This window comes from Pyrgilauda ruficollis, unplaced genomic scaffold (assembly GCF_017590135.1).
Source record: "Pyrgilauda ruficollis isolate IOZ18807 unplaced genomic scaffold, ASM1759013v1 scaffold6, whole genome shotgun sequence".
Lineage (NCBI taxonomy): Eukaryota > Metazoa > Chordata > Aves > Passeriformes > Passeridae > Pyrgilauda > Pyrgilauda ruficollis.
Window position 1 is genome coordinate 10306906 of NW_024527710.1, and position 59368 is coordinate 10366273.

A 59368-nucleotide genomic window follows, 5' to 3' on the forward strand; every position below is an offset into this window, starting at 1 on the left:
TCCTGCAGCTCCCAGGCAGCTGCTGCGCCTGAATCCCGGGAGCTGCGCTGTGCTCCTGCAGCGTGCCTGGACTGGGCATCCCCAGGGTCCCTGAAGGGCTGTCCCCTCCCTCTGGTGCGGCCCAGCCTCCGGCGAGTGCTCCACGCTTCCACCCTGAGTTTGTACAAACTGTAAGACTGTGCTCTGTTAGACTGAGCTTTGTGGCTGCTCACCTGAGAGAGAGGGGACAACCACTTCCAAGTGTTTTCCAGAGGCAGCCTCTGATCCAGCACAGCATTAAGCCCCTCAGAAAAATCTCAGAACTGAGGAAAAGAAGGGCGTTGGACATATAACATGCCAACATAGGCAAAACCCTCCTATATCCAGCATCAAGGGTAAAAAGCCCTTTCTGCCTTATATCCAGCTCTTTATCTTTGTTGAGCAGGGAGATGGAGCAGCCTTGTGCCAGGCTACACTCAGCCTGTTGTTTCTTCAGCAGGACTTCAGAAACCTAGACAAGAAGTGACCTGTGTAAGAGGCTCTTGCAGCTATCAGTGCTTTGGATCCACTGCCTTTACTTTCACTACTTCATAGCTTATGGATCTGCTCCTGCTGGAGCTCTTTCTCCTGTTTTAGTCAATTCATAGACTGAGATATTCAATGATATGAATGGATGGGTGGAAACAGATTTTGTACGAGGATTACTTGCAATTTAGTCCAAGAAAGAACACAGTTAGTGGTCTGATTTAACATCACAAGCTGGAAATACAGGGAGATCTGGAAACAACAAACTGTAATTCTAAACATGACTGACAGGATCCATCTGCCCTCCCAATAGAGAAGGCATGGATATAATAAGGAGGAACTCTTGGGGTACTAGAAGATATAAGGAAACTGCACAAAGCACTAAGTTTGCATATCTGAGGTAGTTCTGTCTCCAAGAACGTACACATTTGGTGTCCTGAACTTCATAAAACCCAGGACTACAAGCTGGAGAGCATTGCACAAATACTATAAAGATTGTGATAAGCAGCTATAAAGATTAAGGTAAGGACATCCAAATCTGAGGCTCAGTCTCCAGTATGGCAAGTGGTAGGGAATACAGAATCTGCAAAGAATCTTTCGGAAGGGGAACGAGAAGGGATTGCCAGCACAGAGGCCTCACTGTTTCGGTAAGCAACACCCTCTCACAGCACAGGTGGGGCATTCCCACAGAGTGTGAGGTCAGGAAAAGACGCCTGATCCCTGGCGGTGTGTCAGGGACGGGCACAAGGCCGGGAGCCGCGCGGGGAGCCGGGCTGGCCTGCGCTGGCTGAGCATGCTGGGACACGGAGTCCCCTCCGGGCGAGCCCGCGCGGAGGGGAGGGGGCCGCGCACTACAACTCCCGCGGTCCTTTGCGCGCCGCGCCGTCTCCTAGGAGACGCGGGGATGCGCGCCGGGGGTCCCGCAGGGCCGGAACTACCGCTCCCGTGGTACCCCGCGCGGCGCCGCCGCCGCCGCCATGGAGCGGCGCGTGGCGGAGCAGCTCCGCAGCGCGCTGGGCCCGCTCGGCCTCGAGGCGCACGCCTTCAAGGTAATGACGTCGTGGTGACGTCACGGGCACGACGTCACAGCTCGCGGAGCTGCGGGAGCTGCGGGAGCGCGGGGCGGGTCCCGGGTCCCGGGGCTGCGCAGGGGCCGGGGGTGCCGGGGGTGCCGGGGGTCCGGGAGCGCGGGGCAAGGTGACCGCAGCGGCAGCGGCTGCCCCGGCCCTCGGTGCGGGCCCCCGGCCGGCGGGGTCGGGAGTTACGTAATGACACATCTGCCCCAGCAGACGGCAAAGTCCTCTAGGCAAGCTTAAATTTTAATCTGAGTGAGGGAGCGCCTGTCTGTGCTGAGCAGCCCATGCGCTCCTCTGACCTCTGCTCTGCCCGTGGAAGGGGCCCCTGCCGCCTCCGCCGCTGTGCCCTGTTCGGCTGTAAGTGCAGGGGCTCCTTCCTTGCCTGCCCCAGGGCAATCTGCAGTAAATCTATCTGCAACATCGAATCCATCTGCAATAAACGTGCCCTTCCCTCGGGGAGTGTTGTATCTGTCACCTGAAATATTTTTATTTCCTGCTATGATCTTGTTTGCATAACAAGTACAAGGCAGTGAGCTGGTGAGAGAAGTGCCTCCAGAATTTGGAAAATTCAGTGCTGCTTGCCTAAAACACATCAGCAGAATTCAGGGCAGAACCCAGATGAAAAAACTGGAGCTACCAGAGGGGAAACCTTTTAGCCCTCTAGCTCTCTCCAGATTTCATTCTGACACAGCCAACGTGGGTGCAATGACTGATGTTCACTGGGGAACCAGCAAAGCTTAGATTCGCATCTCTCTAATTCCTTGTAACATCTTACTTCAGCACCTTCAGGGCCACAAAACTGATTAAACTTAGAGTTTCATATAAGAATGTAAACTTTGTAGTGAATCTAGTTTTTGTTCTGTGTTTCCTGATGGGCAGTCTGGCTGCCACTGCCAGCTGCAGAGTGACCGTCAGAGTAATTCACTGATTATTTAGAACAACCAGTACGTTTCATTTTCAAACTTACTGTGCCATTACTCAGCATCTCTCTGACTGTTAGACCTGGCCTTGTGGCGCCCCGGGAGAGAGGGAGTTGTCGTAACCTATGAAAAGGCTGATGTTACTGTGCAGGGCATCAGGAGCGGGGTGCAGGGGGTTTGGGCCATTTCCTCCTGCACTTGGCAGTTGCAGGTCTGAGCCCTGTCCCCTGGTCATGGTTCCTGCTGCCCTGGCTTGATCTCTCATTTCTGGACTGTGTTATAACCTGTCCAGCCCTGGAATCAAATATCCAAATGTGGCCGTATCATAATCCACGTGCTACTGGTAACAAGCATTTTTAGGGGGGGCTTAGCAGTGCCAAGAGCTTCACATCCTTCATTCCACAAGTGTTTCCTGCAGAAGTACAACATGCAACTTGTCACACAAAACAGAAGCACCAGTTTCTTTCTGGCCGAGATAAGAGAAAAAAAAAGCCACCTGTAAAAGCTTTATCTGAACCAAACAATCTGATTTGCATTGGCAAGACTGATTGCTCATACTTCCCTCTAGGTTTCTGAGCAGAGCTGGATAAAGGTTATAAGGAGCTGAATGCTGTGTGTGATTCTTATCTCACAGCTCACAGCACAGCTTTCCCAAACTGAATCCTGGTGTGCAAAACAACTTGGTTTGAAAGGAAGGCTCTGGGCAGGTTGCCCATCTGGGTTGCAAATGAAGGGGGCTACAGTTATTTCCACATTTTTACATTCCTGCCTGTCCACTAGAGTGGTGTCTGTGTTCTAATGGAAATGTGTGTTTCTCTGCCAAGGTTGGGTGGTACAATGCTGTTCTCCAGCCAGCCTTCCACCTCCCCTACCCAGATGACACGCTGGCCTTCGTGATCCTCAGCACGCCGTCCATGTTCGACAAGGCCCTTAAGCCTTTTGTGAACAAAGAACGATTAAAAATAATCAGGGATCCTGTGGATCAGTGTATTTCCCATCATTTATCACGTGTGAAGGAGGTAAGAAGCTGAAATCCCCATTCCATGTAGTGCTGTGGCACATAACCAGGTGGGCTGAGCAGCAAAGCCCTGCAGGCTCCTGCCTGCTCTTTGGAAGGGTGAAGCATTATTCATGAAGGAGAGAGCATCAGCAGGCTTTGGGTGCTTTACTTGCATGTTCTGCCTCTGGATTACATCTCTCAGCTGTGAGGGAGCTCTGCAGGCACAGGCTGAATGCCCACAGCCTCAAACCTGCCGATAGAATTCAGCAGCAGGATGTGGGAGTCTGCAGGCTTCACATGTGCCTGATTTGCTGCCATCCAGCAGTTCTGGAGTGGCAAAGCTTTTCCATGAGCCTGGGCTGATATTTTCAAATTTTCCCAGAAATTCCCTGACCAGAGGGTGGATGTCATGTTTGACTACGAGATGCTGCCGAGCCGAAAGCCCAAGTTCCTGGCACAGACAGCTGCCCACGTTGCTGGAGCTGCATATTACTACCAAAGGAAGGATGTGAAACTTGATCCTTGGGGGAAAAAGGTGAGGCAGAAACACAGTCTGGGAAGAACCACTGAACTGCAAGCATTGAACTGTGCAGTGATTGTTTGCTCACTAGTCATTAGTTCATCTTGCAGGAAACTACAAAGTCCAGAGCACATGCAGGTTCATAAAGTGTTTCAGGTGGGAATTGGAAACTTCCAAGATTCTTCAGGGTAGTAGGGAGATGTGCATGGAGAGAAATATCTTAATCTATTAAACCTACTTAGATAGAAGAATAAATGGCAGTGTAAAGGAAAACCTGTTGCTTAGAGCATTACAAACTGGGGCAAGAATGCTCTGTGGTTAATTTCTGTAATAGATTTTCAGAAAGGAACCTCTCCCCACATTCCAGGGAGGTGTGTGTGGGCACAGGAAAATGGGAGTGAAATGCAGTGCTTTGAGCCACATGTTCAGGAAAGTTTTCCCTTCTGCCCTGTACAGCTCTCCAAGAGAAGGCTGTGAGAGTGAGAAGCATCTGATGGATGCTTTGAAGTCTAGCCTTGATTAGACACAAAGTGAGGCAGCCTGGATATTTTTTTTTCTTCCAGAGGATCTTTGGTGTTTGTATCCATCCCAAGTATGGCGGCTGGTTTGCTATCCGGGGTCTCCTGCTCTTCCCAGCCATTCAGGTGCCATTCCTGGAACAGCCTGCCCCTGTTGACTGTGTGAGCACGGAGGAGAAGAGGATTGAGCTGCTGGAGCAGTTCAATTTCCACTGGCAGGACGGCCGCTACAGGGACATCATTGAAGTGAAGGAAAGGTACTCGGAGGAGCAAAAAGCCTATTTTGCCACTCCTCCAGCCGAGAGATTGCGGCTGCTGGGGCTCTCACAGGAAGCCCAGAGAATCGCATTTCACTGAGAAACCGGCTCCGAGGAGGGCAGAGGGCAGCAAAGGGTAACTCATGAGCCCTAGCTTTTCCCGGTGCCGAGGGGGAGGAGGAGGATGGTTATGCTGGTACAAACCCGAGCAGCCTCAATGCAAACATTGCAATCAGAGCTTCCCAGAGAGAGGGGCACTGCTCCAAGGGCTGGGAGAGCTGGGAGCCGTCTGTTCTGTGCTGCTGCTGATCGGGGGTGTGCTTGGGGGAGTCCAGTAAGGTGCCATTAGCCTTTGCTTGGGAGTAGTTTAGACATCCTGGCAACTCCAAAATCCGTGCTGCTCATTAGAGAAATCACTTTTGTTCTCAAGAATTTTCTTTCTGACTGTTCTGGTTTTATTCTTTGTAGGTGTGAAAACAAAAATTCAGTTATTGTACTACTTAGTTGGATTTTGTCTAAACTTGGGGCAGGTACGTTTTCAGATGTTCCCTAAGGAACACATGTCCAGTCTTTACAGTCTTGCCTAGGTCACATTTAAGCATTTATCCATTCATATAGCTGACTGGAATATTTGGAAAGATTCTGAGTAATGTCCATATGATTGGAGGTTTTACATACATTAAGATGACTGACTGAAAAAGACAATTCTCATGGCCTTTTCTAAGGTAGACCACATTTGTGTTAAAAGTATTTTTCAGTGCCAGCACACAGCACACCCCCCACAGTTACTGCCACAGTTTCCTGGTGTTCTTTATTTGTGGGAAAGGTTGCAAACCTGCACACATGTAAAAGCCATGGCACAAGGCCTTGTCACATGCACAGGCAAACAAGCACAGAAGAAATGGAAATATTAATGACATTATGTTACCTATATTGCTGGATTAAACATGTTCAGACAGAAGCAACATTTTTTACATGACTTTGTCCTGTTACATTTGTTCAGAGGCTACAATGCACCTGGAAATCAGGAATTAATTTCTCTTTGAGCAATTTGAGGCTCAGATCTCGTTAAAGTGATATCATACATTAAAATAATATTTTGTGGGAGTTGTTTTACTAGACTGCAGTGCAATGTTGCAAATGGACAGGCACTTTTTTCCTTTTGATGGTATCAACACGATGATGAAGAAATACTCACTTTGCAGAACTGAGCCCTTTCTTTTTATGCTGGGATTCTTCAAAGCTTTTGGAGACTCCACCACTAAGGCTGCCCTCACCGTTGTTCACTGCTTGATACAGTTGCCCATAGTCAGTACACTAACTCATTGTAATCCAAATTCAGGATAACAAGTTTGCTTCCCTGTAAACAGAGTAGTGAGCATGTGATTGCTGGGTTTGTTCACTGCATTTGCTGTTACAAAAAAGTCCTTGTTGCTTTCCATGCTTTGGTCATCTCTGACTAAGGCAGACACCTGACCTAGAATGTGATAGAGGTATTGTGATGTTTAATTTAATGAAGGAATGAAATTTGTTTAAAATCTGTTCTTTTGTTACAGAATTACTTCTGGTTCAAATTTGTTTGATGTTTCAGAACTTTGAAACTGAACTGTAATTTAACGGGCTTGAGCTAATGGCTCCTGTTAGTAACAAAGACAAAATACTGATTCTCTTAGAAGGATAAATATAGATTTGAATCAAATCTATCTTTGTACATTACAATTTAAAGTAAAATATTTTGATTTTTTGGTATTGATTTCTTACAAATATTTAATATTTTGTCTTAATTTATTAAACAGATTACCATGGTCACTGCATTTCAATTTCTGTAGTTTATTTCTCTTCAAATGGTATTTTGGTTACTAACTATACTAAGTTGTAAGTAAACTTCAGTACTGAGTATTTTTATTTAAACAATGCAGTTCTTAACTTGTGGAGAACTCAAGATGTTCAAGCAAGAATCAATCATGGTTTTTTTAATATCCTGAAAAGAGTGAGCTACCTAAGACACGCCCAGTCCAGTATCTGAAAACTAAGGGAAAAAAATGGTTATCTTAGCAGGAGTTGGGATATAAAAAAATAAAACCTACATCACACTATGAGTAAATCCAATAAAGGTTTATCTTTCCCAGATCATTTCAGCAAGAGCATTAACAGCGAGCACCATGACAGTGCACTTCTCATTACTTCCTCTGTTCTTAACAGTAACAAAAGTTCCAGATGTCCAGTGAGACATAACTGAGGGACTTTCCTTCAGTAGCACTAAAGTAAGGCCTGTAAGTACTGGAATTTTTACTGGTTAAAACCTATTAGTGAACAGAGTCACAGATCCGTGTTCCTTGTGCTTCTGGGAATACAGTTGTGTCAGGCAGAACAGAGTGCAAATATTCAGCAATATCCATTGCTACTACAGTGATTTTGGAGTGACTTGGACGGGCATTACTTCCTTTCTCTTAGCCAGCTCACTGAGATCCACAGCTGCACAGAGAGATACACAGTGAGTAGATTTCTCCCCTTGCTGGTTGGAATATAATGGCCTCTGTCTTATAAAATTGAAGTTTGAGAACCTGTTTGACTTACCTCATCTCTTGGGACAAGACCAGACATGGTGAGGAATGGATCAGCCTTGGATCCTGAGGCATTGTGAAGGCATTCTTAGTTTCAGCCCTTGCAAATGTCAAACAAGTAATTGCAAATACTTGGATAGATTTACTAGTTCAAGTATCACATTTTACATTTTTAGACAAGGTTTTCTCTAAATCCTAATTTTTAAACATTTATTAAAGACTCTTTTCCTCAGTATAACCAGTAGGGTGAGTATTCAAGAGCTGAACAGGAAAAATAAAATAAATTAAAAGCTACTTGAATTTAAATTCAGTTTTAGCAACAAGGCATTCAGTACATTTTAAGCTAATAAAATAGTTTATGGAGAATTAACAAATTTGTAACAGTTTCATGCATTTACCATTCTTACTCTCCTTATGTTTTCCCTATTTTTATTTCATTAACCTAAAAATAACTGAGATTTTTATAACAATTAAAGATTTGACAGACAATACCAATTAAATACAAAGCACAGTCTAACCTGGTGACCAGCAGCCATTGGAGTTGTTGCTCAGAAAAACACCTCAGAAAACACAGTTGGTGGTTTTTGGTATCAGTTTGAATCAGCTACATCTCAGTGCTACAATAATAAGCACTGAAGTTTCTTTGTGGTATGAAAAAGAGTGTAGCAAACTTTATTCCTGATATTGACTTGTTTCCTTCTCCCATAAAAAGAGTGGCTTGTAACAATGCTGTTTTCCTCTGAACTATGGAAAACTAAAGATGTTTTGCTGTATAAATGAGTGCTGGTGTGTCAGTCAAAAATAGCCAACCTTAGGAGAGCAGGGAACTCTTCTAGTTTGTTGTTTTGATGGGGGTTTTAAAGTTTGGTTTGGGTTGGGGGTTTTTTTGGGGCTAGATTGCCCTCCTCTGGATCAGAAGTATAATTTTACTCATTCAGTATAATATTCATAGTCTTTTATTCATTTGTGACCAAAATTATTGTTGGTGTAGCTTCTATTTGACAGGGGTTATATTTCTGAGAATTCACATTGACTTGAAATGGAATCAAAAACCCTCTGAGTTAAGACTGATGTATTTCAAAAAACAAGGTAGTGGCAGCTACTGGTCAGTGCCAGTGTGGTTATCAGCACTCTTTGTTGAGCCTCATGCAAAAAGTGTGTTGAATAAATTAGCTTTGAATACTGACTTCAGTAGCAGCAGCAGTTCAAAACTCTTCCTCTGAGGTTTTGCTGCTCACTGCAGCAGAGAAACAGCTGCACCTCTGCAAGCTGAACTTTCACAGATTCATCTGCCAAAATAGACAAACGTATTCACGGGAGGGTTTTTGCTGTTACACTGGCTTCCTGTGCTATCATATATCCTGTGACAGATCATCCATCACGTTTCCTTCAGAAAACAGAACAGGGCACTTCCCTTCTAGGTTTTCAAGGAGGAAACAGCACCAAGGAACACAAATGAGCTTTTCTTTTCCCTCTGTGACTGAAAAAGATGTTCACATTCCTTAGGAAATACGGTGGGAAACTTGAAAGAATTTAATATTTTGTCATAAAATGAGCAGTGAGAAATTTTAGTGGAATGATTAAAATCTCTCCAGTAATATGCCAAGATTTGCAAAACGTGATTATATATGCATACAAGTATTTGAAATGGCTATTATCATTCGTTAATATTACATCTATAATTCTCATGTTACCTTTGTTGATGTTCGTACATAACTCAGTGAGAAAGCAATTTTACTTTTAATAACTGCATCTTTTCCCCCAAACACCTTGAAAAGTTCTGAAAATCAAACACATTTACACTAAATTGCTTGGGGTTTTTTCCCTCATGTAAAACAAACCATGGAACAGGAAAATTCCTTTAAGTGCATTACAGAAGGAGTGGAGGGATTTTTCTGTGTTTCCTAAATTTATGCAGAATCATTGCTTTTTCTGTGAATGTATAAACCCTCTTATTCCTTTTAAAGGAATTAGTCTTAGGTTTTAATTTCATGTCATAACCTTTTTTCCAGTATTGTTCAGACTAGTCTTCCTGAATCATTCACTATTGCTTCAGTCTTCCAAAATGTAAAAAACTGCCCTATTGTTGTGAAAAGTGAATTTGATGAAATACATCAATTTTAGGCAATGATGTTTTATCAAGTGTAGATTGAAGACTTTTTTCCTTTCTAGACAAAATATATTGATTTTACTCATCAGTGCAGATACTTCAAAAATCTGTTGCTGTGGAATATGGAACATAAACCTACTGGACTTGGTGTCAGAGGACAGTGGAACCTTGATGACTTCCCATATATTTAGTCACATAACTGTGCTCAAATGGTTTCTTGCACAGAAACATTCTAAATTCAGACACGTGTCCCTATAACATGTAGTGATTCAAGTTTCAGGTGAAAGAGCCAAATTTCACATTGAAGCAAACCTTTCATCACTAGGTGTGGTGAGAATTGCTTCCCACAGGCTCAGCTCTTGTTCAGGAACACTGCAAACAACTCACAGCCCGTTCTCCTGCAGCCACCCAGGGGTGTGCAGCACAGGGCCAGTGGTAATGCAGAATTTGTTTGACTCTACATTAAAGGCAAACTCAACTTTTTGCTTTCCATGGATTAAAAATAGAGCTACTATATTCATGAGCAAAAACCATTTCTTTGATTTCTTTGTTCGGTGTTCTTTTTGTACATACCACTGAATTGTATTTAAAAAAAAAGAAGACAGTAACTGCTCTTACACTTTCTGAATTAATTGTCCAAGCGTGCTGCATTCCACCACTCTCTACTTCCCTTATTTCACCCTTTGCAAATTAGAACCAAGACATTTCTGGTTTAAGTCCTCTATCTGTCTAGCAATATACATCAGAATATACATTTGCAGACTGTCATGTAATACTGAACACCAGACCCACTGAAAATTTTAGACTATTAATACAATAAATCTGAGTATTTTAATATAATCTTTACATAACTGCTCTTTTGATGTGTAACTACTAAAAGCTGCTTTCATGGAGCTTTTGCAAACAGACTTTCCTAACCAAAGGGCATCATTTTGCAATACCTGTGAGATATAAAATGCTTGCTTTTGTTCTTTGAACTTTATTGATTTGCTGGACAATCCAATAACATATTCAACAAAGGCCTGATAAAAAGGATGGAATACTTGTTAAGAAAATAGTACTTTTAAACATTATTAACTTTTTATGCTGTTTTTCAAAACTACTGAGAAGCTCACTTTTAATGTTTAAAGAATTATCACAAAGTGATAATTCTTTAAACATTAAGAGGCAATTTCTTTCTTCTAAGCATCTAAATATAAATATGCAGTTGTTCATTTTGAGATAACTAACTCAGAAGTTGTACAAAATCTAGTAAAGGTTCAGTTCTGTATGTTGAATATCAAACATCACATCCTATATATGCCAAGATATAATATATAGAATTTATGTCTGATGCACAGCTTTGTATTATACATTAAAAAAAAAATCAAGTTGCTCCTACAAAAACACTGTTATCTGAAAACTTAATTACAAATATCTGTCACAAACATGAGAGAATAATTTTTTTTTAATTCTAGATAATATGAGAGAGTACAATGTGTGTGTATTGGGTTTGTGTGGCAAAGTTTGGAAGCAGAGAGGGGGTGACAGGGGTGGCTGCTGTGAGAAGCTCCTCGAAGCTTCCAAGGGAGCCAATGCCAGCCATGTCTGGGCTAACAGAGCTGGGAAGGGGGACAATTGTGCAACAGCCTGGAACTGCAGAGAGAAGAGGGAGAAGAAGGAGAATGTGAGAGGAACAGCTGTGCAGACACCAAGGTCAGTGACAGAGGGGAAGGAGGTGCTCCAGAGCAGAGATTCCCCTGCAGCCTCATTGTTTCTCATTATCCTACTCTGATTTGATTGGTGGTAAAATTAAGCCAATTTCCCAAGTGTGTTTTGCCTGAGACATTAACTGGTGAGTGATCTCTCCCTGTCCTTACCTTGACCCATGAACCTTCCACTATTTTCTCTCCCCTGTCCAGCTGAGGAGATGGTTACATAAATCCCCAGGAATCACAGCAATCAGCAACAAATTAAGAGATCTAGGATAGAGACACAGTAAAATGTATTTCAGTTTCCCTTCACCTGACTATTCTAAAGAAATAATGAATAAAGATTATAATAAACACTCAAACTAGGAAAATAGATGTACAGATGTACTCACACATTAAAAAAAAAAAAAAAAGGCAAATATCACATCTATCCTTTCTGATTTACATGTTCAGGGAAAATCCCCCTAGGCAGCTACCCATCTTGTCAAATTCAAGCACTGCTTGAGTGAGGTTTTTACCTCACTGGGAAATATGGCACCTGTTGATTGTGAAAGCAAAAGCAGTTAATAATTGTAATGAAAATACAATCTGCATCTTGGTGCATGGAAAAAAAACCCACCTCAATAAATGATTAAAATAATAAAAAATAAATAAATTACAGTTATGTGAATATAATAGAAGTTACACCAGTCTAAAATGCCATGATGCAAGGAGTGGGGTGTAAGCCCCAGAACACTTACTGGAGAGCCCAAGCTACATCTGAATCAATACGAACTTTAAACAAAGAAACAGACTCTTCTTGGTTTGAAGAAGTTCTGTTACCCATTTTTTGTGTGTTATTCTCTTGGAAATGTAAATAATGTAAACATTAAAATGACAGCATAGCAAACCTTGCTGGGAATGACTCATTTGGCTGAAGAATGGAAAAGAATTGTTTAATTGCATTGATTTCCACTGGCAATCCTTTGATGCACACATATAATACAGTTCCTAATCCACAGGGATTTGGTTTCTTGGCTGTTTGCAGTTTCCACAGTATCACCACTCACCTGTGACTGTGATGTTTAAGCAGGTACAGTCTGTAGCCTCCCAGTGTGGGGGAGCTCAAGGTGGGTAGGACACACAGGAAATTACAGCACGTGAAGGAAACTCCTCACACCAGAGGAGTGGGATGAAGAAATGAGCACAAGGGGTGTTTCTACAGGACACTCCAGTGCCCAGATGTGCTGCAGGGCAGCTCTGACCTCTCCTGACAGCAGCCACAGCAGCTGCTGGGGTTGGAACCACCCTCAGACCCTCACCTTCCTCCCAGAGCCTGGGATGGGTACATAAGGGTTCCCTTTTTGGAGAGAGGTTCAGGAGCAGAACATCAGAGAAACCCTTCATCTTCTATGTCCAGGGGTAGGTGACCAAGTAACTACAAAATCATTCTGTACAATTACCTAAAAGGGGGGTTGTAGTGAGGTGGGTTCAGTCTCCTCCCAACTAATGAGCAATGAGACAAGAGGAAATGGCCTCAATCTGCACCAGGCTTGGATTAGATACTAGCAAAAATGTCTTCACTGAGAGGGTGGTTGGGCATTGAAACAAGCTGCCCAGGGAAGTGGTACAATTATTATCCAAGAAGTATTGAAAAAACTGTGTAGATGTGGCACTTGGGGACACAGTGCCCTCCAAGTAACTGCTGTAATTAATTTTACATTTCAAGCCTAATATAACAACTAAGGTAAGTTTTACATTAGCTTAGCCCTAACTTTACTCCTTTTCACTTGATAGAAAAGTCTAAGTTTGGTAACTTCTTACTCAGCCATGCTCATTTACATTCATTTTACTTTGAACCATATAAATGCCCGTTACTTATCAATGCCTTCCTGGGAAGCTGGCCTCATTTGTTATCTTGAGACTTTGGATTTTTTAAAAATTAAGCAGAAGTGATCCAGCTAAACATTACTTTCACATATGTTCATGGGGATTAACTACTTTAGTAGATATTGAACTATTTGGTACAAGGCTTCTGCCACATACTTTTTGGAGTAAAACAAGTTTACTACTCAAGGCCTACAACTTCCACTTTTGAGTGACATAAGTAGCCCTGGGCCTCATCTTTGGTGTTGCTGACTTTAAGCAGGACAGAACTTGTTTACGACCTGAGCTGAAGATGGTTACAAGGTCCAGTAAGAGTTTAATCTTCACAGGTACATGAAGATCACAGGGCTCTAACTCCCTTACATTGTTAGGCAAGAGCTCATTACCCAAGTGCTCAGCTTTGAAGTTTAGCCCTATCACAAGCCACACTGAACTATGAAGCTACACAGCAGTCACAGCTTTGGTGTAACTTAAGGCCAGTCATGTGCTCTGGGATTTACATAATCTCTTGAAATACAGAGATTAAAAACAAGGCTGAGCACACCTGAGTACCAGATTTTATAATGCCACCCTTTTGATCCAAATCATATGACTACAAGCTAATGGATAACTGGCATATTATCATCCCCATGACATGTAGTGGGAAAGACTGTGGATGAATGTTATATATCCAAGGAAGTTTCCTTTCCAGAAAGCCCAGTATTCCATTCCCATAGAGACAGCATTCAAACTCAATGTTGGATCCCCAGGAATGACACGAACAGTCAGTTTTGGCTAACGTAGACGCCAGAATGACTTAAGTTGACATGGTGCATGAGGAGATGCCCCACCTTTATCAGTCACATGCTCCAAGCAATACCAGAGTGCCCTGAGTTTAAGCCTGACAGCCTGATTCTCCATCTAGCAGCCAAGAGTGTGAGGAATACTTTATTACTTCAACATGCAAACCAAGTCTTTTTCTCTCCATTCTAATGGAGCTGTAGCAAAAGGCCTTTAGGACTTAAGATGCCTACAGAAAGCTTTCAGAAGTGCAGCCTGCAGTGCTCCCAGGTCTCCTGATGACTACATACAAGAACAGTAGACAGTGTGCTCTTTTCACAAGTTTAATAGAGTTACAAAAGGATACCACTGCTCTATGTAACACATGGCTAACCACAGACACGGCATTGTCACTAAGGTCAACAGGGCTTGATGTACAGATACTGATCGTTAGGATTTGCTATGAAGGTAATGTCAACAGGACAAACTTTCCTTCAAGTAAAAAAGTTACTGTTTATAACTATAACATGATCCCTTGACTCAGATGCAATGACTTAATCAAAGTTCAGTAACTGATACTTGCTCTTTATGTAAGGCATACTAGTTTCCACTCAGGCTGAATGTTTATTTCTGCTTGGCGAAATACTCTTTACTTTTCTGAACATCAGGCTTGATTGTGTCACTCCCAGGCTTCCAGCCAGCTGGGCACACTGAAATGATAAGAATGTTTAAGTCTTACCAGCTGCTCCTGCAGAACACGTTTTACACAACAGTAAAGCAAAGTAGCAACTCAGAACATGTACAGATCTTTGCAACACACAGACAGTGCATTCAGTGTCACATGATGCTCTGTTTCGCTTGTTCCTATTTGTTTACTGGGCAGTAACACCCAGACCAGGTTTCTGCCCAGGCAACAGTGGGACTTTTACACAAGCACCTCTCCCAGCCCCATTTAAAAAGCTTCTGGGAAGTTTGACAGCAAAAGTAACAGCACCCAGGTCAGAAAAGTGCAGTGTGGTGTTAGAGCCTATCTCCTTGGATCCAGCCAAGTCTGTATTCCCCTTATCTTTAATCCACCCTGGTCCAGCCCTCCAGCTGAATGGGGCAGGAGAAAAAGCGTTCAACTGTCACTGGTTCCCCTACATGGCTATCAAAAAGCCACCATGATGCAGAGGTTGCATGGTCTCAAACTTCCAGCAGCTCCTTGAGCAGCATTTTTTGAACAGTTTTCCTTCTTTACTGTCAGAGAATGCTGGATGTTAGCTCCACTCAGGACTGGCAATTTTAGCCTCAGAATGCTCAGATTCTGAGTGTTGCTATACATCTTACTCTGGTCTGTCCTGATTGAGATGTGACTGCAGTCCTGAAGTTCTAAAGGAAAACCTTTTGCCAGGTTTTGACTACTCAAAGGCACAGTAAACCCCTAAAGGCTTCATTTGCATGACATGTGACCTCTCCATCATCAAATGTTTGGGATGTCTCCTCACATGACATATGTTTACATGCCACAGTCACGAGAGCAGCTCATTTTAATAAAACCTGCCACTGATTTACCACTTCTGAAGCACAGTAAGTATGACCAGCAGCAACACATGTCATTAGTTAATGACAACTGAAGACTACTAACACCTGCATAGCAATTTTGAGTTTCTATAACCTGGTTCTAACTTTTTAGCTGCAGTGTCTTTTTTTTTTTTCTTTCACACCTGCAGAAAAGCTGCAGTATCAAACACCTTATTCCTCCTGAACTATGGGGATAGAAACTCTCATCCACTTTACCCTCACTATATATTGACAGAAAGATCAGTAGACTTTCAGGAATTTAAGTAGTTTGTCTAACAGGCTGCATAAAACACTACATTAGTACTGATGGTCTCAACCTACCAAATCTGAGAGCAGAATCTAAATCAAGCTTACTCTTACAGGCTAAGTTACTACATGTTCTCAATTTCTGTCTCAAGTATTTTCTGTGTCTAATTGAAAGAGACAACTTCTATGTGCTGGTCAAGATATCCATCATCAAACTGATTTAAGTGAAATCTCAATATGAGCAAGTACTAAAGGGACAAATAATTGGAAGAGGATAAAGCATTATGGTGTCCTTCAACAAGCAGATTTACAGGACCAGCTGCATTTCAACAGTCAAAATTACCTGCTGTGCACAGACTGACACATGTACTTAGTACCTTTCAGTAACCCTTGACTCAATCTGCCTAGTTAATACTGCTCTTTAGAGAAAACAATAAATTGAAAAGCTTTCTTACCTTCTCCATGTTTATCTGTAAACTGGAAGGCCTGGACAAGTCTGAGGGTTTCATCAACAGAGCGGCCAACAGGAAGATCATTGATTGTAATCTGCCTCAAGATCCCCTTCTCATCAATTATGAAGAGACCCCTAAAAACAAACAAACAAAAACCAGCCCTGAAGTTAAGCACAGCTTTTGAAAGGCTGATTAGACTGACATGAGTTTCAAAACCTCAGGTTCACTATTTGATTATGGCACTGTTTGTAGCATTTACTGTGACCTCTTCCTAGCAACTAACACCTTGGTGCATGCACAGCAATGAAACAGTAGCAGCTGGAAGCCCAACAGGAACTAGGAGGGACAGGAGGCAAGTCAAAGCACTGACACAGAAGAGAAGTGTTTCCTACTTAAGGAAGATAGTAGCAGGGATAAAAAAAGAAAGAGAAACCCAAGGAAAAGTCAAATTCAAGGAGAGACATACTCCCATTAAACAAATACACACTGTTCTCAAAAAGACAAGAAGCAACAGCTCATCAGTCCTCCAACATCAGGTTAAGAGTTAACAGAAGTTCAGCTCCCTCGGCAAGTTTTATGAACAACAGACTGAAGACTTGGGGTTTAATTAATCTGCACTTTGATCACTAGACTAAATACCTATAATCACTTTCATGACTATGTAGGTCTTGCATTACCACTATTTGCAGCTCACCTGCATGAGACTCCTGCACTGAGCAGCAGGCAATCAAAGGGAAGCAGAATTTAAGTTAAAAGCACAGGAAGCCTAAGCACACAGAGAACCAGGGTCCATCTCCCCTCGCAGCAGTGTCTGACAGCCTGCAGGAGCTCACACCTAGAACAGCCAATAGCTTTAGCTGGCTGCAGGTGTTCAAGTGTACACAAGCTCTGTGTTCATCTCTCATGTCCATGCATTGCAACATAACTTTAGCAGCTCGTTCACCTCTGGCACATTACCTGTATGCAATACCTTCATCCTCCTTCAGCACTCCATAGTCTTTGGCAATGGCACGTTTTGTGTCAGAAACCAGGGGGATTTTCATAGTGCCCAAACCTCCCTGTTTCTTAGGAGTGTTGACCCTAAAAGAAGAAAAATTACATGTTAAAAACATGGGCAGTTCAGAATGAGGGCTTAAAGTACAACAGAAGCAGATCCTTTCTGCAATATCATACTCAATCTGCCATGCAACAATGAAAAGAACTGATGCCCAGTATGCTCAGCTCTGTTCAGCAGCATCTGGCACTACCAATACTTACCAAGTGCCTTTGAATATGCTCAGGACTCAGTTCCTGCAAGAACTGAGGTCAGGCAGAACTGTCTGTTGGGTTAAAAGGCTGATTCTTACCAGGCAAGGTGACAGAAGTGAGAGTCAACAGAAGCTCCAATTACTTCACAGTTGATTTTCTTGAATTCATCAGCTCTGTCACTGTAGGCAATGATTTCAGTTGGACAGACAAAAGTGAAGTCCAGGGGGTAGAAGAAGAACACAACATATTTTCCTACAAAAGCAGTACGAGCAGTTAATCAGTTTGTTTTTTAAGAGAAAGCAAACTAACAAACCCCACCAAAACACAATAAAAAACCTAAACAACCTTAAAACCCTACCTGACTGAAGTCCCCAAACCCAGACTGTCAGATTTAACAGGGAATGCTTGTCTCTTGGGTCTACTCCCATAGGCCTGCCCCAGGTACAGCTCTGGGTGTGCTACACCAGAAGACCCCATGGCTGACCCCTAACAGAGAAATGCCACAGATCTGAAAGGCTACCAGCCAAGGAGACATTATAACTCAGTAGGTGAGTAGTCTATACCAACTCATCACCCTCATTTAGCCTGCAGCATGATTGGCAATGTATTTCTAAAGCCATGAACATGAGTACTTGATTACTTCCCTTTGTTTTTAGTGAAACTTTTTTTGGCAAAGCAAACATTGCCAGCACTCTAGAGAAAGGGACTCTGTTGGTTAAGTGGAAGAATTTACTTTCCATTGACAAAGATGAGACAGAAGATGTTGCTGTTCCAGTCTGGAAATGTTACAGGAGTCTCACTATGACACAGGGCAATGAGCCTGATGCAAGGTAACAGTTTAGAGGAGTTTTATGCTCACTGGTAACAGTTATCACAGCTGGGACATTCAGTCATGCTGCTGACAGCCTTCTAAGCATACTCCAACCACCACTGCACAAGTTCTGATCTTCAGTCCACTGCCAAGTGGTCACAAGCATTTCAAAGCCAAACCAAGATGCACCTTCAGATACCCTCCAGATATAGTATATATATACCCCAGATAGTCCTTCCTGTGGCCAGACTATGAGTAATTAGAGAGGCACATGAAATTACCTTTGTAGTCAGAGAGTTTGATGTCTTTGAACTGTCCATCTGGCATTACAGCCGTGGCAGTAAAGTCAGGAGCTGGTTTTCCAATGAAAGCCTTTCCTGAAGACATCTTGATTTAACCTAGATAGGAGTTAACACCAATAGAGTTTAAATGGTAGTACATTTGCACCTGGAAGTAAGGATTTATTCAAAGCATCTTATCAACCTAGATTAAACACCAAAGACAGTTTATCAGCACTCGGTCTCCCAACAAGGCTTAAGTGTTAAATGAGTTTTGTCATCTGGGTAGTTCAGCCACTATAGAGACTGCCAGGTTTTCAAAATGTATGGCTCATGGCCTCCTGAAGATACAGTAATGGTTATCTAACCAGTAACAGCTCAGAGTCTGGGAAACTGCTAGCCTAGAGCTTTACTAGTACTCAGAAAACCATACTATTCCACATGGTGGAGGAGTAGAAAGTCTGGTTTTTAGAACTTTCAATGAGAAAGTTCAATTTTACAAGGGAATTTAAGACCTCAAACTTGAGCTTCCTGTTGATTCAGAAAGAAAATAACTTATTAATCCCCAGGGAACATTGCTCTGCATAACTACACTTTCCCCTTTTGAACAATTCAACCCTTTTTTATTTGCAACCAGAAAGACTCATAGCACACATGGAAATCACATTTTATGTTAATTACAATTTCACCAAGTCTAAATTTCACCAAGTCCAGCCAGGCTGTTACCCCTTTAAGTCTATTGAAAAAGAATAAAAAGGTACACGAGGACAAGAGAATGCCACCTCTGGCTGTCTGCCCCAAAAGCTTGTCATCTGCAATACATCCCCTGCAGTATTTCGGCTCAGTCTGGGAGTGCAGTATAACTCTTTAGACTTCCAGAGCATAATTTTTCAAATAGGCAACTCTACAAACCTAATTTCTGTAGATCATAAAATATTCTTAAAAGTTATTTCACTTAATTCTACACACTGCAGCACTGGCTGCCTTGGAGATTAAAACCACCTCAAAGGTTAGCATGAGTCTCATGTTGCTAAGGAAAGCCAAGAGCCAAGGATTGTTCCAAGTTGTGCCTGCAAGGCACCAAGTCCGTTCTAAAAAAGGTTGAGAGCACCTCATTTCTTGGCTCCCTCCCCCTTGCCAGCTACTTTTTTCCTGGAGAACTAGCCCACAAGTCAAACATTTAGCTTTGAACCCGCACCTAGCCTTTTTAGCAACGGTTTTGCTTTTGGAAGTTTCTCTCACACACCCTGACAGTAATGATCCACCTCTCAGTTTTCATTTTGAGAAGTGCCCACACACTCAGCATTTCTAACTGTGCAACAAAGCTCCTTATCCTCATGTTCATCCAAGGGTTTTTAGTCTTTAACTGCAGCAGACTGGGAGAGAATGTGGCGGCCAGGACTGGAGATCATTTGTAGGATGCAGTGAAGCAGCCTGGCTGGAGGACATCAAGAATCCTGTACCCACAAATGCAGCTGTGGTTCTCAAAGTGCAATTCTGCAAGAGGGACAGGGGAACAGCAACTGCACAGTATTTATTTGAGATGCCTCCAACTAGCGAGTTTTATCTTGTAAGCAAGAGCTGCTCGGCCTCGAGTGCATGACCCCACATTTTTATCACTGAATTACATTATTTTCTGTTATCCAAGCTCAAGGTCATCCTTTTGCTCAGTACTATGCCAGTCCTTCTATATTTGTTCCATCAGCAATCCTCTGGAGTACTTCACTAGGTATTCAAGGTCAGACTGCTCTTTGATACTTCCTCTTTCTAAACTACAAGTTATTGCCCCTTCCTCTGGTAACATTAAAATCTTTTTAATATTTGCAGGAGACCTCGGTTGCCTCACACTTCAAGAGAACCATGTGCTTTCCTCAGAGCACCCGCTGTGACCTGCCAACCCTTCTGCTATTCCGTGTGGGGTCAGCGCGTGTTCTGATCGGATTTTTAGCCACAGCATTTCTTAACCCGCAGAGGAGCAGACCACAGAATCATTGTGACTTCCTTTCATTCCGGAGGAAAGTACAATGAGCACCTTAAATCAAATACACTCAAATCTGGCCAGAGGATCTTTGTTGCTCATAGCCGCAGACAGCCCCAATTATCTTCAAACTGCAATTATAATGAGCCAGGCCTGCTCAGTAACAAACGGGCGATTTCATACCTTTAGGGTGCCTTGAACAAAAGCGAAAGGCCGTTTCAAAACGCACCATCAGCCTCCCATTCTGCCACCTTCAGACTGTCAAAAAAATGCGGTCAGGCCACCGCAGCCGCGGCCGGGGTGCGGTACCGAACCGCGGGCATCGCGCACGGACCGCGGCACGTCTGGTGCCCAAGGGGCTCCGGGGCGACCTCCGAGCCTTCCCCGCCCAGGCCGCCGCTACACCGCTCTGGGACAGGGGAACCCGCCCCCTGCATGTCTCCGAGCCAGCGCTCGGGTTTGGGGTTTTTTTAAGGCTTAGAAGCGAGATGCCGCCTCGCTTGTCGGGGGAAGGGGCCGCTCGACTGCCGGCAGGCGCTCTGCGCGCTCCCCCGCCGGCCCGCCCCGCGGCTCCTCCCCGCGCAGCGCTGATAAAGGCCGGAGCGTTGGAAGGACTTAGCTGCCCGCTCTCCCCGCCAAAAAAAGCCCAAACCAACACCAGGGAAAACTGAACACGGCGGTGCAGGCGGCAGCCGCAGCAGCGCGATCCCTCGGGAGCGGGACGCGGGGAGAAAGGGCTCGCCCTACGCGCCTCGCTCAAGGGCGCATCTGCGCAGAGGGGGAGGGGAAAGAGAACAAAAAACCCACCCAAAACAGTAACAAAAAAATCACATAAAAATAAAATGAAATGACAAAAAACCAAAACAAACAAACCCCAAACCCCTGTGCAAAGCCCCCAGCACCCCGCGGCCCCGCACACTCACTGGGAGCGCAGACCCGGTCCAGCACACGCAGCAGCAGAAGCGGCTCGGCTCGGCTCGGCCCGCACTGCCGCAGCCCCGCCGCGCCGCCCCCTTTATAGCAGCGCGGATCTCGCGAGCGGACGCGGCGGGGAGGGCGGCAGCGCCTGCAAGGGCAGCATGACTTGGCAGATCCGGGGCAATCGGAGTGCGAGTGAACGCAGATCGTTCCCTGGAGAGAGTCCCGGGAAGTGCCGTGGAAATATCCAATGCCGCGGTTATAAACGATTGATGGGCTTGCTGCAAGAAGCAATGGCATTTTTAGTGCCTTAATTGACCTAGTTATAATTATTTGAAGGCCTCAGAGGGTACGCAGGACTTTGAGAGAGAGTAAGGGATGACTGGCATGTCATTCATGTGAGTTAAGTGTTGGCCATAGACAGAAGTAAAACGAAACCTCTCACGAGCAGAGATGTGTGTTCGCAGTGTTACAGAGGTGCGGTGTCAAATCTCCATCCTCTCTCTCTGCACTACCCACTGCCCCCTCTCCCTGATACTCGTGGTAGATGGAAACCCTTGGAAGATACGGTTACTTCAGGGAGCTGCATCATTCAGTAGTGAAGCTGCTCTGAGGGACGTTTAACCTCAGTGATTCTGCCATAGGCACTGTCTTTGAATCCAAGAGTGAAGAAGCAGTGCGGTACTTTTTAAGGGCCAAATTTTGAATTTAAATGTGAAAGCTTTATTAAATAATGAATACTAAAAGCCATTAAGCCGTATCAAGGACAAAAATGCTTGCTTCTGTCAAAAGTGATAAATGTGCTCACCAACTGATTTTTACTCATCTGGTTTGCAGTTTACAGTTGTGTTTCTTATACCTGTTAAAACTTGATTATAAATTGTAATGAGTAGAAAACCACAAAGGATTAACAAACTTTAAATGTTTATAATCAAGATCACTGTGTAGTGTTGCTCGGTGACCATACCCATGTGGTGGTTCATCCAGAGATGACTCATTTTGGGACTAGATGAAATTAATTGTTAAATAATGAAAGCAAATAACATGCATATATGGACTCAGGAAAAAATCTGCACTCACTTTCATGCAAGCAATTTATCTACTTCTATTGCTATAGCACGCTTAATCTTTTACAGGAAGAAGTTTGCTCTCTTAACATCAGCATTCTCCTGAGAATTGAGGGCTGTATATTGAGACATGTATGTACCTCCCCATCACCTCAGGCCAATCAACCTGTGAACAGATTAACCCCTGAAAGGTCAGGCAGTCCTAATCAAAACCTCCAGAACAATGTAGTCCCACTGCAGTTCCAGCATGATTACCAATGGACAAAGCAGTAATGACTTTCTCATGGTTTCTGACTCCTTTAATGCTTGTTGTGCTCATTTCTCTTACTTTCAGATGCACAATATACCCACTATGGTCTGCAGGTTGTTCCAGGTTTGTGCCGTAAGCATTGCCTTTCCATTCATATGTCTGTTCATTTTGATTAATTTCTGAGCTTGCCTTTCCAGATGTCAGTTTCTGGAGGTATTGGAATAATAAATTGTCAGGGCCACTCCTTGTTCAGTGAGCACCTGGGTGCCTTTCTCAACCTTTAGATGTAGGATGCTACTTAGATTAAAACAATTATGTTTTCCAGGAAAGAGAGGCCATGTCTACCCCCACAGGTGCTGGAAGGATGGAGTTCTCTCCCCAGAGCAGTGTAACTGTGCTGTTGTGTTCTGCTGAAATAGCTGCCAGACAGGATCAGCTTGTACCTGATTAGCATGGAGCATCAGAGCCCAGTGCAGGCCTCTGTGCACCCATCCACTCAGACAGGGACACAATAAGTACTTCATCTATCAACAAAGAGGAGCTGGCAGGCCCTGCAGTGCCAGAGCAGTGAAACTACCCAAACTGGGAGACAAACTAGCTTTCACATCCATCATTTTGATCACAGTATCTCCCAGGTATCTTGGTTGGGAATGGGCCCCTGATGTGAAAAACAAATGCCCTGCTGTGTGTAAAAAGAAAGACAAAAAAACTGGACCTGTTTCAGAACATTACCACACATTTGGGTTTCCATGCATTTGAGAATGGTTTTGTGTAAGAGTATCAAAGATTTCCAGAATAAGATAAACTTCGTTGGAATAGTAATGGATTTGGCAACACTGGGTATGTCCCTGGAGCACACAGTAGAAGTAGTCCCTGCATGCCCTCAAAAACCAGCGTGTTGGGACACCCCCACACATTCCCTGTGGAGTTCATCACTGCATGTGCCAAAAGCCCACTGAATCCTAAATATTCCAAACCTCCTACGTACACATGGTACTACCAGAGGCACAGTCAGAGTCGAGTCCTGGCCATGTGGGGACAATTTAATTTAATATTTGCAGAAAGTCAGCTGACAAGTCAGCAACTGACAAGTTCCATGGGGCATTTATGCACAAGCAGCTGGTGCACAATCATTTTAATGAAAACAACTGCATGTCTTTAAATATACAATGCACATATTAGCTTTCCTTGTTTGAATCAAGTTTTTTACCTATTTCAAGGTCAAAATTACCTCTTCTCTGCATTTTTTTTTTCAATTAGCAGGCCATTACAGTATGTTTAGATAACCACTGCCTTTTGATGACAAAATGTTTAAGCTTCCTGACCTTTTCTCTGTTACTCCCCTATTACATTAGTGGAGGCTGAGGTTTGTTAAATTTTTCATATGTGAGATTTACATAATTCAACGATCTTCTTTCGCTTGAAGATTGTGGATTTTCAAATGGATGTGGTTGCCAAGGTCCTCATAAAAATAAATCAAACTCAGCAGTGATCCCTCCCCCTTTATTCTTTCATTTCCTGCTTCCTGTTATTTATAATTGTTCTCTTATCCTTGCACTTTTCTTCCACTTTCCTTTATTTTGTCAAAACAGGCTGTGCAATAGAAAAATCTGGTCACTTGCATGCCCAAGAGATTAATTGACCTTTGTGCCTTTAAGCGGTTCAAGTCAGAACAGCAAAGACAGAATTCGCAGCAGATTTATCTTTCTGGAAATAAGTAACAGGCTCTTCAAAGCCCCACCAGAGGCATCAATTGCCTTATTTCTGATCTAATCTAAGTTCTGAATGTTTATAAAGTGCTTCTAAAGATGGAATCCTGGAGTAAAAGTCAAAGCATCAAAAATTATCTGTTTTCAGTTGTGTTTAAGATTGGGTGCACAGTTGGTTCTCGATTGCAGGCCAAAGTCTGCTCCAGCGGAAGGCTTTGACAGCAGTAGCAGGGCTGTCCCTGCCCAGCAGTGCAAGCACGCAGCTGAACCAGCCTGCTTTAATCTCACTGCGGTCCCGAGCAAACAAGGAAATGAATTCCTGGCCATCTGCAAGGAGAGGAGCCCCAGCATTCTCGGAAAGTGCAACTTCTCTATGGACCTTAGAGCGCAAAAGCTGAAGCAGAACGAGTGCAATCGGTCTTTCACTTTCCCTGGATTCCTGTTATTTAGTTCTGCAAATAAAACTGGGGATATTCGGTCTTCCTACAAGTAGAAACGGCTTCAAAAGGCCGTGATAAACAGCAGTCGGGGAGATGCAGACGCTTCTTGTTGAATTTATGGGCCAGGGTCGTCTTTTGTCGCTTCCCCTCGTGTGGTGCAGCATTTATCACTCCGGGACAAATTTATCGGCGGGAGCGGCGAGGCTGGGCTGCCTGAGCTTCCCGACGGGAACCGGGCCGGGAGGGCACGGAAGATCAGCGGGACAAACCCGATGAGAAACAGGAGTGGGTCGGTGCCGGGGGCCCGATGAGTTACGGGGAGCCCCACCGGGGGCAGAGCCGCGAGGGCAGCTCAGCCCCGCTAAAGCCCCACTGATGGACTTTCACATTTGAACCCGCCCGGGCACCCGCGCTGCCCCGGCCCGCGGCCCGTTCCCGGCGGAAGCGGAAGGGCCGGGCAGCAGCCGGAGCAGCAGCGGGAGCCCAGCCTGAGTAGCGGCGGCAGGAGCGGCGCTCGGTAGCGGCGGTGAGTGCGGGAACGCTGTGGGGGCTGCGGGGCCACCTTATCAGCCCTCCGCCGCCCCCCGCGCCGGGCGGGCCCGCCCTGCGCCGCCCCGATAAGGGGCAGGTGGGCGCGCCCGGCCCCTCTGGGAGAGCCAAAACGTAGAGGGCTTAACCCCGATCTGTGCGGCAGAAGTTGCTCAGGAATAGCGACTTAAGTATTACTAATATGTATCTATTTGTATATCTATACATATTAACGGCATGCCTAGCTATGGTTGCTTTACTGATGGAAGACTCGTTGCTTTAGGTTAAAAATGAGCTGTAGCTGTGAGTTGATGAACATTTGCATTACTGTGGTTGTTGATACAACATCCCAGTCTTACACTGTCCTTGAATTACTCTGAGCTTTAATCCCTTTATGTGAATGTGGTAGTAGGTTTGTGATGCTAAGCTGTAACCATAACTTACTTGTCTAGAAGTAGTTTGCTTTTAGGTTTGTTTTTATTCTGCCCTTCTAAGAAGAGGCTTTCAACTTTTTAATGAATTGTATAATTATGGCTAGCATCATAACTGTGATTCTCTTAAATCCCCTATTTTAGGGAAGAATCTGAGTGGAAAGTATTAATGTATTTTTTTCCAGTGTCTGCTATTCTGATGTGTTCCATTCTTCCAGAGGCTATAGTTCAAATCTCTCTGCAGTGTTAATGTCCAATGCTACATGAAGCAACATGGTTCTTAAAAATGTGCTGATGCTAGTTATTGATTAAATGTGTACCTTGTCTTCTGAGCTGAACTCTTACCTTTAAGATGATTGCATAACATGGTTGTGTAAAGTATACAGTTGGTATTTATTTGTATTATAGGCCAAAGTGAATTAAAAAACCTTACATTTTTAATTGTGTTGCTTGATGCAAGAAGATGTCTTTATTTAGGCAACTAAATTCAGGTAAACAGTACCCACTTGCATGTAGCTGGCTACAAAATGGCTGTACAAGCTCAGAGTAGAAGAAAATACTGTTGGCACCATCACCCTGTCTTCTCTGACCTCCTACCCCAATAAAACAGATTCCTGCAGTTTGGTTCACCAGTGATTGTCTTCAGCACCAATAGCTGGACTTAGCTCAGTGCAAATCCAGGGCTACTAGTTCAGTGTAATGATTGTCTTGTACCAGGAGGTGCTGGCCCATTACAATCCAGACAAGAAAGGCACTCAGACTCTAAGGTCTCATCTCAAGTGATGTTTTTTAGAGCTAACCCTTTAAAGAAAGACCAGATTGTGTGTGTCCCTTCAGGTGCTGGAAGCCCCAACTTGTGCAGCATTGAGCAGATCTCACACAGCACAGTGTGCAGACCCTGCCTATAGCAGGGGTTACCCTCAGAATCTGCTGGGGATTCTTTTGCAAGAAAAGACCTTTATTCATCACTTCTGCTGTCACACAGAAAGGATGCTTGCAGGAGAACTTCCTGCATTTTTAGATAAAGGCAAGGACACATAGGTAGCATAATTGCAGGTACAAAGTGTGAGCTACCTGCAGACTCCTATTACAGATTGCTGCTGAGCTTATCCTACAGCTTGTGCATCCCACAGCACCAGGCTGGGCATGAAGTGCAGCACAAGATGAGCCTGGACCTACTCAGGTTAACTGTTACAGGGATCCCCAGCTCCTTGGTGTACAATGGCCTTCAGGTCAGGATCACTCCAACTGCTCTTGTATGTCTCTCTGAAAAACAAGTATGCTATCTGGTGTCTGCTGTTAAATCTACAAAAGTATGGCTTGAGAAGCTAAGCAAGAAATTGAAAGCGTAAACTCTGTGTCAACACATCCATCAGCTGGGACCTAATTATGTGAGTAAAATGACAATACTGAGAAGGCAGACCTATTTTGGGATAGTATGCTATGTGGATGCTGAACTCTGAAAACATCCATTCCTCCTACATAGTCAGATGTAACTAACATTGCATTCTTCCACTCTCGGTTATTTTTGTTGCTTTTTGTTTTTAAACAAATAATATTCAAGATTTTGGATGCAGCAGAGCTTGGGAAGTAACTGAAATCAGCTAGCCAGCTTTGGAGCTTATCCTGAATGCAGTTTCTTTTTAATTGTTTGAGCAGAAACATAGACTGTGAGGATGTTGGGACATGCTGTAAGCCCTTCCTTTGTTGATGAAAAAACTTTGCTATTGTGAGCAGAAAAGGTAAATTGTTGCAACTTAAAGAATTGCTGCAAAACTTTGTTCTTTTTATTCTTTAGGCAAACATGCCTGCAACATGCGACTTTGTTACACTCCACACTGGGCAGAAGATGCCTCTCGTGGGACTGGGAACTTGGAAGAGTGACCGTGGCCAAGTAAGCAGGGAACAGTAGGATATTGTGCTCTCAACTAATGTGTGTGTTTGTGCACTTTTTTGGAGGCCCCAGATCTGAGGCCTGGATCCTTTGCTTGAGCTGTTCTAGTCTTGAGTCCATTGAAGTTGAATGCATGTATGTGTGTATTTGCCTGACTAAGCCTAAGGCACAAAGACAGCAGTTCTTTCCAAAAAGGAACATCCCTTCAGACTTGTTAGCCCTGGCCTTGGGCAGTGGAGCTCTGGGACATAAACCCAGAAGAAAACCAGTGAATGGTGTTTCTATAACATGGTGCTGCACTCTTCCACTGGCAGGTCCTCAGGCTGCCGGTCTGACCAGACACCCCTCTGGCTTAGGCTGATGACTCGGCAGAAAGCATTATTTTGGGAGGCAGAAACTCAAGTTGTTCTTGTAATAAGTCCTGTTCCAGCAGCCAGCCAATGGTTAGCAGGAAAACAAAGAACTTGCTTGGGTCAGCCTGCTTTCAGAATAAGAAGACTCATGTATCATTAGACATTCACTCTGCTTCTGAATGCAGGAAATTGGCAAACACCACACTTGGAAACTATTCTGTTGTTACTACAGTCTGTGGGAATGTTTGTGTGCTCCATGGTGTGCCTGCTATTGTAATGTTTCTCCCTTTTGTCTGTCTTTTAGTATGTCTTTGATTTAGTTAAAAGATACAATCTCTTCCCCAAAAAATGTATGTACTTACTGGGAAAGGTAATGTCCACTGCTTGGTGGAATTCCTAACTGGCATTTGTAGAGTTGTGGAATCACAGAATGGTTTGGGTTGGAAGAGACCTTAAAGACCATCTAGTTCCAGTTCCCTGCTGTGGGCAGGGAGACCCTTCCACTGGACCAGGCTGCTCAGAGGTCAATCCACCCTGGCCTCGAACATTTCCAGGGATGGACATCCACAGCTTCTCTGGGTTATGCACATCACTGCATGTCTGTGCAGTAAATGGATGTCTCACTGCTACTCCTGTGTGAGCTTTATGATATTTTTTGGAGTATCTTGGATGACATTGTTCTCATGACTGAGAGGGAAAGTTAAAACTCTTCTCAAGACATGCAATTCTCTCATGCCAGCTAGAGGAAAAGGTGGGAAACAAGCTAAGAAAATTAAATCTATTCAGAGCCATTTTACTGTTGGTTTTCCTGTCCAAACAACTGTCAGGACAGTGGATCTGTTGGGAATAGAAGTTGTACTAATGTGGAAGCTGAGTTGGTGTGAGAGCTCAGTCAACCTCTTAAATGAGGAAAAGGATGAATGTGCAGCTTTGCCACTTAAAACATCAAATGACAGCTGAATTAAGCTTGTTAACATGCACAAACTTAATGGATGAGTTTCTGTGCACTCAAAACAGTTAAATATGCTTTGTCTAAAGCAAATGTCTGGAACTAAACAAACAAAATATGAATGTGTTGTTTATTCTGTGAACTAATTGTTCTGAGAAATGTGTGGCCTTAGAAAGGAACCAGGACCGATCCTGTTTGTGCATAATTTAAACCTAATTCAGTTGGATTTTGCCATAATCAGCAGTGCTGCTGGCAGCTGAACCACACACAGGATCCAGTTATCTTCTCTGGGTTTCCTTGGAAGTCATTGGGAGTCACTTCTTTGGAATATCTGCTTTCTTCAAAGACTTCCTTGTAAAACATATTGAAGGCAAAATCTAGGAAGTGCAGTGGAAAGGGCCAGGGTTACAGAAGTTGCTGCTATTCCTGTGGAATAGATGAATTTCTGCTTACCACTTTTGAAAATTCAGGGGCATAGCAGCAATTTGGCAGTGTCCAGATGATTTACCCTTAAAAAGACATGATGTAGTTCAGTGATAATAACTGCTATTATGAGTTAAAGACTAGGGGCCAAAAACCCAGAGAAGCAGAAGAATTAGCATTGATTAAATTTGGTTTAGCTGTTTCTCAAGTAGAGGCTATTTATTAACAGCTCTTTTGTTCAAGGGCTGCATTAGAAGCAAGTGTGAAATGAATGGCTTTTAAATTATTTTGGGTACATATTTTGCAGGTTGTAATTCTTTCCCTTGCCAGGCTTGAGTAATTTCTTTATTACTGCTGTTACTGTTCCTGACTGTAAACAAGCCTTGACCTTGTAGACAGATCTTAGCAGTCCAGTACAAAGGTGTCATTGCAGTCCCAGTTTCCTAGATATTAATAGGGGGAAAATAATTGAATCTAATTCCATGTTGAAAGGATTTTATAGGATTGGCACCATCTAAAATAATAGGATGTTTTGTGTTTTACATGATCAAATGCTAGAAGAGAAATTTGTTTTGCATGTTTCCATAGGAATATAATGGAGGACTGTTAAATGGAAGGGAGCACAGTACAGAAGTTTATGAACTGGCAGCATGAATCAGTTCAAAGAGAAATCCATTCAGACAGGAGTATCAAGAATATCAGTACAGTGGCTTTTTGATATTGCAGCTGGATTAGCTGTAATCCTTTAATGCTTTGTTCTCTTCTCTCAAGTGAGCCATGCTTTCAACCTGGAGGATTGATCCCCACCTGATGAGCAGCCTAACCTGAGTGGCAGAGGCTGGTTCTGTGGGACAGGGAGACACAGGGCTTGTATTTCTGTGTGAAACCTTGGAAAAGCTGACGAGAAGTGCACCTCAGGAAACCAGTCAGACAGGGTGTCTTGTGACAGCTTCGGGGGAGAATGTTTAGTTCTTGAAGTTTGTTAGGCAATACAGAGAATCCTGGTGACAGGCACAAAAAAAAAATCACTCCTGTTAAGGAAGGGACTTATATTCAACATTTGAAGGATAAGAAGCAAACCCCTTTATTTTAGGGAACACCGCCTTTTAAATTGCCATTATTTATCTTGTGGCATGAGTTCCTTTTCAGCCAATTTTAGTGCAATATTTAGAAACTGTGATATAGCAACACTTGGGTTCTGGCCATAGTGCATCTGAACATCACGTGCACTGATTATTTGGTTTTTTCCTACTTCCTCTCAGCAAAAGAACTGCTAAAATGTGTCAACTTTACAGGAAGCAGGGGTGGCTGGTCAGAGCCTTTTCTTTCCCAGTAATATTGAACTGTTAAGAGTGGAAATCTCTTCATAATGGCTTGGGGCTGTGCACAAGAGGCTCCGGGTCACTTGAACTGTGTGTTGCCTGGAAGTATAAAGATGGCTTGTTAGTTTTTTAACCTTGTGAGAGGCAAATTGGAGAATTGGAAATGTAGCAATGGATATTGTAATTAATGGGGACTTAGAGATTTTTTTCTGAATCTGCCACTGATACTGTGTTCATCCATCTTCAAAAGAGGGTGGCAAGGCCAAGTCCCTTACTGGGATGTTTAAATGGGATGTAGTTCCTTGGACTTTGCTATAAAGTGAAGGAGAATGAGGCTTCAACTGCAAAACCTGTGTGTTTTGGGGCCAGCCATTCGAAGAAAGGCATGACACAGCTGATGAGACAGCAACAACAGTGATGCAAGGTTTGGGAAAGGTGAGTTGTGATTAGAGGGGGGAGCACCTGCAGTTATGTGGTCAGTAGAGATGTGAGAGGAGCTGTGCACTTTGCAAATGTGGGAAAAGCCCTCACAAAGGGCAAGCTGTGAATTTCGTCTCTGGGAGGAATGGGATGTGGCACCAGGGCCATCTTTGTGAGTCACCTAAAAGACTTTGAGCAGAAAGATTTCAAAGCATTGGAATAGACTGCCTGTCACAAGAAGGGCTATGACAAATGTGTGTAGGAGTGGTCTGGATTTACTCTGCCCAGCTGAGGGCCTTGAGGGTAGCCTGGAAGATGTCTAAAGATCCATTCAGACGTACTTTTAGTAAGACCTAACTTTTTAGTTCTGTGGGGATGGATTGGTGAGTCACACTTGAGCTGTGTGACTCAATTTGCCTAATGCAAAGTAAACTCACTAATTGCTCCTTTCATAGCAGTATTGACAGGCTAAACTAAAGAATATATGGAAAGTTTGAAGGATCCTTTGGTTATTTTTACTTCACAACAACAAATACCAGTAGGCATATGAATCTTCAACTGCTTCTGTTGTGTTTTTTTTCTCTATCCCCTACCATGAAATGTATATACCTGTCTGAAGTTAATCTCAAAAATACAGAACTTCTTGTTAAAAAAAGTACTTTTTTAAAACTTACATCTATATGTTATTATTTTTCCCCTCCAAAAGTGCTTTTTTTTTTGCATGTTTCCTCTTGATTGTTTGCCTTTTGTGTGGAACAGGAGCTCTCAGTTCACATTGAAATGTTTTAGTAGGCTGGAATTGCTTACCCAAATACAGATTATTTTTGTCATCTACAAACCTTGTTTAAATTATCAGTCCCAGTTCTTCAGTGCCAGAAATTTCTCAAAACATGCTGACAAAAAATACAGCCTCTTGTTGATATCTTTGCAGAGACATGTTTGGAGTGCTTTATCTCTGTTTTTCTGTGAGTGGTGCCTACTTTCATTTATGGTAAACTTTGTGTCTGTTTGCTTAAAAAGAGTATTAATCTGATACAGGAAATAGGGGGTTCCAGACACAGAACATTACTGTTTTTCTGTCCGTCTCCACAAATCTCACCTTTTTGGAGGATATATACCGAGTCTTAAAAGCCCTTACTATGTCTCAAGTGATTTCAGAATTACTCTGCCCTTGATTTTGTAGTGACCCGAGAAATGTCTTTGTCAGGTGAAACAAGGACTGTAAGTACCATCCTGCTAGAGAAAGGAAGGGTTCACTGCTGTAATAGAAGTGCTTTGTCATCCTGGCTAAGGGAAACTGTGCTACACTCCAGTTTTCGTCTCGAAATGCCAAAGAATGTAGTCAGAATATCCTGTGTCTGCTTTTACTGCACTTCTTGACAAGAAAAACAAATCAAATCCACCAGTAGGAGAAAGATCTCACATTTGATTCTCCATTGCCTTTTTGTAGCATCTGAAAGCAGGACTGTAAATGCCTTTGCTTGGTATTACTAATTTTGTCAGCTTTAAATTTGAAAATGCTGGTACTTTACGTTTTTAATCAAAGTAACAACATTTTCAAATTCACAGCTACTTTGATTAAGTTGTTGATCAAAGTAGCCCTCTAGCTGTTGTGAACATATTTTTTAATCTCATGACAAGAGAGGTGTGATCTCACTTAACATTTATGGCCCTATTGCATCAAGCCTTATACACAGAGTAATTTACAGTCTCCCACAGTCTTGAGAGATAAGTGAGGTGCAGTGTATAGAAATCCCTGTACAGATGGGGTGTATTATTCTTTCTGTAGTACTTCAGAAGGACAGATGTAAGAGAGAATGTGTGCTAACTGTCCACTGGAAGTTAAATTAAATAGATTTTACTAAATGGTCATCAGCCTAATGGGAGAGGATGATTACACTGGCAACTGTAGTAATTCTTCATTCTTGCACAATCATTTATAGAAAGTCTTTTGAAAAAAGCTCCTTAGGAGTCCTCACAAAGATGCCATTCTGTGTTTCCTTCTGGTTTCTAGACTTGTTTCATATCTGAGGCCCACATGTGAAGACCACATTTGGTGCTTGTGCTGCATTAGAGCTTTCAAAAGCAGATACAGATTTGAAGTAAAGTGCCTTGGTTTCCAAAAACCATTCTGGCTTTTGCGTGACAATATGGAGCAAGAGTTTTGTTGCTGTTGGCAGCACCTTCATTGTCAGCAATGTTGAAAGCAGAATGTAAAGTTGTGAGCATCATCAGGGGTATCCCAGCAGCATGACTTTTGCTGTTGTGCAATTATGAGACAAGAAAGAAAAGTGTTCCATAAAACAGCATTGTCTTGGTAATTAAGTGTGAGTGGCTGAACCAAACACAAACTGTGGTGATTCTGGAGTTAGAAGCCAGGCTCTTTCTTTACTGGGCAAGAGGAAATATATTCCAGGTTTGACTGATGTTGATTTGTCACTTTGGCCAGAAAACGTCTTCCTAAGCCGTGACTTGTTGAAAACTGCTTCTTATAGGTCATTTTATATTTAAGAAAAGTGTAACAACTGTAGTGGAGAGTAGGGATTTGTTCTACCTAGTTCATTCTTGCATGCTGGCCCTGTGTGCACGATCCATTTTCCTGTTCCTCTTGGAGTGTCTGCCAGCAGTTTGCTCTTCCCCATTAAGGACCATGCCAGAGACTCCAGATCCTCGTGTTTGCATCTCATAACCTTATACAGGTCTGTGGTTTTTTGGGGGGTGTTCCTCACCAAGTCAAGTAGCGTTTTTTAACTTTTCCCCAGTGGCACATCCCTTTTCAGTGGCTGCATGGGCAGTGTGTTTGTGGTTGCAGGTGAAGGAGGCAGTGAAACACGCCCTCAGCGTGGGCTATCGCCACATCGACTGCGCGGCCGCCTACAGCAACGAAGCCGAGATCGGGGAGGCCTTCCAGGAGTGCGTTGGGCCCAGCAAGGTAAAAGCTCAGGAACTGCCCTGCTCACTGTGTGCTGTGCCAAAACTTACAGCTGTCCCCTGTGAAGGTAACACAGTTACCTGCCACAGAAAGTTGTGGCTTTTCCTGCTGGTCTACCCCAGCTGTTCGCTATTTATCAGGAGAAGGCATGAAAGAGACCTTTCTCTCCTCTTAGAACCCTCCTGGCTGTCATGGGGACAAAACATTGTCAGGGATGTTTGGATGGAAGCTACAGAAAATGCCTGTGGTGGTGGTGGTTTTTTCCTTTTCCTGCTCCTTTTCCCCCAACAAAGTATCCCAATTTGGATACTTTGGGGTTCCTAGAATCAGTAGTTATAATGTAAAATATTTGTCACGATTTATATGAAAAGTTACCCTGACCTTCCTGTCTGGTATGCAATGGGTATAGCCACAGCAAATTTAGTTTTTCCATTATTGATAAAATATCAACTGTAGGTTTTTTGTTATAGCTAAAATATGAGTGAGTAAATGTAGTGAATTTTAATTTTTTTTTTTTAAACAGTGCACGTGGAAGGCTCATAAACGTGACTAAATGTAGTGAATTTTAATTTTTTGTTAAACAGTGCACGTGAAAGGCTCATAAATGTGACTCCAGAGTCTGCACCTGAGAGTTTGAGGTCTAAGTATAATGTAATGTGGCAGGCATTCCTATGTATGAGCTGAGGTAGAATCTTAAATCTATTCCCTGAAGGGGCCAAAAGGATAATCTGTACAGCCTCACAGCCCATGGAAAGGAAGCTTTCATGTTCTTGCTTTCCTGCTGTGCTTGCCTTGGCTTTAGGGAAATCTCTTTGTTATGTGCTTAAGAGAGGCTGTTTTCAGCTTGCCCCAGGGATTCCTCCCTATTAGGTGTGGTAACAATGGGAAGCATTTTGTTCAGTTCATATTAGCTAGCTAACTTAGAACTAGAATTTGAATCAAAATTATTTTAAAAAGAATTTTTAAATATCTTCCTTTTAAACACAACATCCTTGTGTGAAACACAGAAATAATTGAGTGGTTGGAAGAGACAAACTAAGGAATTAATCATTCCAAATTCTTCAAAATAGACTTGAGTGAAGTTTTGTCAGACATGAGACAGTGAGAAGCATCCTTTCTGATGGAATTCTGAGCTTCATTTTGCCCTGTGTGATCTCCCTTTTGTATTTTATACTTCCTAGATAACCAGTTCTCCATTTTTTATTTCTGGTTCTTGCCATTCCAACACAGGGTACAGAGCTCTCAGTTCTTAGTGTGTTCCTTCCACAGCCAGAAGCTCCAATGCAGAGGTTTGGGGAATCTCCTGATTATTTTCCCACGCTTTTTTTACAAGAAGCAATCTTGGTTTATAGCATGTGATGAGTAAAGTAAGTTAGCTGGTTGAGCCTGGAATATGTGAATTGTTAAATGGAAATTTGAAAATTTACATATGAATAAGCTGAGTAATCTTTCTTTTGGCCACATCATACTTAGTAATGGCTTTAACCCTTGAATTGGAAGGTTTGGAAGAGTGAGTATGTGGAAAGGAATTTTGTTATTTTTCAAAACTTCTAATTGCTAAAGTATTTTATATACTTTAAAACTTGCCACTGTGTGTATTTCTCTGGCACTTCTCCTTCCAATGTATTTTTGAAAGATTTAATTTGTAGGTTCCATTAAAAAAAAACCATAACAAACCACAAAACTTCATTTGTTCTCTTTGTTTTAAAACTAATTGGGGAATTGTTGCAATTCTCTTTCTGAACTTGCTCCAGTATATTATGCTCTCCTTCCTTTCTTGAAGGTTATTAAAAGGGAGGACCTGTTTGTAACATCAAAGCTCTGGAATACCAAGCACCACCCTGAAGATGTAGAGCCAGCACTGAGGAAAACACTTGGAGATATGAAACTGGATTACCTGGACCTGTACCTCATGCACTGGCCTCATGCCTTTGAGTAAGTTCTAGATGCAAAGGGCACAGAATGCAGAAACACCAGTTTTACATAAGTGGCTCATGTTATATCCTGAGGATGTTCTTTCTGAGCTGTGAGTTTCTTCCTGTTTATGCTGCCTGCAAGGTGTTTTTTGGTATTTAAAGGTTAAAACAGTCTAGTGTCTTCATCTAGGCACTGGGGAAGTGTAGCAGTTATTCTTGGTTCTGCCATTGGCCTACCTGGTAACCTTGAAAAAATACCAGAACTGCTTTTGCCTTAGTGGTACTGATCTGTGAAATGGGAATTAAGTGCTTCATAAAGACAATGCTTTTCACTATTGGTTATTAACTGTACTGGAGTGGACAAACACATGCAGTATCATGGTGGTATCTGTATGAGGTGGAAGGGAATTGATTTCTTATGACACAAATTGCAGTAATTCCATGATTTGAGGAAGTAAGAGATAAGAAAGCTTTCCAGCTAAGTGTTAAACATACTTATCCTACAATCCCATGATAAGCACAGTTCCATACTCTATTTCCTTGTAGATGTGGAAGTAGTTGTTTCCCCACCCAACTACAATCAACAAAAAGGCAGGAGGAATAAATCTCCTTGCCAAAGGTTTGCATGGAGTCTTCACTCAAGCCCTTTCAGTTTAAGGGGCCTCTGCTCTGCAAATCTGAGAATGTTTTTTCTCCTTCTTGTCATATGAACTGAATTTTACAGATGTCGTACACTAATGATAAGATGAAAGATGCTCAAAATATAAATATATTCCTCAGCATAACAGAATGAGGAAGTTTTTTTAACTAGAACTGGTCTGGAGGAAGAGCTGGTAAAAATTCCCTCTGTTGTGCAATAGGTTTGCTTTTCATTTGCTTGAAAAAAACCAACCCATCAAACATGGCTTTGATAATAACACATAAGACAAATAATAATGTACGTTTGGATGTTTAGATAGTACTACTATTTAAATTTATATCATATTGTGACTCTGTTGACAAAACTGACCGTCTAATAAAGCAGTTTAATTTCTTTTCTCATTGGGAATGGCACACTCTGCAGTTTTCCGTTATTTCTACGTAACTGTTTTAATGTGTGGTTATTTATAATGTCTGTTGCATTGGGAGGATAAGCTAAGGAATGTTATTTACAGAACAATTAAAACAGACTTCCCGATGAAAATCACAGTGCCTTTAGGTTTTGAAAATTACTCTCACTTAATACAGTACTCTTGACATATGAAGCTGCTCTTCTGACTTGAGAGCTCATAAGGCTTTCAGAGTTACTTTTGGTTCTAGATTTACCAGTGACATGAAGAACCATCTCCCCTTGTCCCCAGGTACTGCCATTTCTCACACCATTCACTGCTTAGCTAGAGCACTTCAAGAGTCACATTGCTGAGTTAGCAGAGTCCTGTGATGATTATGGAGCAGGGCTCTGCCAGGGGGATTGCTGGTACCTCTCCAAGCATGGACTGCACAGAGACCAGGCATAGGTTCTCACCCCTTTGGCTGTAGGAGTGTCACCTGGCACAGCTGGGTACTTTGTGTCTGTTTTGGGTGGGCTTTTTTTTTTTTTTTTTTTTTTTTTTGTGTGTTGGTATGACTAATTGGAAGAAAACACAACCAACCTATAAAGAACATGTACATGTTAAGACTTCTGGGAGACTCTGTGCTTGTATTGAGTAGTGACACAGCTACTGAATTCAGAGGGAGCGGGAAGGCCAGTATTCTTTAAATACTGTTACTTCTAGATAGCCCTTAAACCCAGATCCCTTTGGTAGCAACTCCAAGCTGCCCTCTGAGTTGCTGCTCCCTAAATCAGCTGTTTTATGGGGATCAAAGTGTGCAAAGACCTGCTGCTGTGTCTGCAGTGGTTTATCAGTTCTGTGTAGTCACTGCTGTAGGTGAGTACTTCAAAGTGCCGTGTAACAACTTTATGTAGGAACAACTGTCTTGTGTAATAACTGCTTATAGGCTAAGTCATGTAATGGAATTGAACAGATTCATTCAGTTTGTATCTGTCCTTCAGACTATGTAGAAACTTTTAAGACTACTGTGAGGAAGGTTTCTTTGAGTGAAGAACTAAAATAATTTGGTGCATGTACTTACACTTCACCTTTGATGCTGTAGACGAGGGGACAACCTCTTCCCAAAGAATCCTGATAACACGATGCGTTATGACTACATTGATTATAAGGAAACCTGGAAGGCTATGGAGAAACTAGTGGAAAAAGGTCTTGTGAAAGCCATTGGGCTGTCAAACTTCAACAGTCGTCAGATTGATGATGTTCTAAGTGTGGCTACTGTGAAGCCAGCTGTGCTCCAGGTAAGGTGGATAAAGGAGACAAATACCTTTCCTGTTTGTCCTTAAGAGTGAAGAATTTGCAAACCAATGTCATGTGTTTAGCACAAGAGGTGCAGCTTCTTATTTGCAGGGAAGAATATAGCCAGCTCTGCAGGAGCAGGCACACAGAGGCTGTCTTTCCAGGCAGATTGGAAAAGAGGCCTACATCTGTGTTCTGTGGGTAATTATACCTGCTTAGAACAGGTCTGTGGAAGAGTTCATCTTCCATGTGAGAAACAACTTAGTCTGTAAAAAGGAAAGATTGTGAGGGAGTAACTTGAATCCCTACTGCTTAGAAATTGCTTGCTTCTTGGATGATCTGTTTAGTACCAAGGGAAAGTCCAGCACTGAGCTCAGGTGATCTGTTCTTTGTTTCCCATAAGCTTAGCCTACCAGACACTTCTTTCTCCTGATAGTGACTTGAGTTACTAAGGTTAACTTAAACCTTATCCTCATAAGGTTTTCTGGAATCTGGAATGAACTCCTGTGATATGTTTTGTTCTTTTGTGCTTGACTTCCTGTTTGTTTCATTGTATGTTGATATCTGTTCTGTAGCCACTCATTGTGGGTCATTTTAATAGGTGGAATGCCATCCTTACCTAGCTCAGAACGAGCTGATTGCTCACTGCCAGAAACGAGGACTGGTGGTCACTGCCTACAGTCCCCTTGGCTCTCCGGATCGCATGTGGAAACACCCGGATGAGCCTGTGCTGCTAGAGGAACCTGGGGTCAAAAAAATTGCTGAAAAATACAGCAAGTCACCTGCACAGATCATCCTCAGGTACAGAATAATTGTGAGAGAGGTGGTGTTTGGGACCCAGCCTTCAGTCAAGCAAAACATACAAGCTAGAAGGAATCCACTTAAAGTGTGTCAGGGAGGGGTTAAAATCACAGGGAGTGTCAAAAGCAAACCCCACTTGGTGCTTGTTTTACAAACTGGTAGAGTTGGTCCTGCCTTAGGGCAGGTAGGCTAGATCAGAAGGGTCCATTCAGGGCCTGGATCCATGTCTGAGATAGTTCACATGGACTGTTGCCATGTCTGGGACAGTACCTTTTCTGCTGGGAAATAGCAGTAGGACAGTTAAGGCAGCTGTGTATCACATCTGAATGCTGCCCACTGAATTTGCATCTGGCTGTTTCCCTGAAACCTCTAGTGCTTGCTGCTGCATTCAGTTGGGCTCCCAGGAAGAGGGGCTGAGGAAAATACTTGCCTCCTTTGCACTGAAGAACTATTTGCTGTTTTGTTTTTATATAACCAGGTACTGGGTATTAGAAAACAAGGTGACTGAGTGATACCCAGAATGTGATCAGCACCTTCTAAACTAAAATTGGATTTCTATCCTCATTTTTCTTGACTGGTTTTGTATCCATCAGTGTCACTACCACAGTCTTGGGCAGTAGCATGTTACCCAGAGAGCTGAATGTGTTCAAGATTTTGTGCTCAAGCCACTAGACAGGCACTTCAGGGATCTGGGCTTTCATTTAGTTTTTGAGTGGTTGTCAGGTTAGAACTTGCTTGAAATGCCTAAGTATGTTTTTCTGACCGTTTCTTGGATTTTTAGCATAAAACAGTTGAAACCTGGGTGCTTGTTCCAAGGCATAAACATTTTCCCCTCTCTGATTCAGTTGTTACTGTTTTGCTTGAGCTTGGATATACCAGGTCCTAATACAATACAGGGCTGTGTCACTCCTGTGGAGATTTTTATTTCACAGAAGTGGCATCTCTGCTGCCAGAGATTATTACTCAATCAAAAGAAATACTTATTGTCCATGGACTGTATGCACAAAGTCTCTCACCTCCTATTGCAGATGGCAAGTGCAGCGTAAAGTGGTTGTCATTCCCAAGAGTGTCACTCCTGCTCGCATTCAGCAGAATCTGCAGGTAAGCTGAAATGGAGGAGAGGAGTTTCAGAAATGCACTTTTCATGTGAGTAATTGCTATACTGTCCTACAACTTGCAGAGCAGCAAGCTGAGGCACTTGGTTCATACTTGTTCGTCAATGTATGCACACACTGGGGCGGGAGGGTAAAGATGTTTTTTGAAAACAAAGGATGTGTTTTAAGCAACTTGGTGTGTGTGTGCAATGTGCACATGCACAGTCTTGTTACCAGAAGGTAAAGAATGTACTTTGTAGAGGTCTAAATGAAAAATCTATACTTAAATTTTTTGAGACAACAATTCATTGAAATAGAGAGTCTTCTAACTATGCTCAGTGACTCTTATTTATGAGTAATAGCTGCTCTATCCTGCAAGTGAGGGCTGGTGACTACTTCTCCAGCAAACTGCCATTCTGGCGGTGCTGAAGGAGTAAGTGTGGTTCACTTCTGCTCTGAAGTAGAGACTTCCGAAATGATTTGAAAACCCTGACTTTAAATAATCTTAAGGGATGTTTCTGAATCACCTCCTTGGATCTTTTTTCATAAAGATTGGCTGGTTACATACTTGTTTTTAAGTAAGGAGTTGTTCATGTAACTGTTACTCCCATTAATCCAAAATCTGTCACGTAGTGTGCTACTAGAAATCTCAACAACTTCCAATAAATTCCGCAGTTGCTCAAGGTTTAGATCTACATGGAAACAGAATATTTATTGAATAGGCAGCACTTGCTGTGAGAAACAGTCCCACCAGTGTAAGCTTAGAGCTGGAAGGTGTGTGAACATCTCAGATTTTAACGCTTTGCTTTGGTGTTATAAGTTTCATTGCAATTTCATATTTATTAGCAGAAAACAAACTGATGGCAACCTATGGTTATTGGGTAAAGCCTCTGGCTTTTGTTCTCAGGTGTTTGACTTCAGCCTCACAGAAGAGGAGATGAGCCACATTGGAAGCCTGAACAAAAACTGGCGCTACATTGTGCCAATGATTACGGTAAATTTCTTGTTTTTCTAATACTTTTCATTATGTGTGTATGGTCACCACTTGGGATTTTTACAGTTTTGTTTCTTTAGTTCCCATCAGAACTATTTACTCATAAGAACACTGCATCTTCTTAGGGTATCTAAGATGAAGGAATTTTTCAAAAGCCGGGTACAGAAAAGGCAGCTTCTTGAGAACTTTTGTCCTCTTGTTTTGGACATTGGCTCTCTCTTGAGTTCTCATTACTGACTCCCATGGGTCTTTAAGTCAGAGTCCCATCTTCAAATCTCACCAAACTTCTGCTGATTTGTTCTTCCCAAGTCAAAGCAGGCTAAGCTCCATGGCATTCCTCTAGACATACTCCTGTGCCAGCTGTCATTGTCTACTTTGTACCATAAACCTCTAAGATCAGACTCGGGGTGCTGCTGCTTCTCCACATCCATGGTGGAAGTCACATCAGGGAATTCGTCCCCTCCCCTCTGCTGCATGTCCCCCTTTTCAGAATCTGTTGTAATGACCTTTCTCCAATGTAAGGAGTTTGGATTAGGCTGTTCTATTTTTCTTCCCAAATCCATTAGCTGCAGCATGTTTTAGCATCAGCAGTTTACTGTGTCACACGAACCCTTACCTCATGTGCTAGCCAGTTTGTTTTTAGAGAAACCTCTGCCTTGTAAGCATTGAAATCCTCTTGGTCTTTCCTTTATTACATTAAAGGACCTAAACTTGTTCCTTTTCCCTCACTGCAAAATTCCAAGTCAGTGCCTTATCTCCTGACTTTATAGTGTTTGCCATTTCTTCTTGTCCTGCTTCTGACTTTATAACAGAAAGCTGTTGCCATTCCCTGGTGCATTACTGGCCAGAATATGGCAACTGTAACAAGTTGCTGTGGTTGTGCTATAATGAATCTGAAGTGATTTATCCCTTCTCTGCCATACAGTACACTGTACAGATACAGGAAATCTCAGCAAATTTGGGAGCTGTCAGGCATAGCCTGGCCTCTTCAGTGCTTTGCCTGTAAATTATCCTTCAGTAGTGGCTGCTGACTGTAGGAATTCCTTGGTGAAAGCTTTTCTCCAGGATTTATCATTGTGGGTTTTTCAAATACTTGAGAGTGTATCAGTGACCAGCCCACGTTAGAGAAGAAGCTGTGAATGTGTGGGAATGATTGTCTCATATCAAGGGTAGATACTTGTTACAGCCTTCACTGTTTGTCATACTTACATGAGCCTCAAGGCCATCCTTTTAACTGTACGTGTGCATAAATATAAACCCTCACATCCCTGCAGCCAAACTTCTCTCCATGTTTATGGATCAGGAGTCTGTATACCAAACAAGCAGCTTAGCTGCTGATCCGTGTGAATGGGGTAGTGACAAGCACACCTACTGCTGACAATATGTTTCTTTCAAGTGTTTTGCTACTCATGCTGCAAACAAAGTTGTTTTTGTTAATGAAACTGCAAAATACATTTAAATGTAGCCTGGCTTGAATGAGCCAGGGATAATTCATGTGCTTTTGTTACCTGGGAGACCTGATCAGATCACAGGGGTTCACAAAGGAGAGATGAAATACAGTTCAAAGTGGCAGCCCATCCAGCTTGAGAAAGGGTGAATGTGATGATGCAGCTGGGCTTCAAAGATATTGCCATATTGTCAGATAACGAGACAGGAAGAAGCGAGATGAGTGGAGTTAAATCACAGATCTGTAGCTCTAAGATCTCTAAGATCTCAGGAACCTTTTGTCTCCTGCCCATCCCTTCTGGGCTTATTGGAAAGAATTTTCATCAACTGTGAATTAAAATTCCTGTCTAACCTTTCATGCCTATCTCTGCTATGAATCTGACGTAGTGTCTGGATTTCAAAGTGTGATATGACAGTGACAAGAGAGCTCCTATTGTAATTGATGAGACAGTTCTTCTTGGCTTTATTTCATTGATCTATAGCCACAAGTTCTTAAAATTGTGCCCCTCTCTTCCTTGTTGTGTATGTTTAGAGTCTGAGGGGAGGATATTACATTGCATTATCTGTTCATTATCTGGATAGAGTTTGGAAAGTACCTTGCACCAATCTGAAATCCAAACTTTTGGAAACATATAATTGGCCAAGGAATATACTTAAGTGGAACTTAAATGACTGGCAGGCCAGGAGAGGAGGAATATAGTGAGCACATCATGATCTCTTTTTAAAAGTTAGCTACTGTTGACCTGCAGGTGTGTTCATTGCTGATTTTATCCCCCCCGCCCTTCTCTCACATTCCTGGAGTAGACTGGAGTCAGTGATGTGAAACGTTGCTTCTGGCAGCTGCTGTCTTGGCCTGCTGTGAACAAGAATTCTTGCCTGTTCTGTGTGGACAAATATGCAGGGGGACAGAACTGGGGGGGGAGAGTGCAGAATATGAATTCTAGGAACGTGAGGAAGCTGTTGGCTTTCAAGAGAACTTGAGGAAACCTGAAGTTACTGTGACACTTCTGTCCTGTTGTAAGGATTGCCTTCAGCTGACAGTCTCGTTGCAGGTCTATTTTAATCGGAGCGTTACTCAATGTTACACCGTAACATCTTCGTTCTGTGCTCTGCAGTGCCCCCAGGTGACTCCTTTCATTTAAACAGCTCATTGCAGCAATTCCTTTGCAGCAAGTCGCTTTGAAATGCAGGTTTTATATTCAAAGCTAATGGGACACTTGCTAGTGGTACTTGGTTTGGAAGTCCCTGTGATTTCCTCTGTGCCCATAACATTTTGAGTGATCACTACCATCACGCTTTTATGTATAAAAATCAAGGATTTCTCTAATATAACTTTTATTGAGGCATTAGTTGTTTCATCTAAGTTTTGGCTGGATGGTGCTTGCCTGACGTGTGGGGAGGTGTGTGCTCTGGGCCAGTGCTGCACCCAGACTTCCCCAAAAGTTACAGATGAGGTTTTACCTCAGCCACACGGAAGTTGGGGTGTTGCAATGGACTTGGTGCAACAGAAATGCAAGTTGTCCATCTGAATGCTTCGAGGTGGGATGTAGGAACTGAGACTTCTGCATGGCCGTGTCTGGTTTTGGGCCAGCCCAAGCCTCTGGTTATCTGTGAATATTGGTTTCAGTGCTCCCATTTTACTGCTGGAGAAGTTGGCCTTCTGTGGAAACGTTCCTAAAAGGAGTTCAGTGACACTATCAACGAATGCCTCAGTATATGACCCTGAACAAGCCTCTCAATGTGTTTCATCTTATCCATCTCTAAAATTGGCAGCCCAGCAGTTCTCTAGGATGGAAACATGGACAAAGGCTCCAACTCCAATAAAGTGTTTGAAGTGTGCATGTTACAGCACTTACTCAGTAACACCTACAAGGCACAAGGCTTTTAACTATCCTTAGTCTAATTCTTCAAGTCTCTGCAGCTTGAGAGACTCTTGCTCTAGGCTACAGAAGTCTGTCTTTTCTTTCAAGAAAGGCTAAGAGGACCTGGGAGTAGAGGGAAGAGCTCTTGTTTAAGCTCAAAAATGTACTCCGAGATTTTTGGGATACAAAGTTTTAGAAATCTAAATCATGGAGAACTTGAAACTGCGAGTAAGAGTGGATTTTATCTTTCTCACTTGAGTCTGTCTTGTTTATTTCACAGGTGGATGGAAAGCTAGTAGCCAGAGATGCTGGACACCCCCACTACCCCTTCAACGACCCCTATTAAGAACTGGAAAATGAGGTGTTACAGTAACGATCCAGTAATTGCCTTCACACAAAGTAATTGTTGCGACGATTTTTTGACAGTTGCCACTGCCCAAATTAAAACCTTCCTTCCCAAGTGGGTTTTCCTACAATGTACTACTTCTAATCGACCTCCTGCCTGGAGATCCTGTAGCTTCTGTTTCAGAGATTTTGTTTGTGGATTTATCACAATGACTACAAGCTGGCTCCTGGAGGCATCAGATCTTTTGGAGATTAGATAAAGAGTGAGGAGTCTAAGTCAAGTTCCAGACACATCGTTATCAGACAAGGGCATTACTTTGAGTAATTACTTTGGTTACTACTGTGAAACGGTTTTGAAAACTTCAATTGCTACCATGATGAGGGGAAAAAAAGAAGGGTGAAGGTGTGAAAGTTTTTTAAGGCTAAAGAATTGCTCAGCCATCAACTTTGATCTCTTTTATTAATAATTTTTTACACAGGGAATAAAGTGAAAGGTGCTACAATTGCACTATGTCCCTAAATCATTCATTAAAACCCAAGTAATCAGACATGCCCAGTGCTTTTATCCACTTCATAGTACTTTTGGGACCTAGAGTTGTCAATTTTCTCTTTCTTTTAATTTGCCTGTAGATTTGAGCAGAATAAAAGCAGACCCTGGAGCAGGCCTTCAGGGCAATCCTCTCTCTTGCTTGTCACAGTGCTGGGTTTCAGCTCTCACAGCACCTCTGATCCTATCACAAAAGCCACAAGAACTTTGCAGCAAGTCTTGCAGAAAAACATCCTGCTTTTCCTATGAAGGTGTCCAGTATTTCTTGACCAAAGATGTCCATTTTGAGTTCTGGAAGGTCACAAAATTAGTTCCTAATTGCACAGTAAGACCAAAGACCTTTCAGAGCTCCCAGTGTTTTAATGTTGCATTTTTGGTTGCTGCCAAAAAATGTCTTTGGCTGATGCTTAGGAGAGCTGCTCCTGTCTCCTGCTGTACCACTGACCTGCTGGTAACTCGGGGCGAGTCCTTTGCCTTTTGTGCCTGTTTTCCTACTTGCCATGTCTGTGTTCCCCTGGCAGGGACTGATTTGCTGAGTGCTGATGCACCCTTGGACTGGAACTCCAGCTCTTAAGCAGTTTTCTTTTGTGTCAGTCTCCTAATGAACTGGCTGAGCACAAAGGGCATGAGGTGTTGGTACCTACCTGTGCTCTGGTGGTGACACTTTCTGTGGCCTTAGAAACATCAACACTTTATTTTGGTCCTCTCTACCTGTTAAGTAGGATTAATTTTTTTCCCACAGTAATTAGAATTGCTATTGGATTGCTATTTTCCCGTAGCAAGCAATTAGAAAAACAGTCTTGTATATCAAATAGTTCAAAAGTTAAGGAATTAGACGCTTTAATTTGGATACCCTCGTTTGCAATAGGCCTATAGCAGATCTATGTATTCGAGTGTAAAGCTTTCTCAGGTAATTCCTGCCTTGGGCCTCACAGTGTGCAGCTGAACTGCAAAAAAAAGAGTGACACCAATTTATCACTCCTTGTAAACCGCAGGCAAAATTTCAGGAACTTCTGTTGCTTCGTAAAATGCTTCTTAATTCCTCATGAATTTGCCTCAGTGGAGGAAGCCAATCCTCCTTTAGGATTCTTTATTAGACTGGACGTTTTCTCCTAAGGAAAATTAAATTCTTGTTGATATATTTAATTGTTCTACTCAAACATGGTGACTTTGAATACTGTTCTTGTTGCAATCCTGCCAAGGACAGTGGCTTTTCTTGCTTGTTTCACTTGCATGTTTGCTTGTTTAAATAAATTCTGTACTCATTGTATGACTTTGAGACTTTTTCCCTCCCTCTTATTAAGGCCCCAATTAACTTTCTCTAGTTATTTCTCTGAGCAAGAGTACCTAACTGGGCTGGGAGAATTCCCAAGAAAAGCACATTAATGCTGCAGCTCTGTGAACCCCACACTTCCCAGCTCTGTTCCTGCAGGGAGGGACATAGCGGGGCTGAAGCTGGAGAACTTTTACCTTGAAATAGCAGAGCCTGGAGGTCTCGGTGCTGGGCTGTGCTGTGACAGGGCAGCGGCCATGTCAGCCCTGCCTGCTCGTGTGTTCGTGTCGCAGGGGAGAGTCGAGCATCTGCGTTAGCTGGGCACAAACCCGAGTTTGTTCAGAGCCCGGGCCGGGGTGCCAGAGCCTCCCGGGCCCCCAGGCTGGGGCTGAGGGGGTCCCACAGCCGGGCTGAGGGAGCGGGACTGCACCTCCCGGCATGCCCCGCGGGACCCCGCCTCACTCTCCGGCACTACACTTCCCAGCGCGCCCTGCGCGGCGGCGCCCCCGGCGTCCCGCGGCGGGGCGGGCGCGCAGCGTGCCGGGAGCGGTAGTCCCCCTGCGGCGCGCGCGCGCCGCCAGGCGGGCCGGGGCGTGTCCTCGGGGGTATATAGCCAGCCGGAGGGGCAGGGGGCTGCACTCTGCCGCCGCCGCCCCTCTCTCCAGCAGCTTCTATGCAATCCTCGGCCATCGCCGCTCCCCCCTGCGTTGAGCCCGCGCCAGCCTCCCAGACTAGGTAGGGCCGCGCGGGCTGGGCCCGGTTACGGTGTGTGCGTGTCGGGGACGGGGGGCATCAGGGGAGGGGGGGGTGCGCCTTCGGGCCGCAGGGTACCGGAGGGGATGGGGGGTAAGCGGGGCGGTGGGCCGGATTTCCTTAGGGGGAGGGCCGGGGGTGCTGGTCGGGCTGGCGAAGCTGCACCCCCTCCTCCCCCCCTTTCCTCCTCGCCGGCGGTGGTACCTGCGTCCCCCGTCCCCCCCTCGCCGTTTGTGGTACCTGCCTCCGCCGTCCCCCCCCCGCCGGCCGTGGTACGGTGGTACGTGCCGCCGCCCCGCTCCTCCGGCGCCAGCTGGGCCCGCGCGGCTCGCGCGGAGCCCCCACGTGACCGCTGCGCGGCCGCCGCCATCTTTGTTGGGGGCAGCGGACGCCGCGGGGCGGGCTGGGGGGGCGTCACGTGACCGGCGGCCCGTGAGGAGCCGCCGCCGGGGTTTGGCGCCAAGGGCGGGGGGCGGGGCCGGCGGAAGGCGGGAAAGGCCCCATTGTCTGCCCGGGAGCGGCCGGGCCGGGGCTGGCGGAGCCCCTCACGGCCTCCCTCCGCACCGTACACCACACTGAGGGGCCTGAGCCCCTAGCGGTGGATGGGCACCGCTGATCCAGGGCTCCTGGTGCTGCTTTCGCACCCCCCGAGAGCTCAGTTGGTGCCGTGAAGTGGTTGGCCGGTTCTAAACGTGAATAAAAAAACATTCGATTTTCTGTTTTCAGGATGGAAGAGGAACTGGCAGCTCCTTCCACATCCACAGACAAGACAGACAGGTGAGATGGGAGTTGGGATTGTCAGTAGCAAATAACACAGAATCCCGGAGTTACTGTGTGAAAGGCAGAGGTCACCCTTCAGATCCCTTCTTAGACTTGGAGTTTAGCTCCCATGTCTGATGTAGGTGCTGAAAACCTGTGCACACCAGTGCTTTGCACAAATCCACTGCATCAAGGCCTTTTCAGGGATTGATACATACAAAAATGTATCAAGCAGTTCTTGAAGTTTTTGGGTTTTTAATTAGTGCTGGAGAGGTACAAGTATGCAGCTGGCATGTGATACATGGTGTTCCTCTGTGGGTGGCTCCTCTTGTCCCAGTCGGAGGTGCTGGGCTGGACCTGGAAATGAAGCTGTGCAAGATGCACTGAACTGAAACTGACGCTTGCATCTGTCATTCTTGTCAGATGCACCATGCTGTGCTATGAAAAATTTTAACTTGAGTTTAATCTTCTTTTTCTTGATCTAGCATTGGAGTCTGGAGCACTGGTGCTCCATGGTGGGTTGGTGTGCAACTCCTAAAGTATATTTTTTAGCAGCCTTTGTCACAGCAGGTTGTGATACTTGTTGCAGTGATTGGATAAATTTGCCTGTGTTCCCTTGGTTATTGGAACTATCAGCTGTTTCAGATTTACACACACAAAACCAAACAAATTCCACCTACTCTGGTAATTCCAACCACTGTAATGTATGCAACTCACTATTCCGTAAAGCAAACTAGGTTTTGAAAGCTAAAGTTACTGTGAAAACTAACAGAATCCTTTATTTGATTTATTTTCCCTTCCTCTAGTATGGATGTGGATGGAGAATCAAAGAAACTATTGGGTTTGGGACAGAAGCACTTGGTAATGGGAAATATTCCAGCTGCTGTGAATGCATTCCAGGAGGCTGCAAGCTTACTGTGAGTAGTAGAAGGTTCTGTGTGTTTTTGCTGGGCTTGGGCTTCAGCTTGGCTGTTCTGGTGTGGATTATGCAAGAAAGATTGGGATTTTTACATAACATGTTTATAATTTATAATGCAGCTGTGGAGGGGACAAGCTATTTAAAGTCACCCAAGAGTTGGACAGTGCTGTAGTTGGTGTGCAGTTTAGGTGGCTTTTGTGATAAGCATTACCAGCAGAGTTCCCTAAGGAGGGAAAGGGGTTTGATAGTTTATTATGCAGGTGTCTTCTCTTGTAACTTGTTCACTAGTCTTGGTCAGTCTTTCTGAATGGTACTATTTGGGTTACAGATTAATTTCCTCAGTTGGATGTTTGAAGCCATATGTAATTGAGAGAAGCATTCAATATTTGTTTAAAACAATGGGAAGTAAGCCAAGAAAGTGGTCCTTTTGTTAGGATAGGAATATTTAATGTTCAAGTTCACATATCCAAATCTAAAGCAGGCACAGGCAAATAATTCTTTATTATTTTTGTAGGGGTAAAAAGTACGGTGAGACAGCGGATGAGTGTGCAGAAGCTTTTTTTTATTATGGAAAATCTCTCCTGGAGTTGGCAAGGTATGGTGACAGTTTGTCATTTGGTGAGGAGTGTGTCTGTTGCAACAGGATTTCACTCCTTTATGGGCAGGACTGTCCTGGGTGGGATGGGCTGTGGCACTGCAGCTTGTGCAGTTCAAATAATGGTATTATATATCCAAGGGATAACAAACTCCTATTCCCTTTAGAATGGAAAATGGTGTGCTGGGAAATGCCTTAGAAGGGGTGCAGGTGGAAGAGGAAGGAGAAAAAGCAGAAGATGACTCTGCACTGCCAGCTGCTGATGGTATGTAAAGCTGCCTGCCCTGCCGTGGAGGCCCCAGGCTGTGGTTTTTTTGTTGGAATGATCCAAGTTTAGTCCATTGGTATCTTGGGTAGCCTGAATCATTCTATTGAAACTCTTGGCAGTCTGAATGGACTCTGTTTCTGTTTGGTTTTTTTTTAGTCATGCTTAAAGATGAGCAAAATCTGTAAAACATCTGCAAGGAGCTGGTCACTGAAAGCATGTGTAAAGGGTCACCAGGCGTCCGTGTCCTGAACACTGCATTCAAACTTGCTTTCTTGAGCTTCACCGCTGATCCCACTGCTTTGTAACCTTGTAGCAGTACAGTGTGTGTAGTCCCAGGGGTCAGAGTCTCTGTACAAAGTCCCAAGAACAGTGGCTATTTTATGCTGCCTGCAGCTGGAGAGGATACAGGGATTCCTGTCCATCCAGACTGTTAAAGCACTGGCACCTCTCGCTATGCTGTGACTAAAATCGCTGCACAACCGCACACTGCTTGAGCGGCCGCTTGCAATGCTGCAGTCTGGGGAAGGGGAAGGGACTTAGATCAAGCAGCTATGTTGGTTGTCTCCTAATTCCTTGTACTTGGAAAATGAAGCTTTTAGGAGTGTCATCCAACTTGGTAACAAACCAACACACTGGAGGGTCTTGAGGGTGGTGTTGTCAGTGCTCGTTAATGTCTTTATCACTAAACTCGAAGAAATGTTTATGCTTCCTCAATCATGTAGAAGAAGCAAGGGAGGAGTTGAGAGAACAGGTTTATAACGCCATGGGGGAAAAGGAAGAGGCCAAAAAGTCCACGGAAGAGTCTACAGTACTCTCTGAGAAGGAAATCAAAGAAGAGGATGTTGAAATGAAAGAGACTAAAGAAGAACCCAAAGAAGCAGCTGTTGACAAGGATGCAAAGAAGCCCGAAGAGGCTGAAGAGAAGATTGAGATTTCTGTGGGAAAAGAAGAAACTTCAGAAGAGCAGAAGAAGCAGGTGCCTGTGAATGAGGAGGCAGCTGTGGAAGAGAAGGAGGTAGAAAAAGAGCAGAAGACAGTGCAAGAGGACAAGGTAGAGAAGGCAACTGAGGAGGAGAGAACGACAGAAGAGTCAGACAAGGAGGGAAAGGCATCTGGGGAAGAGGCTGAAGCAGGAGAAGTGGCTGTGGAAGAGAAGGGAGAGACGGGAGAACAGGCAGCAGAAGCAACAGAAAAAGAGCAAGCTGTGGAGAAGGGAGAGGCTGTAGAAGGGCAGGCTGAGACAGCTGTGGAAGAGAAGGCAGAAGCACAGGCAGCAGCTGCTGTGGAACAGAAAGAAGCTGCAGAAGGGGATGGAGAGGAGGCTGAACAGAAGAAGGCAGAAGAGAAACATGAGCCAGTAGAGACAGTTACAGAAGAGAAACCAGGTGAATCTAAAGAGACAGAGTCCTCAAAGGAGCCTGTGCCCACAGAGGGCAAAGAGCCACCTAATGACATGAAAGAAAAGGCTGAAGTTGCTGCTAAGGTAGAGAAAGAGGAAAAGAAATGTGACCTGATTGAAGAGGGTGAAGGTGCTAAGGTAGAAAAAGAAGAGAAAGATGACCTGATGGAAGAGGGAGAAGGTAACACTGAGAGGCAAAAAATACTTGTGGGTGGATGACTTGATGGATTTGGCTAACAATGGGTAAAAAGTGTTCCATTCAGAATTTTCTGTTTGCCTTAGAATAAGGAAAAGGCACAGTAAAGGGGCTCTTGAAGGACTTTACATACAAGTAAAGTTTCAAGGAATAGTGAATGGTCTCAGTTTCTCTAGACTAACGCTTAACTAACTGCAAAGCAAGTCTTACTTGAAAGCAAACTGACAGCCCTCTGAAATGTGTAAGTAATGGCTAGGCTGGTGGAGAATACTGAATGGATGTTCACTTGCATGCATCTGGGTGTATTGCACTAACCTTCACATAACTGCAAAGCACAAATTTCCTCTGGTTATAGCTGTGTTTTATTTTAAAATGGTGGTGAAAAAACCAAAACAGCTGAACACATAAATTTACTTCTCTTGGAGGAGAGGAACTCTTCAATTGAGTCTTTCTGATGGTCATTGCTAGCAAAAATTTAGTTGGAAAATCTAAACTTGTTTTGCTGAAGGCTCATTGCTGCTCTAGTACAGTCTTCTGGCTGTCCAGCTTCTGCCCTTCTGCTTCCCTGCTTTATTATAGCTGTTTCCTGGGCTCTGTTGAAGTAAGACTTGCACCCAGCAAGACTTGCACCCTTTGCTGCAGAAGTACTTTGTGGTCTTAGTGGGCCTGTGCCTTCTATTGCACAAGTTAATTGATGAACTGTAATTGCAACTTTGCTTGCCAGTAACTCATCTTCACAGACAGTGCCTTCAGGAGTGGCAGATGTTGACACTGAACAGTTCTGGAGCCTGGAAGGATTTATTCTGCTAAGCATAGTGATCACTCAGTGGTGGAGCAGTGGCCTAACAGGGTGTCTGTGTGGAGAGAGGATTATAAAAACCTAAAATAACCTAAGAGTAGTTACTTGCTCCTCACTCTCAGTGCTGAAAGGCTGCTGATGCACACATACTGCTGCTTTTTGCCCCAGGTCTGGGAATGTGAGGACCCTCTGGAACATCCTGTCCCGGTGCTGTGTCATCCCAAGCTCCTCCCACTACTTAAATCTTATCCTGACATCTCTTCTGTTTACCTTTATACAAGTGTCTTCTTGTCCACAGGTTTGGCCCTCTCAGTGGTGGGTGTGTGCTGGGAGTTAGACTAGTGAGTTCACAGGCTCTCCAGTCCCCCCCAGTCAAGCTTCTGTTCTGGAATAGCCAGAGGTTGTGATACAAGCATTGTGTGACCTCAGCCTGCAGACCAGCCAGTGCTCTGAAGTTATTAGCCATATTCCTTTACTGCACATTTTCCAAAAACATCTTCTGCTGCTAGAACAGATGATGTGATGCTTCTGCACAGTGTCAAAAGTCAAATTAGTACTACACAAGAGGAGGTTCATTAACATTGACACTTAAATGTGTGACACGAGAATCATGAACTGAGAAACAGACTAATTTGTGTTCAGCTTGGCAGCTATCTTGCTGAAAAGACTTTCTATAGCATGAAGTTTAGCAGCTGGCCAGTGCCTCTAGGGCTGCTCAAAATCTTGTGGCTGCAGTGAGAGCTGACAACAGATTGGTGAGAACTGAATTCTATGTAAGTTTCTGTTGTAGATAGTAAGAAGTTGAACTTATGGACTGCTTTAGTCTACAGTGCTGAATGGTTTCAGCAAGATGGCTGCTGATGCTGAGACTTTAATGTATCTGCTCTTCGTACATCACACCTCTAACCTGTCACTGGAAGGGTAAGGGTTGGATATAACACACTCTGCCTGACTCCATGTTGAGCAAGCACAGTAACCAGAAGTGTCTTCATGCATCTACTTGCCTTCTAGAAACAGAAGAATCTGAAGAGGAAGATAAAGAAAATGATAAAGCTGACGATGATAAGGAGAATGAATTGACAGTGGAAGACAAGGTGAGGTTGCTGAGGTCTGACACCAGTGTGTGTGGAAGGATGCCTAAATATTAGGCATATATTTATTAGGATGCCTAAGTATTAGGCCTAAATATGATGTTTGTTTTTCTAAAAGCTCATTTGTGTTTCATTTAGTTCTGTGTAGGAAAATACTTCTGAAAGCCAATATTGCCCAGCAATGGCCAGTGTTAGGCCTAGTCTGCATTGTAGCATCTTGCTCAGCTGTGTCTGTAGACTTGGGTTTGTTCAGCTGCTCTGACACAAATACTTGTGGTGTGCTGAGCTAATGTGGCCTGGTGGTGCAGGGGCAGGCAGGGAGAGCTGTTTCAGCCTGTCACTGGAGTTACTTGGAACAGTTAATTGTCTGCTTGTCCAGTAAGCTGTGATTAGGATGGGAATTGTTTGAGAAGTGTGGTGCTCCTCAAACCTGAGATGTACATTGATGTAGCAGTAAAAATACCTGGAAAAATTTGCAGCCTTTTAGAGTGGCACTAAGCATTCAAGATAACTGTCTGTCCCTTTCTCAGACTATTCTAACAAAGCTCAAAGGCTCATTAAAAAAAAAGGTGGACTGAACTTTATTTGGTTCATCTAAAGACAACCTAAACCAAGGTCTTTCCCCTGCTATTTCTGGAAAAGAAATTAAAGCATATCACAGAACAATGTGAGTTCATGTTCCATTGAAGCATCTTTACTCCAGGCAAAGTCTTGGTTGATGCAATAACCTCTTCTGCATATTCTTTTTTTTTTTTTTTTTTTCTCTTCTAGTGGTGAAATGTTCACTTCTTGCAGAAATGGATTCCTTGGTAACACTGGTTGGGAATTTAGTGGTGCTGTTTGATCTGGTCTGTGACCAAGTCACTTAATCTGTCATGCACTTCTGGTCTTTACAGGAAAGTGAGGAGGATGAAATTGGCAATCTTGAGCTAGCCTGGGACATGCTGGAGTTAGCAAAAGTCATTTACAAGAGGTAAAGACTAAAGTTTTAATGTGGGTATATGCCACAGAAACTCAGTGTAAATTGGATGGTGGCATAGCCAGTTAGAGAATGTGGCATGCTCTGATCTGGATTTGAAAACTATTTTTTTCTTCTGGCTGTAGACAAGAAACAAAAGAAGCTCAGCTCCATGCAGCTCAAGCTCATCTGAAGTTAGGAGAAGTTAGCATTGAATCTGGTAAGTAATGTAATTCTCATATTCAAAGTGTTTGGTTCTACTTTCTGTCACTGGGGTTTGTACTTTAAAACGAGCAGATGTGAGTTAAGGCTGTCAGGATGAGAACAAATTAGATCATGATAGTTGCAGCCATGTGAGAAGCTTTGGAAGTAATGGTTGGTGCCTTAAAAATAGGGTAGTCTGTGCTTTGCAGAACAGTGGAAAAAAAAGTTTGAGTAAGAAGCAGTGTGTTGCCAGCCTTGTGTTCTGCTTTCTGAAGTGACAAAACCTTGTTTATGAACTTGAGAGACGTGCTGAAATTGTCATGGAAAATAGTTGACTCTCTCAGACCCTCCCAAATCCTAGGTTGTAGTCAGGAAAGGCTCTTGTGTTACACAGCAGAAAAAAGGAGTGGGAGGCAAACCTCAGGTTTGTGCCTTGTAATGACTCACTTGCCTTTCATTTAAAAATGTATTGTAATCTTGTTAAATCCAAATGTACACTTTCTCTGGGGCAGGCATTGGAAATAACCCAACAGGTTTCTGGGCCAGGGCTGCAGAACAAGGGTTGTGTCTTATGTCCTGGAGCACAAGCAGGGAGAGCTTGGCAGGAAGGTGGCACTGTCCTTAGCTCCAGATCCGTGTTACAACTGGGACCAATTACGTTCAGTTCTTGGTAGAAAGTAAAGCAGGAGGATTTGGTGCCTGCTTTGACTTGGCTGCTCAGTTTTCTGTGCTGAAATTAAGACAAAGCACTCATGAGAAAACCAGAGGAGCTGGCCTAGATAGTCTCTCAGGGGAGGCAGAGTTGTCATCTGATGGTCTGAAATCAGCCATGCTGTGTTCAGTGGTGGTTCTGTTTGCAGACTGTATAATGTGTAACAAGACATGGAATAACCAAACCAGAGTTTAGATGGTGCTGCTGTGGGTAATTACTGAGGTTTGTAAAGATCTTGGGGCTTTCTCCTGTAGAAAACTACACGCAGGCAATCGAGGAGTTCCAGGCCTGCCTGGCCCTGCAGCAGAAGTACCTGGAGGCTCACGACCGGCTGCTGGCTGAGAGCCACTACCAGCTGGCCCTGGCCTACCACTACAACAGCGACTTCGACGAGGCCGTGCTGCAGTTTGGGAAGTCCATGGAGGTCATAGACAAGAGACTGGGTACGTGCAATTCTGAAGCTGTCCCGTGAGTTTTCCCAAGGCAAAGTAGTGAGGTGTGCTCGTGGTCTGCTGCGTGCTGTTGTATCTGAAAGTGGTGAGACTACACCAGGGGCAGAATTTGTAAAATGTTTGTTAGCAGATAGTTGCCTCTGGATGTTGGTAACTGGACAGTTACTTTGTCTCGAGGTGTTTTGCCCTGATAACTGTTTCATCCCAGCAATACTGACTGAGCGAATAAAGAAGGCAGACTCTGGGTCGCCTGAGGACGAGAAGGAGATAGAAGAACTGAAGGGACTGCTTCCTGAAATTAAAGAGAAGATAGAAGATTCAAAGGAGTCACAGAAGAGTGCAAAAGTAGCTGAGCTAGGACTGAAAGCAACTCTGGTGAGTGTGTGTGTCCTGTGGTTTCCTTTTGACCCAACCCTTCTTCCAGTGGAATGTAGAATAAATCAGTAATGGAAGGAGCTCAGACTTGATCAGGGACTGGTGGTTGCTCACAGGTCTTACCAGGCTGTGTTTGTGAGAAGGAAACTGAGGCAGCTGATGTCTAAAGAGGATATTTACTAAGAGCCCTGATACTAATTGTTCCAAACTAAACAGGAATTTGATATGCTTCTGTGGCATTTAATGTATCAGGGCTGGAAATGATGGGTCAGGCAAATGTGGAGCGCACATTGCATCTGTCCTTACAGAAGTGCAGAATCCAGTGTTGGGATGTGGAGGACTTGGACTTTCTGTATCTCACCAAGTTCCACATGCATTGTCTGCCACAGTCTGTTTTTTCTGCTTTTCTTAAGGTTGGAACTACATCTGGTTTTGCACAAAGTGAAGACAGTGGTTCCGTGTCCACAGTAAGTTAATCTGAAATGAACGCGGTTAATTCTCATCTGCTCTAAGGATTACTGGTTGTGTTTGCTCATGTGTCAATGTCTGTCTTGTAACAGATTCCAGTAAGGAAAGGAGCTGATGGTGCATCTCAGTGTGTAACAGACATCTCTCATCTAGTCAGGAAAAAGGTGAGTCCAGAAATTACTTGTTAAACAAGCAGTTTGTTGAAGTACTGCTGGCTTGCTCTGTGTAATAAGATTTGTCTTAAAAATCTTAACTTAGTTGTATAATGGAAAACACTCCAGACGTAAAATCAGTAATATTTGAAACTCCTTTCCACTGGGAGCCAATCAGTCTGGGAACCATCTGGCCTCCAGGAGACCATTCTTGGTGGTTCAGCACCCTGCCTGACCCACACTGATGTAAATCTGACCCAGTTGTGTGGCTTCTGCAGGTGTTCCCTGAACAAGATTTTCCTCTGCTGAGGACCCTCAAGAGCAGCAGGGTCACCTGCAGATCCCAAGGAAAGGGCAGGAAACCTTGGGATCACCTGCATATCCCAAGGAAAAGGCAAAGCTGGGCTGGGTTCCCTTCTTTCCAAAAGGAGATTGGGACTTGGACTTTTAATAAATAGTAAAGCCACACTGGTGGTAATGACAAACTGCCTCTTTAGGAGATCAGATATTGAGAATGTCGTTCCTATGTGTTCTCTAGGAGTGTTTGCTGATAAAAACTAAGGTCTTATAGGTGATACTCTCAGTTTTAGGTTACCTCTGTTTCATTGACAGGTGTGCCTGGAGTGACTTGGAGCTGCTTTAGGTGATTTCAAATGTAGATGCCTTAAGTCTACCCTGGAACAGTTACAGGCTTAGTGGTTGCCCCTTTCTTTACCAGAGTGTAACTACAGATAACTCAGCTCTAGAGATCCTGGCACCTAAAGTGTCACTGTAGTCGAGACCTGGGTCTCAAAGCTCTGGCTAAACCCCAACACTGGGGAGTCTGTCCTGAGCCTGGCAAGCAGAGGTTGGGTAGATGATGTGCGGTGACATCTAATGCTAAATTTCTCAAAATGATTTGAACTCTGATTTGTACTTAGTGGAGATTATAAACAATTTTGTCTTCAGAGGAAACCAGAGGAGGAGACTCATCAGGGAGACAATGAAGCCAAGAAACCTAAACCAGAACCAGCTGTCAATGGTGGTGGTGGGGACCCTGTCCCCCATGGAAATGAGGTTGCAGAAAAAATGGAAGAGGAGGTGGGCAGCTGAGCCAGGAGTCTGGGCTGTGCTTTTTATTTTATTTCTCCCCTCTCTGTTCAGGGATGGTTCTGTGCCTGGTAGATGTCCTGATTTTATTGCCTGCTGTCCTTTACAAGGTTTCCCAGATGAGATGAAGACTATTCCTAGTGGGCAGGTTGCATGTTGTGCTGTGGTGCTGACCCTGTGTGGGCTGGACAGACCCAGCCATGGAGCCCTGTCACCTGTGGGGTGGGACAGAGACAGGTTCTGGGTGGTTTTTTGCTGGGCTCAACTCCAGCACAAAGGTCTTCCCCCAATTTTTCATGTTCCTGGATTTTATTACTTACCCTTGGGCTGCACTTGTTACTATCAATGCTTTAGGGTAGTGTTGGGCTCTGGAGACTGGCAAAGTTCACATAGTTAAGACTTCAAATTACAGAACCCTTGGGCTGCTGCATGAGTTGGTGCTGTAGGACTGTGTCTTGACTTTTAAAAACAAACCCTTATCTTCTCTTTTAGACAGAGAAAAGGCCACAAGCAGAATCAGGGGCTGCAGTTGAAAGCACAGTATGATAATGATTCTTTAACCTTGGACACTCCTCTCCTTACAAGGAAAATGGTTTTGTATATAGTGTATTTTTTCACTTTTTGGCAACTTTTGTATGACTTCAATAAAGATTGTAAGCAAATGGTCCCTGTCTTGACCTTCCTCCTGTGACAGGTTCCATCCTCTGCTCCTGGCTGTCCCCGTGGGCTGCAGGTCTCAGCCCTGGCCCACTGCTGGGCTCATGCTCCCTTTAGCTTTAGCATTTCCACCCACATCTGCCTCCTCAGGAGCAGAGGGTTGGATGGGCCAGGCAGGGCTGGCTGCTGCAGGGATGAGAGCATTGCCTGAACTTCACTGTCTTGTCCAGGGACCTGACCTTTTTTCTTCTGGGGCCTTGTCAGAGCTGGGGCTGTGTTTTGTTCATTCAAGGCTGAGCCTGAAAATGGTGGGGAAGGCTGATAATGAAAGAGCTTTGTAACATCCTGGGCTGGGTTGCTGTGTGTTTTATATCTCTGCTCAACCTCCACTTTGTACCCAGGAGGGGGTGCAGGAGCAGGTGCTGATGGTGGGAGGCAGGGGCAGGGCTGTCCCCTGAGCCAGCTTGAGTGCCCAGGTGGGGCTGGGACCCTGCCCTTGGTTGTGTATGTATAAAAAAAGGCCAAGGAATGAAGAGAAATGAGCTGAAGCCTTTAATTTAACGTGTAGCATAGGGCTTCTGACACTTTAGAAAGCTGGCTGTGGTTTTTGCTGGTTCCCAGGGCTGAGCTGCGCATGCCCTGGGTTAGGCTTTCTCTACAGAGGTTGGATGTGGGGATGTGCCCGAGGGCAGGGAATTTATTGTGCCCCTCCGTGCCCACTGCCTGTCCCCAAACCACCATTGTGAGCAGGAGTGGTTGAGCCATTCCTCTGGCTGTGGGCTCTGTCCTGAGGTGGAGGCTGAGCTGTGTCACTCAGTTTGCTGCTGGCTTGGGGCTTTGCCTGTCCTTTTCCTGCTGAAATGCCCAGAGCCTCTTTGGTCCCAGCAGTGGTCCTGTACCATTCCACCCATCCCAGCACT

General features: G+C 43.9%; 4 protein-coding genes across 5 annotated transcripts; 3 read left to right on the forward strand and 1 right to left on the reverse strand.

Moving 5' to 3' along the window:
• The first annotated feature begins 1440 nt into the window (after window positions 1-1440).
• On the forward strand, window positions 1441-6609 carry MMACHC (metabolism of cobalamin associated C). The gene is made up of 4 exons (XM_041483564.1): window positions 1441-1553; window positions 3325-3519; window positions 3883-4035; window positions 4584-6609. The coding sequence occupies exons 1-4, from the start codon at window positions 1482-1484 to the stop codon at window positions 4893-4895; spliced, it is 732 nt and encodes a 243-aa protein (XP_041339498.1). The 5' UTR covers window positions 1441-1481; the 3' UTR covers window positions 4896-6609.
• A 7506-nt stretch (window positions 6610-14115) lies between these two features.
• On the reverse strand, window positions 14116-21421 carry PRDX1 (peroxiredoxin 1). 2 transcript variants are annotated; one of them, XM_041483565.1, is made up of 6 exons: window positions 21285-21421; window positions 18387-18503; window positions 17393-17546; window positions 17004-17126; window positions 16050-16180; window positions 14116-14495 (listed from the first exon to the last, which is right to left on the reverse strand). In XM_041483565.1, the coding sequence occupies exons 2-6, from the start codon at window positions 18490-18492 to the stop codon at window positions 14410-14412; spliced, it is 600 nt and encodes a 199-aa protein (XP_041339499.1). In that variant the 5' UTR covers window positions 18493-18503; window positions 21285-21421; the 3' UTR covers window positions 14116-14409. The 2 variants fall into 2 exon arrangements, with proteins under 2 accessions (XP_041339499.1, XP_041339500.1); XM_041483566.1 differs by lacking the exon at window positions 21285-21421 and adding an exon at window positions 20545-20569.
• Window positions 21422-21603: 182 nt separating this feature from the next.
• Window positions 21604-46597, forward strand: AKR1A1 (aldo-keto reductase family 1 member A1). The gene is made up of 9 exons (XM_041483563.1): window positions 21604-25271; window positions 27503-27598; window positions 33878-33997; window positions 35781-35932; window positions 38047-38242; window positions 38842-39041; window positions 40070-40142; window positions 41043-41129; window positions 44718-46597. The coding sequence occupies exons 2-9, from the start codon at window positions 27509-27511 to the stop codon at window positions 44781-44783; spliced, it is 984 nt and encodes a 327-aa protein (XP_041339497.1). The 5' UTR covers window positions 21604-25271; window positions 27503-27508; the 3' UTR covers window positions 44784-46597.
• A 541-nt stretch (window positions 46598-47138) lies between these two features.
• On the forward strand, window positions 47139-58448 carry LOC121362235 (nuclear autoantigenic sperm protein). The gene is made up of 15 exons (XM_041483567.1): window positions 47139-47337; window positions 48082-48132; window positions 48921-49031; window positions 49548-49628; window positions 49796-49893; window positions 50619-51476; window positions 53302-53384; window positions 54278-54354; window positions 54486-54559; window positions 55510-55698; window positions 55916-56082; window positions 56496-56549; window positions 56643-56714; window positions 57651-57782; window positions 58284-58448. Exons 1-15 carry the CDS (start codon window positions 47276-47278, stop codon window positions 58335-58337), a joined length of 2163 nt encoding a protein of 720 aa, XP_041339501.1. The 5' UTR covers window positions 47139-47275; the 3' UTR covers window positions 58338-58448.
• Window positions 58449-59368: the final 920 nt, after the last annotated feature.

Coding starts and splice junctions, on each gene's coding strand:
- AKR1A1 (XM_041483563.1), top strand. CDS start 27,509: ATGCCTGCAACATGCGACTTTGTTACACTCCACACTGGGCAGAAGATG. Junction 27,599..33,877: donor GGAAGAGTGACCGTGGCCAA/GTAAGCAGGGAA, acceptor TTGTGGTTGCAG/GTGAAGGAGGCAGTGAAACA. Junction 41,130..44,717: donor ACATTGTGCCAATGATTACG/GTAAATTTCTTG, acceptor TTTATTTCACAG/GTGGATGGAAAGCTAGTAGC.
- MMACHC (XM_041483564.1), top strand. CDS start 1,482: ATGGAGCGGCGCGTGGCGGAGCAGCTCCGCAGCGCGCTGGGCCCGCTC. Junction 1,554..3,324: donor TCGAGGCGCACGCCTTCAAG/GTAATGACGTCG, acceptor TTCTCTGCCAAG/GTTGGGTGGTACAATGCTGT. Junction 4,036..4,583: donor TTGATCCTTGGGGGAAAAAG/GTGAGGCAGAAA, acceptor TTTTTCTTCCAG/AGGATCTTTGGTGTTTGTAT.
- PRDX1 (XM_041483565.1), bottom strand. CDS start 18,492: ATGTCTTCAGGAAAGGCTTTCATTGGAAAACCAGCTCCTGACTTTACT. Junction 17,547..18,386: donor CAAACTCTCTGACTACAAAG/GTAATTTCATGT, acceptor CTGCTTTTGTAG/GAAAATATGTTGTGTTCTTC. Junction 14,496..16,049: donor TACAGATAAACATGGAGAAG/GTAAGAAAGCTT, acceptor TTATCATTTCAG/TGTGCCCAGCTGGCTGGAAG.
- LOC121362235 (XM_041483567.1), top strand. CDS start 47,276: ATGCAATCCTCGGCCATCGCCGCTCCCCCCTGCGTTGAGCCCGCGCCA. Junction 48,133..48,920: donor TCCACAGACAAGACAGACAG/GTGAGATGGGAG, acceptor CCCTTCCTCTAG/TATGGATGTGGATGGAGAAT. Junction 54,355..54,485: donor GCAAAAGTCATTTACAAGAG/GTAAAGACTAAA, acceptor TTCTGGCTGTAG/ACAAGAAACAAAAGAAGCTC.